Below are 60,948 nucleotides of genomic sequence, written 5' to 3'. Positions count from 1 at the left end.
TTCGTTTATTAGCGTCAGAACAAACCACGTCACTCGAATCATCCGCTGAGTCAGAATCCGCCCGGCAACAACAAAAAGACTCTTTCAGATGGTTTCCCACCATCGTCAGTCATCAGTTCATTTCCCCTCGGTGTGTGAGATCCTGGAGAACGTCAATATTAGAAATATTACATCAATGCGACAACTAAATCCTTATTTTTTATTATTATTATGTTGTAGTTTTTTTACACGTTAAAAAGTAGTTTCTTTATTTACGTTTTAAATTATTCTTTTTTATTATTCTTTTCTATTTACGTTTTTCTTTTTGTCATTTACAATGTTTTGTCTCGTTTTGTTCAGTGAAATTTAAAAAATGTAAAATAAAAAGTAAAACAAATAAATAAATAAATAGTTTCCAACTTACATTTTTAGAATAAAAAAGAATAGAAGAAAAGAAAATGAAAAGAAGAAGTCTGTTTTCGTCGTAAATACCATTAAAACCTGACGATGTTTGTTCGTAAACATACGAAACCGCCGGATCGATTCCTTATTGAAGACGGTTCCTTAAAATGTCTTCGAGGTAAAAAATAAATAATAATAACAACAATAAACACACATTTAACACTTTATCCAATCAGTTGTCTTTACCCAACAAAATAAAACTTTTACTTTTTAATTTAATTTATCCATTAAAAGTGCAAATTTGCTACAAAATCTGAAACAAGCCATTAAACAGAAGAAAAAACAGATAATTAACATTATAACAAAAAAGAACTGAGGCAGCACTTTTCATTTACATTTCCCGTTCATCGTAATAATAATAAAAAATATTATAATAATTTTTACTATTTATCATTAATAATTTGTAATTAATATATTACCATATTAATATAATATAATAATATTAATATGAATAAGGTTTGACCAGTTGTGTCCTCCCTCGGCTCCAGTGCAGACAAACTGGGAACCAGCCCCCCCCCCCCTCATGGTCCTTGTGACCTCCCAAAGCTTGACGCTAACAGCGTCCCCCCACCCTGACACCCCGCCGCTCAGCTGACGTCTGGAGCTTTAGTTCAGTGTGTGAACTCAACAAGTGTGTGTGTGTGTGTGTGTGTGTGTGTGTGTGTGTGTGTTGTAGGGTGCGTGTGTGTGTGTGTGTGTTTTGTCACATGAATAAGCAACACAAACAAAAGTTTTTCAAAACTCTTCTCCCAAACAGGCCGTAGTTACCCGGAGACAAAAGACAAGGAGACACTTATTAAAAGCGACTGCGTGAGAGGCGCCCTCTAGTGGTGGGTTTACAGATCGCAGCCAACGGAAACTTCTCCAAAAAAACTATAAAAGTGCCGTAAACATTTTTACACAGGAGTATTTTGGGGTTTGTTGTTGTTATTTTTTTATTGCTTAAGAAATTTGAGGTCGTAAATATTTTGGAGCCAAATTTAATTTACATGATATTAAATAAATAACGTTTTATTAATGCTCGACTTCTTTCTCCAACAGGGTTTTTTGAGTGTAGAAATAAAAACACACACACCCCCCCCAAAAGTGACCTCTGACTCATCACTACTTTGGGTTTCCGTGCATATTTTCAAATTAAAATCGTTATTGACAAACACTCCGCAGCATGTTCCAGTGCCACAACATAAATGCACAAAGATATTATATAACAAGAGCATCAGCAGCGCTGCACGCGCGTGACACACAGTTTCCTTTGTCTCACATTTCACCTGCTCAATATCTCCATTAATTGAGCAATATATTAAAATAGAGGCGCACCAGATTCATGAGTTTAAATATAAATTAATATATTTATAGAGAGTTCAAACTATGACTTGATGAAATTGTATTTTAACGTTAACTCGATTTTAAATTCCCCCTATTTTTCTTAATTTTTACTGGAGACCGGTTCGGAGGTTCCGGTCGCGAGCGTTTTGAACACCTGACCGGCCCCCGGACAGCGCGCGCAGATGTTCGGCTTCTGACGTGAGCTCGCCATCGGAACCGGGTTGTAACCGGAAGTTGGAACATTAGCCTGCTAGCTGCCGTCGGTAGTTCGCAGCCCGCGGAACCGTACAGCTGGAGCAGGTGTGCCGTTTAGATTCTTCCCCCGTTAACGGGGTCGGTCCAGAGCTGCTCCAGGGGTTACTACGTGTGTGTGTGCGTGTGTTACCTGTTAGCAGCGGGGAGGGAGGGGGGGCTCGGGTCATCCGGGCTCGCGCATGGCCGCCTGTCAGATGCCTGTTGACGGGAGATCAGCTGGCTCACCAGCCACAGTAGGACCGCAGCCGTTTGGTCCGCGGGTTGCCAGACACCAGACAGGAAACACGTAAAACAAGCCGAGAAAAGAAGGGACGGCGCTTTTACTCTGGAGGGGCATTTCCGGCGGTGGAGAAGAAAAACAAAAATGTCACGTGACCATGAGAACAAGTATCTGAACATGAGTTGTGTCTTAAAATAAGAGAAGCTTTAAAAATAAAATAAACGTTCGCAAAATAATTAACGTCCCAAAATACTTTCAAAATAAGGGAAACTCTCAAAATAGAATCATCACGTGACCATGAGAACTTTTATCTGAACATTAGTGTCTTAAAATAATTAGTGTTACAAAATAAGAGAAGCTATTAAAAGAATGATTCGCTCAAAATAAGAGAATCTCTTTCAAAATAAAATAAACATTCACAACATAATTAGTATCCCAAAATACTTTAAAAATTTGGGAAACTCTCCAAATAGAATCATCCCGTGACCATGATAACTAGCATCTGAACATGATTAGTGTCTTAAAATAAGAGAAGATATTAAAATAAGGAGTATCTCAAAATAAGAGAAGCTCTTTCAAAATAAAATAAACGTTGACAAAATAATTAACATCCCAAAATACTTTTAAAAATAAGAGAAACTCTCAAAATAGAATCATCACGTGACCATGAGAACTAGTATCTGAACATGATTAATGTCTTAAAATAAGAGAAGATATTAAAATATGGAGTATCTCAAAATAAGAGAAGCTTTTTCAAAATAAAATAAACTTTCGCAAAATAATTAACGTCCCAAAATACTTTCAAAATAAGGGAAACTCTCAAAATAGAATCATCACGTGACCATGAGAACTAGTATCTGAACATGAGTAATGTCTTAAAATAATTAGTGTTACAAAATAAGAGAAGCTATGAAAAGAAAGATTCGCTCAAAATAAGAGAATCTCTTTCAAAATAAAATAAACATTCACAACATAATTAGTATCCCAAAATATTTGTTTAAAAAATAAAAGAAACTCTCAAAATAGAATCATCACGTGACCATGAGAACTAGAATCTGAACATTAGTGTCTTAAAATAAGAGACGCTATTAAAATAAGGAGTATCTCAAAATAAGAGAAGCTCTTTCAAAATAAAATAAACGTTCGCAAAATAATTAGTATACCAAAATACTTTCAAAATAAGAGAAACTCTAAAAATAGAATCATCACGTGACCATGAGAACTTTTATCTGAACATTAGTGTCTTAAAATAATTAGTGTTACAAAATAAGAGAAGCTATTAAAAGAATGATTCGCTCAAAATAAGAGAATCTCTTTCAAAATAAAATAAACGTTCGCAAAATAATTAGTATCCCAAAATACTTTCAAAATAAGAGAAACTCTAAAAATAGAATCACGTGACCATGAAAACTTTTATCTGAACATGAGTAGTGTCTTAAAATAATTAGTGTTACAAAATAAGAGAAGCTATTAAAAGAAAGATTCGCTCAAAATAAGAGAATCTCTTTCAAAATAAAATAAACATTCACAGCATAATTAGTATCCCAAAATATTTGTTTAAAAAATAAGAGAAACTCTCAAAATAGAATCACGTGACCATGAGAACTAGTATCTGAACTTGATTAATATCTTAAAATAAGAGACACTATTAAAATATGGAGTATCTCAAAATAAGAGTAGTTCTTTCAAAATAAAATAAATGTTCGCAAAATAATTAACATCCCAAAATACTTTCAAAATATGGGAAATTCTCAAAATAGAATCATCACGTGACCATGAGAACTAGTATCTGAACATGATTAATGTCTTAAAATGAGAGATATTAAAATATCTCAAAATAAGAGCTCTTTCAAAATAAAATAAATGTTGGCCAAGTAATTTGTATCCCAAAATGCTTGTTTCAAAATAAGAGACTCATATAACTCACAATATCAGATATATGCCAGATATGATAATTTTTTTTTTTTTTTAGTTTCTCCTTATTGAGATGCTAACTCACTCACTATTGAGACAAATTACTTTATTCTTAATTATTAGTCATTATTTCCAAAAAGTTTCAAACTATTAAGACTTACTCGATCTTTTTCTTCGCTTTGTCACCTGTGGGCTTCCGTATTTTTCAGTGGAGCGTCAATCACAATAAATGACGTAGAGATATTTACACTTTAATGCATCAGAAATAATAATCCAACACTGAAAGTATTTGTTGATAATACTGATGAACTTTAATTTAACATTGTGAATGCAGGAATGTAAACAACAATAAACAACAACTGAATGAGCAAACAACACAAACCATCTAAAACATGAACAAACTAAATGTGAGCGTATTAAACTTCATTGAATCATAAAGTATTCAGAAACTCTCGTACCTCCAGATTAACGACAGGTTACATTTAATTAGTTTCACCTGAAGTTTATTCAACGTTAAATATATTTTTTAAGCGATGAAGCCGATTCTGGCATCTTGAAAAGTTTCACTCGCATGTAAAAACATGTGTCACTTAGTTTATTAAGTTCGTCAGCTAAACTAAAATGAGCCAGCTAAAGTAGTTATCCAGCTAAAGTAAAGTTAGTCAGCTAAAATAAAGTTAGCCAGCTAAACCAAAGTTATCCAGCTGAAGTAAAGTTAGCCAGCTAAAATAAAGTTAGCCAGCTAAAGTAAAGTTATCCAGCAAACTAACTAAAGTGGTTCTTGGCGACATCAACGACTTCACAAAGCGACTTCACCGCTCTAGAAACAATATTCATTGATATCTAAATTATAAATTACGTAAATTCCTGTTCTGAAATTGGTTGATTTAAAAGTTCTCTACATGTTGTTGTTGTTGTTTTTAAAGCAACCAACAACCTCACACTGTTCCTTTAATTAACAGCTTCAGAGGATCTGGATCCATCGCGGATTACCCCGCAAAATAAACTGACATTAAACTGGAAGCCGTCGGCTTTGTTTTCAAACAGAAAGAGAATTCAGCGACGGAAGGATCTTTCACAACCTGGCAACCCAGACGTTGGCATTAATAACGGCTAACCGATCCATAGTACATTATTTATTAAACATTAATACATATTACGAAAAAATTATATTAATACTTCCTCATTAGACACGGTAACAAAAAAGGGAAATAATATTTTGTATTTTAACAGAATTCAACGCCTTGAATTTAGGCCGTAAATGTTTGTTTATATATATAGCTGCATGTCTTTGGGCCGTGGGAGGAAGCGGGGGAGGGTTTCAGACGCTTTCATAGACTGAACGTTAAAGATGAGAAAAAATCCACGTTTTATATTTTACGTTTGTCCTTTTTTTAAACAGGGTAGGACCAATACAACCAGAGGAGTCGCCCCCTGGTGGTCAGTAGAGAGAATGCAGCTTTAACACAACATATTTTTTAAATTTTTTGCTTCAACTCTCGAGTTGCTTTAAACTGCCGATCTCTGTAGATCTGACGGCATCGTTCCGTTTTGACGTGGAGCGTCTCGGTAGCCGAGCGGCGGCGGCGCCCGTTCGTTTCTTGTAAATCTTCAGTCGCTGTCGCTCTCCAAGTTCACGTAGCGGTTGTCCTCCCCCTCGTCCTCCACAAAGCGCGGTCCTGAAGGCCGAACCACGGGAGAGTTACAGACGTCACTCGAACGCAGCGAGACGGCGGACAATCGAATCAAAGGCGGAACCGCCGCACGCTCAGCTCTCACCGTCCGGGGTTCTGTCCTCGTCTTCGTCCTCGTCGATGTGCTCCGTGTCGTAACTCACAAAAATATTCTGGAGGGGAACAAATGATTTTAAAGAATTCGCATTCTGTTAAAACCTATGTATTTCTGCCGGGGTTTGAACGTGGGGCACCACCTTGCTCCGGAGGAGTCGATCCCAGTGGCCCGGCACTCCTTTGGCCAGTTTGAGCACCGGCTCGTTGGACTTCATCTCCCAGCTGCAGCGCTCGACGGCGACGTCGCCGTGAAGCAGCAGGTCGGCTCTGTAGGCCCGACCGTTGGCTCTGCAACTGAACACAAGGGGGGGGAGAGAGTTAACCAGGAAGACATGCGCTAAAGCTGCATTCTCTCTCCTGACCACCAGGGGGCGACTCCTCTGGTTGTATAGAAGTCTATGATTAAAGAAGCAGACAGACCTGTAAACGACTCTGTCGGCGTAGAAGTCACAGCGCTGGCTCTCCGGGTTCCTCAGCTTCACCGTCACGATGGCGGAGTCGGGCGTCTGGTACCAGCGGGCCGGAGGGTGGAAGCTGGAAAACAAACGCACTCGCAGTTCAGCTCTAAAAGGAACTAAATCAACGTATTAGGATGTAATCATTTGCAAAGAATTCTAATCTGAAGTCACAGACTCTTTAAAAAGGAAAGTTACGTATGCAACGGCGGGTCTATGAACCCTGGATTACCGCCACAGGCATCCAGTGCTAAGCTAAACTAAACTAAACTAAGCTCCGCCTCTAACGGTCAGGAAGGATGAAAACTCCTCGTCTTATTTAAAGAAACAAACATTAAAATGGCCGTCACAGTGACGCAACACGTTTTCCATGAAAGCTCAGTTTTATTCATCAAATGATTTGCAAAATTAATATAAAATAGTCAAGACACAAGGTGAGAAACAATGATTGTTATTGTAAATATTAATAATGTTCTTTAAACTTGTGGCTCAAAGGAAGGTCAGTTTTATAGCTTCTCTCACCAGCATAACTGTTTTCAGCTGCGCTCACATAAAAAGGGTTTTCTACCCCTCCGCTTGTCTTCTAAGGCACAAATTTAAAGCGTCCCCCTCGAACAAATAAACAAAAAAACAATATCTGAAGACCAACTTCATCATTTCAGGACGGAGGGACTCACGTCACGAGCGTCTCAGCTGACTCCAGATCAGCCGGGCGGGCGGCTCCCAGACACGCAGTAGCCTGGCCGGCCAGCAGGGGGCTCTGCACCACGCGGAGTTTGGCTGCCGGTGGCGTTTGCGGCGCCGATGCCGGCCTCAGCGGCTCGAGCTGCGGCAGGTCGTCCAGAACCTCGGCGTCGACCCCGCCCCCCGGAGACGGCGGGCCGCCCCCCGACCTGCAAAACGACAGACAGCGCCGCTCCGTTCAGACTTCTGGACTTCACTCGGTCCACTACCGGGCCACTTCGGTGCTCACTCGGAGACGGGGCCCTCCTCGGGGCCCTCCTCGGGGCCCTCGTGGCAGAGCGCCCTCAGCAGGTCCAGGTGCTGCTGGTTGCCGACGGCCATGCCGGTGCTCAGGATCTCCGCCCGCACGCTGTACTCGTTGATCACCGTTTTCATATCTGGAAGCTGCGTCACACACACCTGGGAACACAGGAGAGGACCAAGAATAACTCATCGGTACATTTAGAGACAGCTTTACTTTTACTCTAGTATGGTTTTGGGTACTTTATACACAACTATATATGTGTGTGTGTGTGTGTGTGTGCTCACCATGGGATCCACGAACACCGTGTTCCCCAGACTGAACACGGCTCTGGCTCGGTGCTGCCGGCCTCGGATCCTCTGGTTGATCGCTCTGGTGACCTGCGAGACGAGTCACACGACCCGGTCACATAACGGATGTCTTCTGCTCAAGCCTGCAGGTTTAATGCTGGGTGTCGCTTTAAAACAGTATATATATATATATATATAGAGCCCCCTACACTGACCTCATTACCCAATACATGGAATAAAAAGCTATATTTTTACCAATAGCAAAGAGTCTGGGATGTGCAGCAGGGTACTTATTCTTTTATTTAGCCTATATTTATTTATTCAACCTTTAATTTATCCTTTATTTAACTTTTTATTTGACCTTTAATTAACATTTATTTTGCCTTTTTTTTAGCCTTTATTTAACCTTTTTTAAATGTTTTTATTTAACCTTTATTTAACACTGTAGATTAATCGTATTTCTAGTAAACCAGTCGTTTAATAATAACAAACGGCTGCAATGTAAAAGTTTCATGATTAAATACCATAAAACACAGGAATGTAAAACAGCGTAAACAGGTTAATACGTTCTTAAGCAAAATCTTATCAAATATATATGACGTACATTTCACTTTTATTTCCAGTACACGGCTCTCTGTCCACATTGAACATTTATTTTATTTCACCTTTAAATTCTACCAAACTTTCGTAAAAAAAAAATATATGCTGAAAATAAAATAAAAAAATTGAAGAAATTCTCGAATTTAATCCGATGTAATCACTTTAATTCAAATATTTGAATATTTTTTGGGGCATATAAAATAAAATATGAAGTTTGAGATGAATAAATGACATTTGGGTCAAAGATGAATTTACTTTCGTCTCACAGTAAAAGTGACGACCTCATTGGGGGTCACGAGGTCACTAGCGGGGAAGGAATAGAGGGTATCTAACAGGCGGGGGTGCGTTGCACCTTGGGGTGCCAGTCGGTCTCGCCGTCGGCCGGCTGGACCCGGCACACCACGACCTCCACGGCCTGGCCGGGCAGCGAGTGGAACCGCTCCGGCAGCTGCAGCACCTGGTGGGACTTGACCTGCGCCTCCTTCCCCACGTCCAGGAACAGAGCCTCCACGCTGAAGAACAGGCGGTCACCCCGAGGCGGCACAGAGAGGAGCTTCACCCTGAGGAGGAGATATGAGGAGGAGACAGGAGATATGAGGAGACCAGAGATATGAGGAGACAGGAGATATGAGACAGAGATATGAGGAGACCAGATATGAGGAGACAGAGATATGAGGAGACAGAGATATGAGGAGACCAGAGATATGAGGAGACCAGAGATATGAGGAGACCAGAGATATGAGGAGACAGAGATATGAGGAGACAGAGATATGAGGAGACAGAGATATGAGGAGACAGAGATATGAGGAGACCAGAGATATGAGGAGACAGAGATATGAGGAGACCAGATATGAGGAGACAGGAGATATGAGGAGACAGGAGATATGAGGAGACAGGAGATATGAGGAGACCAGAGATATGAGGAGACAGAGATATGAGGAGACAGAGATATGAGGAGACAGAGATATGAGGAGACAGAGATATGAGGAGACCAGAGATATGAGGAGACAGAGATATGAGGAGACAGAGATATGAGGAGACCAGATATGAGGAGACCAGAGATATGAGGAGACAGAGATATGAGACCAGAGATATGAGGAGACAGAGATATGAGGAGAGAGATATGAGGAGACAGGAGATATGAGGAGACAGAGATATGAGGAGACCAGAGATATGAGGAGACAGAGATATGAGGAGGAGACCAGAGATATGAGGAGACAGAGATATGAGGAGACAGAGATATGAGGAGACCAGAGATATGAGGAGACAGATATGAGGAGAGGGTGCTTCTTTTAGTTAACCTTTATTTAACCTTTGATAACTAACCAGCCACCTCATTTAATAAAGACACCTAGAAGAAGCTCACTAGTTACTCTGCTCCACTAACTCACTACCCGTCTAACTCACTGACTACCCGTCAAACTCACAAACTACCCGTCAAACTCACAAACTACCCGTCTGACTGACTACCCGTCTAACTCACTAACTACCCATCTAACTGACTACCCGTCTAACTGACTACCCATCTAACTCACTGACTACCCGTCTGACTGACTACCCGTCTGACTAACTACCCATCTAACTGACTACCCATCTAACTGACTACCCATCTAACTCACTGACTACCCGTCTGACTGACTACCCGTCTGACTAACTACCCATCTAACTGACTACCCATCTAACTCACTGACTACCCATCTAACTGACTACCCGTCTAACTCAGACTATCCGTCTGACTACCCATCTAACTCACTGACTACCCGTCTAACTGACTACCCGTCTAACTAACTACCCATCTGACTGACTACCCGTCTGACTGACTACCCATCTAACTCACTGACTACCCGTCTAACTGACTACCCGTCTAACTGACTACCCATCTAACTCACTGACTACCCGTCTGACTGACTACTCGTCTAACTGACTACCCATCTAACTCACTGACTACCCGTCTGACTGACTACCCGTCTGACTGACTACCCGTCTGACTGACTACCCGTCTAACTCACTGACTACCCGTCTAACTCACTGACTACCCATCTAACTCACTGACTACCCGTCTGACTGACTACCCGTCTGACTGACTACCCGTCTAACTGACTACCCGTCTGACTGACTACCCGTCTAACTGACTACCCGTCTGACTGACGACCCGTCTAACTGACTACCCGTCTAACTGACTACCCATCTGACTCAGACCTGTGGAAGGCCTGGTCCTGCTGCACGGCGTAGACTCCGCCCTCCAGCAGCTCCGTGGCGGCAGGTTTCCCGTTGGCGTGGAAGTGAGCCTCCATCTGGGCCGCCATGGCGCCGAAGCCGCCGCCCCCCTCCTCCTCCTTCTGGACCAGGCGGCCCCAGAACACCGACGCCGTCTTCACGTGGAGGGGCACGAACTGCAGGGGGCGCCGCACGCAGCGCTTTAGTTCACGCCCACGGCGAGTTAAAACGATTAAAACTGGGGAAAGTACAAAAGTAGAAAGTACTTCTATGAGTCCGGAGGCCGGCAGCGCCGACCGGTCCAGCTGGGGGACGAAGCGATGGCGGTCGGGACAAGAGGCGCCGGCTCTGTGGGACACAGAACCACCTGGAGGATCATTTGGGTTCAACCAGAACACACGGAGGCCGAGGACCGGAAGGCTCCTGAGGTGACAGCTGAGTTTTACCCATGAGCCTTTGAGGTTAATCGTATTCTAGTAAACTAATTGTTGAGTTAATAATCCTCCTTCAGGACAGACGGACATGAACGCAATGCAAATGATTCATGCATAAAATACCACAAAATACCCAGGAAGGTCCATTCATCCATTACATTTCATTAGCCTTTATTTAGCCTTTTATTTAGCCTTCATTTAACATTTATGCAACCTTTTATTAACATATATTTAACGTTTAATTGAGGCTTTATTCAACATTTTATTAACATTTATTTAATATTTATTCAACCTTTTATTAACATTTATCTATTGTTTAATTTAGCCTTTATTTAACCTTTTATTTAGCCTTTATTAAATATTTATTCAACCTTTTATTAACATTTATCTATTGTTTAATTTAGCCTTTATTTAACCTTTTATTTAGCCTTTATTAAATATTTATTCAACCTTTTATTAACATTTATTCAACGTTTAATTTAGCCTTTATTTAACCTTATCAAATACATATTATGTACATTTCACTTTTATTCCTCGTGCACAGAACTCTGTCCACAATAACCATTTATTTTAAATTCTACCAAACCTAAATTATTTAAAAATAAAATGCTGAAAATAAAACCTTTTTCATCGTATTATTCAATTCTATATAAATTGATTGACTTGTGCATGTTTTGTGAGTTTTAATCAGTTCATCCTCAATTTGAAGAAATTCCCTAATTTTATTTAATTTATTTTGCTCCACAGAGGAGATCCTCTCTGGGTGTAGAGACGTTTAGAGTGAACCTGAAGACCGCGCTGAGGGATTCATCTTTATGGTCATATTTACATATTTGTTAATACCTTTAAATTCTATTTTAACAATGAAAGAAAGAACATTTTTGAGTTTTTCCACAGAAACTTCTCAGATCTCAATACGTTCTTCCGACAGAATAACTAACGGGTCGACCCGTCTGGTTTGGACCCGCTGACCTGCAGACGCCGAAGCTCTTGAGGTAGCCGCATAGAGGCCTGTCGGTCTTCTGGTCCTCGCGGGCCTCGTAGACCCTGCGGGCGAAGACCAGCAGCTCGGGGGGCAGCGGGGCGTTGGTCCTCTCCAGGTAGCGCAGGACGCCGACCACGTGACCGGCGTTCCTCTCGGAGATCAGCAGAACCGAGCGGACGCCGCGGGCGGGCGGCCGCCCCGTCGAGTCCTCGGGGGGGACCTGCGGGTCAGAGCGCGACAGCGTGAGGGGTTGTGGGTTTTTTCCGAGGCGGCGTTGGTTTCTCGGCGGCGTGCGGCGGCGCTCACTCGTGCGGAGAGGTTCCTGAAGCCGTCGGCCATGCAGGAGAGACGCACGCCGAACTGCTTGGGCGACGGCGGGAAGCCGTAGTGGACGACGCAGGTGGCGTCTCGGACGCCCAGACACCTCAGGCACTCGCTGGTGGTCACTGGGGGTCAAAGGTCAAACACGGCACGACCGAACGGTTACGTCTTAAAATCAGGGGTCATGCACATGTCGACCAGTAGGGGTACGACTTTAAAACTCATTTCCATGACCAAAATTCTTTTTTAATGTCGGTAAGAAAATGTTGTTAAACTAACAACGAGAATTCAGGGATGACCGTCACTGATTGGTCCAACACGCACACACGCACACGGGCGCACACGCACACACACACACACACGTGGGTTTACCCAGAATGACGTGCGTGCCGGGCCCGATGTCTTTCCTCCACTGCTGCATGACGACGTCAAACTGGTGCGTTAACCCCTCGTGGGTCTTGAGACAGAAGGCCGACTTGTTGCTCACCACCTGCAGGTCGGAGGAAACGGGAAGCGGGTCCATTGTGAGGAGGACCGGTTCCCTGCATCGGGTGAAAGGTGCATGGAGAGAGAAGGTCATGACCTTGAACACGTCTTCAACCTCCTCAGCAGAGTTGGCTACGATGAGAGTCTTCTGGCCCTCATCGGGGTTGAAATCCAACGCGCTCAGCATCACCGTCGCCTTGTTGCTCTCTAGAGTCATGAGGATGATCTGGAGGGAGAAGAACAGATCCTGGACCTGATCCTGGACCCGATCCTGGATCCGATCCTGGACCTGATCCTGGACCTGATCTTGGGACCTAATCCTGGACCTGGACCTCATCCTGGGACCTGATCCTGGACCCGATCCTGGACCTGATCCTGGACCTGATCTTGGGACCTAATCCTGGACCTGGACCTCATCCTGGGACCTGATCCTGGACCTGATCCTGGTCCGCGGTGAGACTGACCTGCTGCACGTTCCCGTAGAGAGCGGCTTCCTCGGGCGCGGCCACCACGATGCACGGGCACGGCATGTGATTGGCTACCAGAGCCTCCATGTGACCGGTCCACCGCGTCGCCACGGCGACAAGCTGCTGGGGGCAGGAGCCCATCTCCTCGCCGGAGGTCACCTTCTGGAAATGCTGCAAGATGGTGGCCATCTGACGGGAGAACGTTTCCATGAATAAATGAAATGTACATAAATATAAACAACTTTTAAGAGAGGATGAAGGGCGAGGTCACCTGGTCCGGGGCGAGAGCGAAGAGCCGGTCGGCCTCGTCCAGCACCAGGTGGGAGAGACGCAGGAACAGGAAGCAGTGAGACGCCAGCAGACGCACCAGACTGAAGGGAGTGGTCACCAGCAGCAGGCCTGAGAGTATCAGAAGCAATGCATCATGGGAAGAAGAAGAAGAGGAACACGAAGATGATGAGGGAGAAGAAGAACAAGAAGAAGATAAGAGAGAAGAACAAGAACAAGAAGGGGAAGAACAATAAGATATAGAAGAAGATGAGATAGAAGAACAAGAGGAAAAAGGAGAACAAGAAGATGATGAAATAGAACAACAACAACGAGAGGAAGGAGAAGAACAAGATGATGAGATAGAAGAACAAGAAGAAGGAGAAGAACAAGAAAATATAGAACGAGAACAAGAAGATGAGATAGAAGAGCAAGAACAAGAAGAAAAACAAGAAGAACAAGAACAAGAAAAACAACAAGAACAAGAAGAGATAGAAGAACAAGAAAAACAAGAAGAAGAAGAACAACAACAACCCGCTCACAGTTCTTGGGGATGGTGGTGTTGTGGGCGTGTCCCTTGACCCCGAGCAGCAGGCTGATTGGCTGCAGCGCGGCGGCGGCCTTCGTCTCGTCCAGCAGGTCGTAGACCGCCTGCACCTTCTGCCAGCCGGGGCACAGCAGCACCGCCACGGGCTGCACCGCCACGTTTAAACAAGAGACGACAACAACAACAACAACATGTTGACGACGACAACGCCGCCGCTCTCACCCCCGCCGCGCTGGAGGTGAGGGAGGTGAAGATGGAGTTGAGCAGCATGTGGCTGAGCAGCGGGGCGACGTAGCCGAGCGGCTGGTCGGCGTCGGGCGACACCACGGCGACGTTGCACCCTCGGGCGACGGCCGGCCAGGCGTAGCGGTCGGCGGCGGACGGGGCGCCGTACGACTTCCTCCTGAGCACCTGGGGGGGGGGGGGGGGGGGGTTACCCAGCGCAAGAACAACAAGAAGGAAAAACAACATCAAGAAGAACAAGTAGACGGTTGCTACGGGTTACCGAGCGCAGGGCGTCCGTGATGGGGGCGTCGTCCAGGCCGCTGCACGGCGTCACCGGGAGGGCAGAGTGCACCAGAACCCCCCCCCAGGTCCGGGCGGGGTCACCGGAGGCCTGAGGCACACGAGAGTTATTATAATATACAACGTGCGGGAGTCACACACAGAGACAGAGACACACACACACACACAGAGAGACACAGAGACACACAGAGACACACACAGAGACACAGAGACACACAGAGACAGAGACACACACACAGAGACACACACACACACAGACACACACACAGAGAGAGACACACACACACACACACAGAGCTGAAGGAACCTTTAGACTCTTGGAACAATAATTCTTGAGAGAGAGGTGCCTTCTGGGAAAAGAAGTCCTCACTGAACTACAGTCTCTGGGTTCGGTGGAGGAGACCTACCTCGGCGTCCGTGGCGTCGGGGTCGTCGCTCGGCGGCTCCGGGTTCAGCCACTGCAACAGACTGGAGACACAGAGCGGGTCACAGAGCGGGTCACACCCAGAACCGGAGCCTGACGGGGGGGCGGTCCACTCCACTCACCGTGAACGGGCTCGGTCCTCTTTGGTCCTCCACGGCTTCTCTGAGGACCCCACCGACGCACCCACACTGAGGAAACACCACAGAAGAAGAAGATCGGCTCAGACACACGCACACAGAAGGAGGAGAAGAAGGATAGGAAGAAGGAGAAGAAAGAGGACAAGAAGAAGAACACTCACCTGGTTTCCTCCTCCAGACTCTCACCTCCAGTTTCACTCGTCCTGCCGACATCAAGCCAAAGAACAACGTTACAAAACCAGCAGCTGGTTCAGGGGATCAGCCTGATGCGTTCAGGGACACGGAGTAGCGCACGGGTCTGCTAACACGGGTATGCTAACACAAGGATGCGTTCAGGTGTCACGAGGATGCGTTCAGGTCCCCCCCCCCCCCGTAGATCTCACTCTTCCTGTGCTGTGGTCGTCTCTCCGGCTCCACGCTGACTCACCTGGGACCAAACAAAACAGAACGATACAGACGTATAAACGGCTAAAAGATAACGAGATGGATATCAACCCGAGAGGAACTCACGGTGGGCGCCGCCGGCTCGCCGTCCGCCGGGTTCAGGAACTTCAGGAACCTTTCGGGGAACGCAGAGCGCTCCGTCAGCATCGACCAATCACGTGAGACTCGTGATGTGACGAGGACTCACCTGAACAGACTGAGGTTCTTCTTCAGAGACGCAGCCAGAGACGAGTCACTGAGGGACAAGGGATGGTTCTATTATTAAGAAATGAGACATAAAGCTTCATAATATATAGTTTATATTAATATAAATGAGACAAAGCTTCATTATATATAGTTTATAATAATAAATGTGTATAAATGAGGCATAAAGCTTCGTAATATATTATTTATATTAATAAATGAGTCTCACCTCTCTGCAGCAGCGTTGGGGCCGTGCTGCTGGTCCGTGACCGTTGACCCGCTGCCTTGCTCGGAGGCCTCCAGCTTACGTTGTTGTCCGAAGCTCGGGAAACCGTCTGAGAAGAAGACCTGTCAATCACGTCGTAGCCCCGCCCCTAAAGCCCCCCCCTCCCCTTTATGGAGTCCGTTTGAATTACCATGCTTAATAAACGCAAACAGCGTTGACAGTTATAATCAGGCATGAAAACGGGTCAGGGGTGAAAAAGGTGAGGAGGATAGGCGCGCGGGGGGGGGGGGGTGACTTCCACGAACATCGATGTTGGACGTTGTATGATAATCTATAGGTCCTTCATTCTGACACCAAGTCAGTGATCGGGCCCTATAATAATAGTAATATTGTGTATAATATGGTCATTCATGAACCAACTTCCTTTTTTTTGGCGTGAACAAGTCTTCAAGTCTTGAGCTCTGCTGAGCCTCGAGTCTGTTCCTGGAGTCTGTTCTGCCTCTACCTGGTTGTCACGATCTTCTATACCATACCTGCCATAAATATCATGATACAATACCATAAAAACAGTCTACCATAAATAAGATACTGGTATATTTATCTATAATAGTAATAAATAAAATATCTGTATGGTTCACTTTTTACCAACTTTTTCAACACTTAACAAATGGCAGTAATATTAGTATTAATACAGCAAGATATGAATGAAACTACATGGAGCCATCATAGCATTGATGATCCACTATGAGGCCGTTAGTCTGTATCTGACCAGAGGATACACAGTTCATCAGGATGAGCAGCTGTAGAGTTACAGAACTTTACAGACTGAACTTAAACATTTCACTTCTGGCATCTTTTTTAATTTTTAATTTTAAAGCCGAAAATTCCGCCACTTAACGCCCCTCGCTGTGAGCGCTGCGCTGCGCGTGCAAACAGCTTGACACGGAGCAGCGCGTGCGCTCTGATCGCTCTTTTAATGAAGTATTGAGACTAAAAATATGCTAAATCACATCGCTCTTAACGTACGGGTACTTTGTTAGCATCGCTACACCGTGCAGCGCGACAGCAGCAGAAGTAGCGTCTAACATTCAAGCTAACCTAAACCACCAAACGCTGAAGACATCTTGACGCTGATTGGCCGAGACGCGACACGTCCCATCAAAGATGTTTTATTGCGAAGAGCACCACTCCACACTTTCTCTGCGTCCCACTCCATAAACGCCGGCCGGCCAATTGACCCCCCCCCCCTAAACCAAAACAAAAACTCTTCGGATCTACACGATTCACGTAAGTCACCTATTTTGGTTTCAAAACGGCGAATTTCGCCGAAAGGTGAGGGATTCTCATGCCTGTATAATAATATAATAATAATAATAATCATTTATTTTATATAGTTATGACGATGCAACTTGAACTAACCCCCCCCCCCCCCCGAAACAGGAAGTAGTATTACGGGGAGCTCGGGTGGTCCGTGGCGTGGGCTTCATGGCGGTCTGGGTCAGGACGCTGGAGGCCAGCATGACGGGCCGGCGGTCCACCTCCTCCAGAGCGCCGCTGTAGTACGCGAACCTCTTGGCCACGAGGTCGTCCTTCACGCAGATCTGGAGGAGTTAAATAAACGAGGAGATGGCGTCATACCCACGTTGACCAGCAGGGGGCAGACTCAAACAGATTCACACCAACTAACACTTTGTTTAGATCTCAGCATCTGAAGAAGTGAGTGAAAATGTTGGTTTAGTAATGAGAATTCAGGGATGACCAACACACACACACACACGGAGAAACACTCACTCACACGGAGAAACACACACAGACAGAGAAACACACACAGACAGAGAAACACACAGAGACATGGAGAAACACACACACACACAGAGAAACATACACACACACAGAGAAACACACACACACCAGAGAAACACTCACACATAGACACACACACAGATACAGACAAACACACACACACACACAGAGAAACACTCTCTCACACACACACACATGGAGAAACACACACACACACACACACAGAGAAACACTCTCTCACACACACACACACACACACACGGAGAAACACACAGAGACACGGAGAAACACACACACACAGAGACACACTCACACAGAGAAACACACGGAGAAACACACACACACAGAGAAACACACAGAGAAACACACACACATCAGAGAAACACTCACACACAGAGAAACACTCACAGACACAAACACGGAGAAACACACACAGAGATAGACATACACACAGATCCACGCAAGAGACACACACACACACACAGAAACAAACACACACAGATACAGATAAACACACATGAATGAGAGACAATAGATTAGAAGAATACACATTGAGGCCTCCTCGGTCGTGGTGCGTTCACTTGCAGTGGGAGCATTCTCATATTTAGAGCTTCTTCCCTTTGACAGCATGTGACTAGAACACCTGTCGGCTCACCTTGACGCCGCCCACCGTCACGTACAGCTCCACGCCGGTGGAGCCCGGCAGCGCCTCCAGCAGCACGGCCTCGGTGAGCGTCGACGCTGGAGGGGGGGGGGCTTTAGTAAAGATGGCGGGCGGGGGTTCAGGCACCTGTGTGGACTCACCTTGCAGCAGGCTGTGCAGGTAGAGCGTGGCGGAGCTGTCCCACTGAGAGCAGCGGCTGCAGGAGACAAACACACCGAGCTTTATGTTTTTGTGTTTATGCGTTTATGTATTTATATTGATGTCTGACAAAAACATGACAACATTTAGGATTTAAACTAACAATGAGAATTCAGGGAGGACCACTGATCCAACACACACACAGAAACACAGAGACACACACACACACACACAGAGAAACACACACAGACAGAGTGACACACAGATACACACGCACAGAGACACACACAGAAACACACAGACACAGAGACACACACACACAGAGAGAGAAGCACACACACACACAGAGACACACATACACAGAGACACAGAAACACACACAGAGACACACACACACACACTCGCACAGAGACACACACAATGAGAGAGACACACACACACACATATAATATATATATATGTGTGTGTGTGTGTATTTATATTGAGATAGAAAAGTCCATCTCACATGAGCCCGGCCTCCTCCTCGTAGACGGACACCCGGAGGGTCGTGGGTTTGATTCCCGCCAGTTGGAACCTCCTCACCCAGAACGGCAGCTGGAGGAAGCTCGGCGCGGCGACTCGGATCCTGGAGACGACAAAACACGACGGCGAGAAAAGACCGAAACCGCCGTAAAACGTCTTAATTTCACTCGTTTCTAATGATTACTGCCAGAGAAAAAACAGTTGCACTTTGTTAATAATATTGAATGAATAAAAAGATGATGGAAGTAAATATAATTACAAATATGTAGTTTTTAAAATAGCTGATAAGATAAGATACTCTTTTCTATTTTTTTAAAATATTGGGCATTTTTATTATTATTCTATTCATTTTTTATTCTTCATTTTTTTTTTTTTTTAATATTGTGAATTCTTCCACTTTTGTATATATATCGTGCATTGTTATATATTTCTTAAATATATTGTGCATTTTTTTAATCTATCCTATTTGTTGCATATATATATATATATATAAATATTTTGCTTTTTCTATATTTTTTAGTGCTGTATGTAGCTAAATAAATAGCAAATAAATTGTATAGTGTTTTTAAACACTATCTTTTCTATTTTTTTGAGATTGTGCATTTTTATTTTTATATAATTCTTTTAGTTTATTCTATTTTTGTACTTTTTAAAGATATATTTAACTTTTCTCTCACAAATATGTAAAAAAAATCATATATAAAAGAAATAAAGAAATGAAAAAGGCGCCGTGTGGACTCGGGCCTTTCTCCTGAATCACACGAGTGTTCGGAGGCTTTTCTTTGAACGACGACAGACTCGTCCTGTATTTGGGGTGAGGAGGACCGACAGGGTCCTGGTCCTGGTCTTACTTGTCTGAGGGGACGATGAGTCGCTCTCCCTGGTCCACCAGGAGACAGCGAGCCTGACAGGACACGGAGTCCGTGAAGATGGACTCCACCACGGCCCGGCACCACGACTTCATCACCGACCAGTACACCACACACACCTGAGGGGGGGGCGGAGCTTTCCATGACCTTCCATGAATTTTACAATTTTTCAATACATTTCCATATATTTTCTTGACATTTTCCATGAATTTTCCAGGACTTGAAACTAAATGTCCACGTCCAAACATTTTTATTTAAATCTCGGTGCATAAATAAAAAAAGTGAGAAAATGTAGTATTTCAAACTAACAATGAGAATCCAAAAAAAGACAATAAATTACCTTCAATGACTCAAATGAATGACACAACAGATTCATTAAAAGAATAAAATGTATGTTTTTTCAGTTAAGGTGTCCGTGTAAGAGAACCCGGCAGGCGTTACCTGTCCCTCCTCCAAGGCGGCGGGCTTCAGCTGGCGAGGGTCCCGCGTGAGGTCGTGGTAGAAGAGGTTCATCTGAGCCAGCAGCCGGTCGTACTGGTCAGAGGGACCCTGGACCACCCGACCCCAGAGACAGGACGGGTTCTCAACCTGCAGAGGAGAACCGTTACACACACACACAGAGAGACCCTGGACCACCCGACCCCAGAGACAGGACGGGTTCTCAACCTGCAGAGGAGAACCGTTACAGAGGAGGCTCCAGGACTGAGTCTGGTGTTACAGATGAACACTCACTCTTTGTTTTATTTACTATTAATGTTTTTTATTAATTACTTTTAATGTTTTTTATTACTTAATTTTAATGTTTTTCTTACTTACTTTTAATGTTTTTTATTACTTATTTTTAATGTTTTTTATTACTTACTTTTAATGTTTTTCTGACTTAATTTTTTAAATATTTTTTTAAGAAGTTACTTTTAATGTTTTTCTTACTTAATTTTTAAAATATTTTTTCTGACTTACTTTTAATGTTTTTCTTACTTACTTTTAATGTTTGTTCTTACTTACTTTTAATGTTTTTCTTACTTACTTTTAATGTTTTTCATACTTTGTATGTTTTTTATTACTAACTTTTAATGGTTTTATTGACTCACTTTTAATGTTTTTTAATGAATGAGGAGGTGGAAGCCCTAATTAATGGACTTATGTTACAGATGAACCCCTGAGGACATAATATTGGCCAATACATATTGAATTAGGACACTTTAATATCCATTATGTATATTTTTAATACAACAAGTGAAACATTAACAGACATTTTTCAATTAAATTCCTCATTATCTTAATTAAAAAAGCACTTTCCTTGTTTTGCCTCATCACAGTGGAAGCTACGTCTATAACACTGTTACACATTGTTTGCTTTGTTAGTTGACTTAATATTACTCTTCTTCTTTTGTTATTCCATTCTATTGTTTGTATATATATTGTGCATTTCTCTTATTTTTCTATCCTATTTTTGAATATATTGTGCATTTTTTACTATTGTTCTATTTGTTGTATATATTGTGACATTTTTGTATTCCTCTTTCCTATTTAAAAAAAATATATTGTGCATTTTTACTATTCTCTTGTTCATATATATTGTGCAATTTTACTATTATTATATCCTATATTTGTATATATTTTTGATATATTTTGTTTTGGATATATTGTGCTTTTTTTAATTATCCATCCCATTTGTTGAATATATTGGGCATTTTTATTCGACTTTTTTACATATATTTTACATTTATATTATAGCCTATTTTTTATATAGTGATTTTGTATTAGTCTTTTAAAATTATCAATCCTATTTTTTATATATATTGAGCATTCTTCTTCTTTTTTACATATATTGTATATAATTATTATATCCTATTTTTCTAATATAGTGATTTTTTATTCTTTTTTTTAAAATATAGTTTACTTCTACTGCTGTAGCTAACTAATTAAAAAGTAGTAATAAAGTAACTAACTATCTACGTTATAACCAGTTATTTAAATTGAGAGACATTAAAATAAAAGCCAGCAACGTGGTTCACGGTCTTCACCGCATCGTGGCGTTCACTGGCAGCGCGCGGACCAATTCACCGTTAATCAATAAGCAACCGTAACTTAAAAAACACTTACCGTCAAAATGGATATTTCCAGCATGGCGAGCGCGTGGCTTCCCTAAATTGACGGTGAAAGAAAACACAACCGGTGAGTCGAATAACTAAGATAAACGGCTAAAAAGCGTGAATGAGAGACACAACTTGGCGAAGCGGTTGGTATTTTGCACCCGAGACTAAACCTACTTTCCCGCGCATGGTCAGTAACGTCAGTTCACGTCAATTTACGTCAGCTGACGTCAACTTACGTTAGGTCACCGGCCGTCGTTGCGCTCGAAAACTTACAGAGGTGAAGCCGAAAATGGCGGCTGTTCTTTTTTAAATGTGATGTTTGATTTCCGGTTAGCTGAAGAAGCCGAGATAAAAACGTAGCTGTTTCTGAGCGTCTGACCGGAAGCAGGTCGGTGGATCGGCCTAAAGGGGAGGAGCTACGGAGACGCCTTTTCGGCCAATGGAAAGAGGGCGGTGCTGACGTCATGTATTTTATCAAATGTATTTTACTCTATTAATGTCAATTATAACAAATTAACAGGGTGTGAATCGGGAATGTACAAAAAATAATAATTTCAGTCTAAAAAAATGTACATTTTAAAAATAACATTTAAATAATGTAATAAGACTCCTTAAGATCATACGGAGAGGCGTTCACTGACCTGTTTTAAAGATCAGACAACTAAATGTTACAGACCTGATTTCAGACACTTTTCATGACATAATGTTACTTTTTTTTACTTTTCATGATATATTTATAGTTTTTTATTTCTACATACTACGACTACATATTATAATATTATTTTATATTATATTTTGGACTTTTTTTACATTTCATATAATAATAATACTTTGTTGTACTTTTCATTACATTAGAATATTTTTTTTTAACTTTTAATATAATAATATTTGTTATACTTTCCAAGAAATATATTACTTTTTTATTTTTCAAGACGTAGTATTATATTTTTTCTTTTCGTGACATTACTTTAAAAAAAACTTTTCATGACATTACATTTTTTTCTTTTTATGATATGTTATATTACTTCCTTTTAAACTTTTCACGACATACTATAATATAATTTTTTTTTACTTTTCATGAAATATGTCTATTCATCATAATATTACTTTTCTTAACTTTTTGTGACATAAGACATAAAAACTTTTCACGACATACTATAATGTAATATTTTTTTTAGAAACTTTTCATGAAACATTGTCTTTTTTTTACTTTTCATGAAATTTGACTTTACATTACATTACTTTTCTTAATTTTTTGTGACATATGACTAACACTTTTCATGGCATACTATATATTACATTTTTTAACTTTTTATTTTAAGGACATCTATTATTATTTTTGACTTTACATTAAAATAATATTTGTTTACTTTTCATGCCATTTCTGACTTTTCATGACACATATTACTTTTAAATACTTTTCATGACATATTTGTTACTTTTTTTATTTTTCATGACATACTATTTTTTTTTTTTATTCTTCAGGATTTTTTTTTTGGTATTTACTTTACATATTATATTTGTATTCTTTTCATGATATCCATTCTCATCCGATTAATCCGGGGTCGGGTCTCGGGGGCAGCAGACCCAGACTTCTTTTGTACATATTGTGCATTTTATCTATTCTATTCTATTTTTACCTTCGCATTGAAAATGCAGAAGGTTATGTTTTGATCACCTTGTATTTATTTAATTGTATGCGTGTTATTTGCATAACTAAAAAAGTATTAAACCGAATCGCATGAAATTTGGTGGGATGATTGGTTATTATCCGGGGACCATTTGATTAGATTTTGGGATCGATCGGGTCAAAGGTTAAGGTCATGGAAAGGTCAAAATCTTCTTTTTACCATAGCACGGTCAATTTTTATCCAATTGGCATGCAACTAATGCCAAAATGTTCATAATTCAATGCCCAATCTTGTGATATGGGAAGGTTTGCGCTCTACCGAGTGCCCGTTCTAGTTTACATATATTGTGCTTTAAAAAAAAATATCCATCCTATTTGTTGTATAGAATGGGCATTTATTATTTTTACACATATTTTGCATTTTTATTATATCCTATTTTTTTATATAGTGAATTTTATATTATTCTATTTTTTACCCAGTGTGCTTTTTTAAATTATCTTTCCTATGTGTTGTATATATTGGGCATTTTTAATATTATATATTTTTTTATATCAATAAAGTCAATTTTGTATTAATCTTTTTTACATATATTGTACATTTTTATTATATTATATTTTTTATATTTGTGATTTTTTATTATTCCTCTCTTCCACTTTTGTATATAATGTGCATTCTTATTATTATATTTTGTACATATATTGTGAATTACACTTATTCCATCCTATTTTTGTTTATTCCTCTTTTCTATTTTTGAATATATTGTGCTTTTCTCACTCGCAACATTTCCCAGCTCATGTTGGGGGATCCTGAGGCGTTCAGGCCAACTGGGAGATATAACCCCTCCAGTCTCGTCGATCCCGGCCTCAGGTGTTCTGGTACCAGGTACACGTATGAGCCACCTTATGGTGCTTCTTATGGACAAACCGTGGCTAGCACAGAAGTCTTTATAGCACCCGACCCGATGCTTGTCCCTACGTTAAACTATTAATGACATAGTATAATAGTTTTTTTACGTTTCATTACATGTTGTCTTATTATTTTTCATGATATATTTGAATATATAATTTTTTTACTCGTCATGACATGACTAATATTTTTTTTAAAAATTAACATTAATTGACAAACCATTACTTTTCACAACTTTAAAATCCATTTCATGAAATGTTTTTACTTTTGAAGACAATTAAAACAATTTTAAATCATTAAAATAATGTCTTATACTTTAATGAAATACCCAACATTTTTTTTCAGGAAATACTTAAAACCACTTTTCACAATGTCTTAATTTATGAAATATTACATTTCATAACTAGTATTCTTTATTTCATATATTTGACAGCTTTTTACATAACTGTTTTTACTTTGGACATTTTATGACATACTGCAGTTGCATTCAGGAAGTGTAGGAAAGACGATGCACTACTTTTGATGCTCCACAGCATTTAGTCATCTTGAAACAACTGCCAGCCGATCATGTCGTTTTTAACTCTAGTGCTTTAAATACAATTCAGACTTTTTAGGAGCGCCACAGGGAGCAGTGCTCAGGCCCTTTATTCTGCCTCTAGTCTGGAACATCCAAAAGTTCTCAGTCTACTCACCAAGGGAAGCACCTTAAACTCATGACATCTTTTACTATATAACATTTAACTTTGAGACGTGTTTTTTTAACTTTACATGATTTGCAATAAATTAATTTTCTTACGTCATAGAACTTTTCAGGACGCATTATATTACTTTACATGACATTATATTTGTGACTTCTTTGGCATCATTTCTCAGATGTCTACTTCTCAATACGAGGACATCGGTGTCAGAAAAAATGAAGCAGACAAAAAAAGTAGAGCAGGTAAACATTTATTTGTGTAGATTATTTTAAACATATTTGAACAAAACGAAAAAGGCACAATAGAGAGAACAAAAGCAGAAACAACTAAAAGTCGATGTCTTGCCGCGTTGGTGTATTTATATATTACGACTGTTTTGACAGCAATTGTATTTTTCCAGGTTACATTTGAGCTTCAACAGAATAAAGTTGAGCAGTAATATTACGCAATCAGACAGGCTCCTCCCCCTCCGGCCTGGATCGCAGCATGCTCTGGAAAACAGTTAAAACACACATGAGTATTGGGATAATCACATGAAAAAAATCAAATTTCTCCATCAACAAAAATATTTCAGTACGGACAGAAATAAATAGACAATGACAGCACGCTTTCTATTTTGTACAACTTTATAAGCCGTGTGTAACTGACCATGTGGCCGACCGGCCTAGAGAGCCGGTCGGTGAATAGGAGCAGTCTTCACTCTAAGAGGACTCTAGCACACCAAGCCAACGAGTGATGTCGAGGTGAGACTCTAGTCTCTACGGGCACCGAACACACCGGAGGCGAAAGGAAAGAGACGTTACCATGGCAACCACGTGGCCGACGCGTCCTCGGAGCTTCGCGGTCTCCTTGGTCGTCTGTTGTGAAAAAAGAAGATGTGGTATCCATTAGAATAATCCATCACAGCCGGTTACACCAGGACGGCTCTAGAAGGTTTAACCACCGACATCACGATGACGTCACGATGACATCATCATGACGAACAGTCTGTAACTGACAAAGCGGCCGACTGGCCTACAGAGAACCAGCCGGTGAATTGAAGCAGTCTTCACTCTGAGAGGACTCTAAGCACACCAAGACGACGAGGCACGCCGAGGTGAGAATCCAGTCTCTCCAGGACACGTGCACGCTCACTTGTCTCTACATTAAAAGAGCGTGACATTTCTCATACAGAATATCTTCAGCCGGTAGATCTGACGGACGCCAACTGGCTCCGCCTTTTGTTTCAGGACGACATCATTGGTCAACACTCACGGAGCGCTCGGCATCCATGATGGCGGCCGGTCTTCTTGCCGTAGCGGAGCCCGGTCCGTTCCTCTTCAGACGGTGACGTCTCCTACCGACTTCACCCGAGTACTAAGTACCCAGGACGGCTGAGGAGACACAGGGAGGACGGACAGAAAGAAGAGACGGTCAACTGTCGTCTTTCCAGAGCGGGACGTAAACAAAGACTCCAGGACAGCTTTTTTTTAACGACTTTCTATCATGATAATCAAGTAATTTCTAATAATCTGAACATCTCTTTACAGCAACAACATGCAATCTAAATTAACCAGAGTGTTGAGATGACCATGAGACTTCACCAAAGAGGGCCTTAAACCATCAGCATGTTCCATGACATAATCACCAGTGACGAGCCGCGTGTAACTGACCATGTGGCCGACCGGCCTAGAGAGCCGGTCGGTGAATAGGAGCAGTCTTCACTCTAAGAGGACTCTAGCACACCAAGCCAACGAGTGATGTCGAGGTGAGACTCTAGTCTCTACGGGCACCGGACACACGGAGGCGAAAGGAAAGCGACGTTACCATGGCAACCACGTGGCCGACGCGTCCTCGGAGCTTCGCGGCCTCGGTCTCCTTGGTCGGCTGTTGTGGTGGAAAAAAAGATGATGTGGTATCCATTAGAATAATCCATCACAGCCGGTTACACCATGACGGCTCTAGAAGGTTTAACCACCGACATCACGATGACGTCACGATGACATCATCGTGACGAACAGTCTGTAACTGACAAAGCGGCCGACTGGCCTACAGAGAACCAGCCGGTGAATTGAAGCAGTCTTCACTCTGAGAGGACTCTAAGCACACCAAGACGACGAGGCACGCCGAGGTGAGAATCCAGTCTCTCCAGGACACGTGCACGCTCACTCTCTACAGACCACGTGCACGCTCACTGTAGAACACGTGCACGCTCACTCTCGTCTCTAGAACACGTGCACGCTCACTCTCTACAGACCACGTGCACGCTCACTGTAAAACACGTGCACGCTCACTATAGTCTCTAGAACTCGTGCACGCTCACTCTACAGACCACGTGCACACTCACTCAAGTCTCTACAGCAGAACAGACAAATACGAACGAACCGGAAACTAACCTCCATCAGTTTGTAAACACGGTGTAAATTGAGAGCGGATCACCATCACGTGACCCAGCACCACGGCCTCCGGGAGGATGTCGGTCCTCGGTGCTTCCTGGTCCTGGGGGGCTGTGAAGAAAAAAGATTTGGTATCGATTAGAATACAACGGATTTACAGCCAGTAGTAGCTAGCAAGCTAGGCTAAATAGCCCTTTACGTTTACTTGGATGTATTTATCGGCAGACTGTTAACGTGAGCCCAGTACACCGCTCAAAAATACCCCATAATGATATAAAATCCCGCGGAATAACACCCGGTAAAGGATCGCGGGGGCTGGCTGCACCGTAAACCGTCACCGGGTGACAGTTTGGTGTCCGGGTGAACAAGGATGGCCGTAGATTTAGCAGCTTCTCAGCGCACGGGGATTCGAGAGAGCACCTACCATGTTGGACGTCAGTTGGAAGAGGAACGGGATTTGTAAACCACGCGCTTTTGTGCGAGATTTGGCTCACGGCAGAAAGAAAGGTCAAAGCTACCCACAGCGACGCCTGGTGGTAGGGAGTGATTTTATGATTTAATAATAAACTTTTTAATCATCTTTAGTGAGTCTTCTCTACAGAGTCCGATTCTTAGAGCAACATGTTATCCACTAATAATAATCCAATAATTATAATCTAATAAAATATAGCATATTCTGAAATATATATTTTAAAGGTCACACTAATGTATTTTATTGACATTCTTCTTTTTATTTAAATACCCAAACTTTGATATTTTAAATAGCTTTGATATTTTAATAGTTTTTATTATCTTATATTGCATTCATTAGAGATTAGATTTTAAAAATATTTCATCTGAATATTATTTGAAACTACTTTATTTTATGTTTATTCGTATGAGGACAATTATAAAGGATGAACTATATGCTGATTTGCAATAGCGGTTCCTAAGTAGCATAACCCATTTAATCACGAGGCAGACTGATTAATTACTTTTAACACATTTTATCCTTCTCAAAGAAGGGAACGAGGAGATATTGAATAACAAAATAAAGCACAATATATGTTATTTAAAATTACATTTCTCAACTTATTCTGAACCGTTATTTTCAGAGTAAAGTGACAAATTTCAGATTATTGTACTTTATCTTCATCTTTTCTATTAATTGTACTTTACTACAAGAAATGAAAACGGTACCACGATATAAAATATCGCAATAAAATGCTGCTTTTACAAAAATTCACGAGTAATCATCATTTTACGATGTCATATTATTATAGAATAAAAGTCACAGGGACATTTTAGTCCTTTGCATTTTAATACGTGAAGTAATATTTCTTGGTTGTACTTTTTTTTCTTAAGTAAAACGTTCAATGCAAGACTGCTACAGTGTGGTAAGTCCTTTTACAACAACAACAACAACAACAGCAGAATTCGAGTCCACTGTTCTCCAGACTAAATACGTAATATTTGGTCAAAATGCAGTTATAACATGAATCTAAACTTTGTGCCACAGAAATCAAACAACGGCATAGAAATGTGATTTGTAGTATAAAATAATAAGTACAAAACAAAAAGCAGACGCAGTCGAGAACCGGACAGCCAATCACAGCCACGTGGCTCCTCCTCCTGGCCTCGTGGGCAGCGCCGGACTCGAGAGAACCCGTCTCCGCGTCCTGTGGGTCCAGAACCTTCCAGAAGGACTCCAGACCCGAGCCTTCAGGTTCCGGCGGCGGCGGGCTTGTGGAAGAAGTCGTGGATCTGCCGGGCCGCGGCCGGACCCACGACGGGCTCCAGCTCGGCGGGGCCGGCGTTGCAGAGCAGCCGGACGCTGGAGAAGCGCTCCAGCAGGGCGGCGGCTTTGACCCCGCCGACCCCGGGGACGCGGCGCACCAGAGCCAGCACCGGCGGCTCCGGCGGCCCGGAAGACGCCCTCCTCCGGAAGGGGTTCTCTCTGCCCTCGCCGTGGACCTGCAGGCGACCGGAGGACCCGGAGAACGTGTCTGCGCGAGCCTCAAAGTGACGTTTTGACGTTAGCGCTGAATTCAAAGCGGCGGTCGCGACTCACGATCTGCGCGATGAGCTGCGAGGCCTCGGTCGGCCCGGCAACCGGCAGCAGAGTCAGGCCGAGGTCCAACACCACGAACTTCTGCACGGCGGCAAAGTACTGCTCACTGAGCCGGGTGTTCTCCACCAGAACCAGCTCCTGCAGGCGGCTGCCGCTCTGTGGACACAGGAGACCAGAGGGGGAGAGAGACATGTTATAACATGTCATGACATGTTATAACATGTTATAACATGGGAGATAAAGTCATGTTATAATGTTATAAAAGGGAGATGAAGTCATGTTATAATGTTATAAAAGGGAGATGAAGTCATGTTATAATGTTATAAAAGGCAGATGAAATCATGTTATAATGTTATAAAAGGGAGACGAAGTCATGTTATAATGTTATAAAAGGGAGATGAAGTCATGTTATAACATGTTATAAAAGGGAGATGAAGTCATGTTATAATGTTATAAAAGGGAGATGAAGTCATGTTATAATGTTATAAAAGGAGATGAAGTCATGTTATAATGTTATAAAGGAGATAAAGTCATGTTATAATGTTATAAAAGGAGATGAAGTCATGTTATAATGTTATAAAAGGAGATGAAGTCATGTTATAATGTTATAAAAGGAGATGAAGTCATGTTATAATGTTATAAAAGGAGATGAAGTCATGTTATAATGTTATAAAAGGCAGATGAAATCATGTTATAATGTTATAAAAGGCAGATGAAATCATGTTATAATGTTATAAAAGGGAGATGAAGTCATGTTATAATGTTATAAAAGGAGATAAAGTCATGTTATAATGTTATAAAAGGAGATGAAGTCATGTTATAATGTTATAAAAGGAGATGAAATCATGTTATAATGTTATAAAAGGAGATGAAGTCATGTTATAATGTTATAAAAGGAGATGAAATCATGTTATAATGTTATAAAAGGAGAAAGTCATGTTATAATGTTATAAAAGGAGACGAAGTCATGTTATGTTATAAAAGGAGATGAAGTCATGTTATAATGTTATAAAAGGAGATGAAGTCATGTTATAATGTTATAAAAGGAGATGAAATCATGTTATAATGTTATAAAAGGAGATGAAGTCATGTTATAATGTTATAAAAGGAGATGAAGTCATGTTATAATGTTATAAAAGGAGATGAAGTCATGTTATAACATGTTATAAAAGGAGATGAAGTCATGTTATAATGTTATAAAAGGAGATGAAGTCATGTTATAACATGTTATAAAGGAGATGAAGTCATGTTATAACATGTTATAAAAGGAGATGAAGTCATGTTATAATGTTATAAAAGGAGATGAAGTCATGTTATAATGTTATAAAAGGAGATGAAGTCATGTTATAACATGTTATAAAAGGGAGATGAAGTCATGTTATAATGTTATAAAAGGGAGATGAAGTCATGTTATAACATGTTATAAAAGGGAGATGAAGTCATGTTATAATGTTATAAAAGGGAGATGAAGTCATGTTATAATGTTATAAAAGGAGATGAAGTCATGTTATAATGTTATAAAAGGAGATGAAGTCATGTTATAATGTTATAAAAGGAGATGAAGTCATGTTATAATGTTATAAAAGGGAGATGAAGTCATGTTATAACATGTTATAAAAGGGAGATGAAATCATGTTATAACATGTTATAAAAGGGAGATGAAGTCATGTTATAATGTTATAAAAGGGAGATGAAATCATGTTATGTTATAAAAGGGAGATGAAGTCATGTTATAATGTTATAAAAGGGAGATGAAGTCATGTTATAATGTTATAAAAGGCAGATGAAATCATGTTATAATGTTATAAAAGGGAGATGAAGTCATGTTATAACATGTTATAAAAGGGAGATGAAGTCATGTTATAATGTTATAAAAGGGAGATGAAGTCATGTTATAATGTTATAAAAGGGAGATGAAGTCATGTTATAATGTTATAAAAGGGAGATGAAGTCATGTTATAATGTTATAAAAGGGAGATGAAATCATGTTATAATGTTATAAAAGGGAGATGAAGTCATGTTATAATAGGGAGATGAAATCATGTTATAACATGTTATAAAAGGGAGATGAAGTCATGTTATAATGTTATAAAAGGGAGATGAAGTCATGTTATAACATGTTATAAAAGGAGATGAAGTCATGTTATAATGTTATAAAAGGAGATGAAATCATGTTATAATGTTATAAAAGGAGATGAAGTCATGTTATAATGTTATAAAAGGAGATGAAGTCATGTTATAACATGTTATAAAAGGAGATGAAGTCATGTTATAATGTTATAAAAGGAGATGAAATCATGTTATAATGTTATAAAAGGAGATGAAGTCATGTTATAATGTTATAAAAGGAGATGAAGTCATGTTATAATGTTATAAAAGGAGATGAAGTCATGTTATAATGTTATAAAAGGCAGATGAAATCATGTTATAATGTTATAAAAGGAGATGAAGTCATGTTATAATGTTATAAAAGGAGATGAAATCATGTTATAACATGTTATAAAAGGAGATGAAGTCATGTTATAATGTTATAAAAGGAGATGAAGTCATGTTATAATGTTATAAAGGAGATGAAATCATGTTATAATGTTATAAAAGGAGATGAAGTCATGTTATAATGTTATAAAAGGAGATGAAGTCATGTTATAACATGTTATAAAAGGAGATGAAGTCATGTTATAATGTTATAAAGGAGATGAAATCATGTTATAATGTTATAAAAGGAGATGAAGTCATGTTATAATGTTATAAAAGGAGATGAAGTCATGTTATAATGTTATAAAAGGAGATGAAGTCATGTTATAACATGTTATAAAAGGAGATGAAGTCATGTTATAACATGTTATAAAAGGAGATGAAGTCATGTTATAATGTTATAAAAGGAGATGAAGTCATGTTATAATGTTATAAAAGGAGATGAAGTCATGTTATAATGTTATAAAAGGAGATGAAGTCATGTTATAACATGTTATAAAAGGAGATGAAATCATGTTATAACATGTTATAAAAGGAGATGAAGTCATGTTATAATGTTATAAAGGAGATGAAATCATGTTATAATGTTATAAAAGGAGATGAAGTCATGTTATAATGTTATAAAAGGAGATGAAGTCATGTTATAATGTTATAAAAGGCAGATGAAATCATGTTATAATGTTATAAAAGGAGATGAAGTCATGTTATAACATGTTATAAAAGGAGATGAAGTCATGTTATAATGTTATAAAAGGAGATGAAGTCATGTTATAATGTTATAAAAGGAGATGAAGTCATGTTATAATGTTATAAAAGGAGATGAAGTCATGTTATAATGTTATAAAAGGAGATGAAATCATGTTATAATGTTATAAAAGGAGATGAAGTCATGTTATAATGTTATAAAAGCGAGATGAAGTCATGTTATAATGTTATAAAAGGGAGATGAAGTCATGTTATAATGTTATAAAAGGGAGATGAAGTCATGTTATAACATGTTATAAAAGGGAGATGAAGTCATGTTATAATGTTATAAAAGGGAGATGAAGTCATGTTATAACATGTTATAAAAGGGAGATGAAGTCATGTTATAACATGTTATAAAGGAGATGAAGTCATGTTATAATGTTATAAAAGGAGATGAAATCATGTTATGTTATAAAAGGAGATGAAGTCATGTTATAACATGTTATAAAAGGAGATGAAGTCATGTTATAATGTTATAAAAGGAGATGAAATCATGTTATAACATGTTATAAAAGGAGATGAAGTCATGTTATAATGTTATAAAAGGGAGATGAAGTCATGTTATAATGTTATAAAAGGCAGATGAAATCATGTTATAATGTTATAAAAGGGAGATGAAGTCATGTTATAATGTTATAAAAGGGAGATGAAGTCATGTTATAACATGTTATAAAAGGGAGATGAAGTCATGTTATAATGTTATAAAAGGGAGATGAAGTCATGTTATAATGTTATAAAGGAGATGAAGTCATGTTATAATGTTATAAAAGGGAGATGAAGTCATGTTATAATGTTATAAAAGGGAGATGAAGTCATGTTATAATGTTATAAAAGGGAGATAAAGTCATGTTATAATAGGGAGATGAAGTCATGTTATAATGTTATAAAAGGGAGATGAAGTCATGTTATAATGTTATAAAAGGGAGATGAAGTCATGTTATAATGTTATAAAAGGGAGATGAAGTCATGTTATAATGTTATAAAAGGCAGATGAAATCATGTTATAATGTTATAAAAGGCAGATGAAATCATGTTATAATGTTATAAAAGGGAGATGAAGTCATGTTATAATGTTATAAAAGGGAGATAAAGTCATGTTATAATGTTATAAAAGGGAGATGAAGTCATGTTATAATGTTATAAAAGGGAGATGAAATCATGTTATAATGTTATAAAAGGAGATGAAGTCATGTTATAATGTTATAAAAGGGAGATGAAATCATGTTATAATGTTATAAAAGGGAGATGAAGTCATGTTATAATGTTATAAAAGGAGATGAAGTCATGTTATGTTATAAAAGGAGATGAAGTCATGTTATAATGTTATAAAAGGAGATGAAGTCATGTTATAATGTTATAAAAGGAGATGAAATCATGTTATAATGTTATAAAAGGAGATGAAGTCATGTTATAATGTTATAAAGGAGATGAAGTCATGTTATAATGTTATAAAAGGGAGATGAAGTCATGTTATAACATGTTATAAAAGGAGATGAAGTCATGTTATAATGTTATAAAGGAGATGAAGTCATGTTATAATGTTATAAAAGGAGATGAAGTCATGTTATAACATGTTATAAAAGGAGATGAAGTCATGTTATAATGTTATAAAGGAGATGAAGTCATGTTATAATGTTATAAAAGGAGATGAAATCATGTTATAACATGTTATAAAAGGGAGATGAAGTCATGTTATAATGTTATAAAAGGGAGATGAAGTCATGTTATAACATGTTATAAAAGGGAGATGAAGTCATGTTATAATGTTATAAAAGGGAGATGAAGTCATGTTATAATGTTATAAAAGGGAGATGAAGTCATGTTATAATGTTATAAAAGGGAGATGAAGTCATGTTATAATGTTATAAAAGGGAGATGAAGTCATGTTATAATGTTATAAAAGGGAGATGAAGTCATGTTATAACATGTTATAAAAGGGAGATGAAATCATGTTATAACATGTTATAAAAGGGAGATGAAGTCATGTTATAATGTTATAAAAGGGAGATGAAATCATGTTATGTTATAAAAGGGAGATGAAGTCATGTTATAATGTTATAAAAGGGAGATGAAGTCATGTTATAATGTTATAAAAGGCAGATGAAATCATGTTATAATGTTATAAAGGAGATGAAGTCATGTTATAACATGTTATAAAAGGAGATGAAGTCATGTTATAATGTTATAAAAGGAGATGAAGTCATGTTATAATGTTATAAAAGGAGATGAAGTCATGTTATAATGTTATAAAAGGAGATGAAGTCATGTTATAATGTTATAAAAGGAGATGAAATCATGTTATAATGTTATAAAGGAGATGAAGTCATGTTATAATAGGAGATGAAATCATGTTATAACATGTTATAAAAGGAGATGAAGTCATGTTATAATGTTATAAAGGAGATGAAGTCATGTTATAACATGTTATAAAAGGAGATGAAGTCATGTTATAATGTTATAAAAGGAGATGAAATCATGTTATAATGTTATAAAAGGGAGATGAAGTCATGTTATAATGTTATAAAAGGAGATGAAGTCATGTTATAACATGTTATAAAAGGAGATGAAATCATGTTATAACATGTTATAAAGGAGATGAAGTCATGTTATAATGTTATAAAAGGGAGATGAAATCATGTTATAATGTTATAAAAGGGAGATGAAGTCATGTTATAATGTTATAAAAGGGAGATGAAGTCATGTTATAATGTTATAAAAGGGAGATGAAGTCATGTTATAATGTTATAAAAGGCAGATGAAATCATGTTATAATGTTATAAAAGGGAGATGAAGTCATGTTATAATGTTATAAAAGGGAGATGAAATCATGTTATAACATGTTATAAAAGGGAGATGAAGTCATGTTATAATGTTATAAAAGGGAGATGAAGTCATGTTATAATGTTATAAAAGGGAGATGAAATCATGTTATAATGTTATAAAAGGGAGATGAAGTCATGTTATAATGTTATAAAAGGGAGATGAAGTCATGTTATAACATGTTATAAAAGGGAGATGAAGTCATGTTATAATGTTATAAAAGGGAGATGAAATCATGTTATAATGTTATAAAAGGGAGATGAAGTCATGTTATAATGTTATAAAAGGGAGATGAAGTCATGTTATAATGTTATAAAAGGGAGATGAAGTCATGTTATAACATGTTATAAAAGGGAGATGAAGTCATGTTATAATGTTATAAAAGGGAGATGAAGTCATGTTATAATGTTATAAAAGGGAGATGAAGTCATGTTATGTTATAAAAGGGAGATGAAGTCATGTTATAACATGTTATAAAGGAGATGAAATCATGTTATAACATGTTATAAAAGGAGATGAAGTCATGTTATAATGTTATAAAAGGAGATGAAATCATGTTATAATGTTATAAAAGGAGATGAAGTCATGTTATAATGTTATAAAAGGAGATGAAGTCATGTTATAATGTTATAAAAGGCAGATGAAATCATGTTATAATGTTATAAAAGGAGATGAAGTCATGTTATAACATGTTATAAAAGGAGATGAAGTCATGTTATAATGTTATAAAAGGAGATGAAGTCATGTTATAATGTTATAAAAGGAGATGAAGTCATGTTATGTTATAAAGGAGATGAAGTCATGTTATAATGTTATAAAAGGAGATGAAATCATGTTATAATGTTATAAAGGAGATGAAGTCATGTTATAATGTTATAAAAGGAGATGAAGTCATGTTATAATGTTATAAAAGGAGATGAAGTCATGTTATAATGTTATAAAAGGAGATGAAGTCATGTTATAATGTTATAAAAGGAGATTAAGTCATGTTATAACATGTTATAAAAGGAGATGAAGTCATGTTATAATGTTATAAAAGGAGATGAAGTCATGTTATAACATGTTATAAAAGGAGATGAAGTCATGTTATAACATGTTATAAAAGGAGATGAAGTCATGTTATAATGTTATAAAAGGAGATGAAATCATGTTATGTTATAAAGGAGATGAAGTCATGTTATAACATGTTATAAAAGGAGATGAAGTCATGTTATAATGTTATAAAAGGAGATGAAGTCATGTTATAATGTTATAAAAGGAGATGAAATCATGTTATAACATGTTATAAAAGGGAGATGAAGTCATGTTATAATGTTATAAAAGGGAGATGAAATCATGTTATAATGTTATAAAAGGGAGATGAAGTCATGTTATAATGTTATAAAAGGGAGATGAAGTCATGTTATAATGTTATAAAAGGGAGATTAAGTCATGTTATAACATGTTATAAAAGGGAGATGAAGTCATGTTATAATGTTATAAAAGGGAGATGAAATCATGTTATAAAAGGGAGATGAAGTCATGTTATAATGTTATAAAAGGGAGATGAAGTCATGTTATAACATGTTATAAAAGGGAGATGAAATCATGTTATAACATGTTATAAAAGGGAGATGAAGTCATGTTATAATGTTATAAAAGGGAGATGAAATCATGTTATAATGTTATAAAAGGGAGATGAAGTCATGTTATAATGTTATAAAAGGAGATGAAGTCATGTTATAATGTTATAAAAGGAGATGAAGTCATGTTATAATGTTATAAAAGGAGACGAAATCATGTTATAATGTTATAAAAGGAGATGAAGTCATGTTATAATGTTATAAAAGGAGATGAAGTCATGTTATAATGTTATAAAAGGAGATGAAATAATGTTATAATGTTATAGAAGGAGATGAAGTCATGTTATAATGTTATAAAAGGAGATGAAGTCATGTTATAATGTTATAAAGGAGATGAAATCATGTTATAACATGTTATAAAAGGAGATGAAGTCATGTTATAATGTTATAAAAGGGAGATGAAGTCATGTTATAATGTTATAAAAGGCAGATGAAATCATGTTATAATGTTATAAAAGGGAGATGAAGTCATGTTATAATGTTATAAAAGGGAGATGAAGTCATGTTATAATGTTATAAAAGGGAGATGAAGTCATGTTATAATGTTATAAAAGGGAGATGAAATCATTTTATAATGTTATAAAAGGGAGATGAAGTCATGTTATAATGTTATAAAAGGGAGATGAAGTCATGTTATAATGTTATAAAAGGGAGATGAAGTCATGTTATAATGTTATAAAAGGGAGATGAAGTCATGTTATAATGTTATAAAAGGGAGATGAAGTCATGTTATAATGTTATAAAAGGGAGATGAAGTCATGTTATAATGTTATAAAAGGGAGATGAAGTCATGTTATAATGTTATAAAAGGGAGATGAAGTCATGTTATAATGTTATAAAAGGGAGATGAAATCATGTTATAACATGTTATAAAAGGGAGATGAAATCATGTTATAATGTTATAAAAGGGAGATGAAGTCATGTTATAACACGTCATATAAAGTTAACCCACGTTGCGGTAGCGGACCAGTTTCCTCTTGTAGCCGTTTCCCGCGATGACGTCGCTCTCGGACACGTACAGGACGCAGCTGTTGTTGGGCAGGTGGAAGTCCGCCACGCCGAGCCGGTCCTCAAAGAGGACTCTCACAGCGCCGCCTGCAGCGGAGGAACAAGCCTTTCTGTTCTTGTTTTTGTTGTCCTTCTGCCGGAGGCCACAACGTACATGTTTATGGGGGCTCAACTATTAAAAGATTCAGGTAAAACTCACTCTGCGGCTCTCACTAAACATTTAGTGAGGATTATATCGCTGAACTAAATGTGAAAATATCATTTATAGAAGTTATTTTATTAACTATAATCTGAAATCCAATGGAAGAATCCCATTGGCTGCCGGCGGAGGGAACCGGTGTGACGCGACTTCCGGGGTTGGCCCACAAAAGTGCGAAAGGAAAAGAAGAAAGAAAGGAAAGTTACACTCTAAATAATGAACGAGATATAAAGTAAAAAGAATACATCGCGAAAATATCATAATGGAAAATTAATCCAATAAAAATTATTTTAAAAAAAAAGACAATACGCTTTCCGCTGCCATAGCAACCCTCTTTCTTCCCGGTCATGAACCCGGAAGTGAATAACGGGCAGGCGCGTCGTACAATACTTAAATAAGTTGCATTTACGTTATTAAGACATTTTTAAACAACGGCATGCGAGCCGAATTAAAGACAGGAGGTATTTAAAGCATACAAAGTGTTCAGTCGTGTTATTTAACCGCGTGTTTGTCTGCATTAAAGCGAAACTATCTTAAACGTTGCTATTTCTTAATGGCGTTTTGCCGCAAGTTTGTTGTCTCCACATGAAAAATAATCACAACATTAACAATAATAATTACCCTTTAAACTTTGAATGAGGGACGAGTTTCTCCATTTCTCGCTGGCAATAACGTGTCCGTACGGAGGACCCGCATTCAGTACCGCGTTGGTGTCCATGACGTCACCAAGGCGGTGAAGTCTCTTCTTCGCCTGCAGCTCGTTGCTGTCGACGAGGAGCGGGTGTGACTCTCTGGCGCCCCCCGGAGGCCAAGAGGGGAAACACGTCCTCTTCACACACTAAACACACGAATACTCCTAAAAGTGATGAAACGTAACTAAATACATGAACTGAAGGACACCTGAGAGGTACTGGTGCTTTCATATTTAACCCTTCACTCCCCTGTGTGTATTTACCGCCTTTATTATCACCTTTAATGTTTGAAAAGATCTTCTACCGCTGCTAATGGACTCAGGTATTCCCCCTCCTCTGATGAACCTCTGCCCCGCCCACCTACACACACCTGCAGGGACCAGTGGCGGTTCGTCCATAGGGGGCGCTAGGGCGCCGCCCCTCTTAAAATTTGGAGATGAAAAAAAAAAAAGAAGAAAAAAAAGAAAACAATCTGTCAAAAAACATTATATGCCAAATCATTTCAATAGTAAATATACCGTGTTGACGCGCTAAATGTGTGTGGGAGACCGTAAGCCTGTCAACAACCACTTAAGTTAATGTGAAAAAATATAATATATCGCCATTATCACGGAGAGAAGCCCCTCCCCTTTTTCGAGGCGCTGGTCTAACGTGTGTGTACGGCATCGATACAACATTTCAGTCGTTTTGGCAATGACCGGCTTCACATTGGCAGATGAAACCGGGAATCTTGGGGCGCACAAATGTGCGCACGCGATTGGATTATTGGGCAGATCAGAGACCCGTATGTTCCCTCAGCCCATAGAGCAGTGTTGCCAGGTCCGCGGTTTTCCTGCGGAATCGGGCCACTTTTGAAGTGTTGCGCGGGTTGAATTTGTTGTCCTTGGTTCGGGTAGACCTATTTTGCATGCAAATTACATGAATATCTTTAAATAAAAATCCATATTTTAAATGAAATAATTTATTCATACCCAAATCCTACCAAACTGACTCAAGATCAGCACTTACACACATTTTTATTTATGATAATATACTGTATAATAATTACACAAGGCCATTTTAGGACCTAGGTGAAATAACTTGAGGGAAAACTGCTTTTAATGCTGGCAAACTAAACATATGTTGTTACTTTGTAGATATTACAATACATTTGGCAATGATAGCAATGCTGTTGGACTTTAAAAGCAGTGTATATGGTTTGGCACGGGCATATTTTGAGTTCTGATATTGGGCTGGTTTTTGGGCTGGTTTTGTCACACAGACCTGGCAACCCTGCTCACAATGGTTTTATATTGCTGAGGGTGAGTTGAGTGAAAAACGATGTTGCACTATTTTGGCTATATTCTTTTATAAAAATTAACCGTTTATGTTACATACAGTAATGGTCGCAAATACGATCACGGCGTCCAGCTGTCATGTCATTTAGACCGTCAACATATACGTTTGGTGGCGGTCTCATTGAGCCACTTTGGCACCGTTTGTTTAGCTACATCCGGTCGCCCCGACGTATATTTTCCTTGTGTAAATTGTGTTTTGCGTGTCTAGGAAGTGGAAGTGCAGAGACAGATCAGAAGGCAATGTGTGTTCTGTTGTCTTCTGCAGGTATGTGTTTCCCTTTTGTTCAAAGTTAGAATTTTCTCTGTTTCTGCTGAAATGACTCTAGCTCATGTAGTTATTTATTTTGTCCATTAGGGGTCTCTATTTTCCCCTTGTATGTTACATGTCATGGTTTTTGATGAGAATTGTTATTATTTAGATTTAATGTGGTCCTGTCTTCCATGGACAATGGTTTTATTTTGCTGAGGAAGTGGAAGTGCAGAGACAGATCAGAAGGCAAATGTGTGTGTTCTGTTGTCTTCTGCAGAATAAATAAGTGCTGGGAAAATCCACCATCTGAGCCGACTTCTTCCATGCCCGTTCCACATCTGTAACATCTGCTCTGAACCTCTTTCATGTGAGGGTGAAACTCTTTTATTTTGCAAACCTCTAAAACCCAACCCAATGTTTCTTAAAGAATTCTGCTCTGAACCTCTCATGCCCAAAGTTACAGTGTGTTGATAGTTGTTATTGGACCGTGTTGAGCACGCTGTGTTCTTGAAATAAAGCTTTGTTTTTTACAATATTCTACTCAAAACCTCTTTTCTTCTCATTGTTGAGTGCTATTTAAACCGCGTCGCCCAACTGCGCCCCCCCAAAAAAAAATTTCACCAGCCGCCACTGCTATGAATAAATGTTACTTTACATACCTAAACTCTTGTAATGTAACGCCCTGTTCTGTGTCTCCTGTGTCTTGATTGTTCATTCCCTTCACCTGCACTCAGACACTCCTGTCTCCTTGATTGTTCATTCCCTTCACCTGCAATCAGCCACTCCTCTGTTTCCTTGATTGTCTGATGCCGTACACCTGTGTTTTCTATATATTGTGCCAGTCATTCCCTTGTCTCTTGTCGGTTTGTTGTCTTTATTTCTGTCTCTAGTAGTGTCTCTGTTTCGATGATCAATTCCCAGTCTTTGTTCGCGTTGTTAATTCCTAGTGTTTTCTTGTAGTTGCTTTCGAGCCAGAGTTTTACTGTTGTACCTTTTCCTGAAGTAAAGTGTTTTTGTTTCACCTTAAACCTGTAGTTTCTCTGCACCTGAGCCCCACCCCGTGACATGTATAGTATTTTAAAGGACATTTTTTATACATCTGCATTCATTTAGCATATATTACGATCAACCATTTGACGACTTGGATATGACCATGATATTGAATAGTATTATAAATTAAACTGCATTCCTTCTACATTACTTTCACGGGGGAAGCAGTGGATACTGTATAGCAGGGCTATTCAACTTCAGTAGCAAGTGGGCCGAATAAGAAAATCACAGGGGGTGTGAGGGCCGCACAGAATATTGATCAAATAATGGCTAAAAATGAAAAACAGTAATGTATATTTCCACAGGTAAACAGTCACACACGAAAATGCGTCGGTATTGTGTGGCAAAAGTGTTGCGAACAAGCATCACTATAAACATGTTTCAAAGTGTAAATATCCGCTCAAGGTAACCAGTTGTTTCAGATCCCAAACCAAACTGTTCCCATGAAAACATAAGAAATGTGACTTAATGCATCAATATAATAATATACACTTTTACTAATCCCCAAGGGGAAATTAGTTCTCTGCATTTAACCCATCCTTAGTTATTAAGGAGCAGTGGGCTGCGGTGAAGCGCCCGGGAAGCAACTGGGGGTTCAGTGCCTTGCTCAAGGACACTTCAACTTGCAACTAAGCGAGGATCGAACCCACAACCTTGCGGTTGAAGGACGGCCCTCTTACCCCACTGAGCTACAGCCGCCAATATATAAATGACTTTGGGTGAAACTAATATCTGGTGGCACAGCACACAGACTGCATGTCGTTGAGTGCAGACTCCTTTTGCGTGAAAGGGATCGAAACCAGGTCGGGCGATCTTTTTATTTTTTCGAAAATGTATTTCTTCATACGTGGCTGTGATGCGCTGCTCACTTATACAATCGTAATCGCCCAAATGGATATGAACGGTGGCTTGAAGATCTCCAGCAATATGTTTGTGAATGTGTGACGAATCTGGTGAGTGAGACAGAGCCCCGCTGCAGATGTGAAGAGAACACAACGCACGCGCAGGGAAACCAGTAGGTCTGAAAACCAGTAGGGGTGTAACACCGGCAACCAACACGGGTGCGTAACATAAAGATGTAACCATACAGGTTTGGTTGAGGCAACAGTGAAACTCAATGGCTCTGGGTTAGATGTCTCAATGTATAAAAGAGGCGTGTCCGTCAGTTTTATTTTTTCTTACCAAGCTATACTGATTTGCAGGCAGTCTTGCGGGCCAGAGTTAAACTCAAACGGGCCGTATCCGGCCCGCGGGCCGCTAGTTGAATAGGCCTGCTGTATAGCCTACTACAGCAATATAGGTTGTATAATTACCTTCCCAACCATGATGTGAATCTATACTAAATATGTTACACATACACACCAGCATTTTATAAATACATCCACGGTGAAAGATATTTCTCCTGATACCTTTTATAAGGACTGGGCTCTCTCTCAGACGTCTCTGACGAGATTACTAAGGAAAACAAGAAATGATTATGGCTGCTGGAGCTTGTAATGACACATTACTACCTTCATTCTCTCCCATAACACAGCAGTCCTGGATTACTCATTGCCCAAACAAAGTACTTTAAAGAACACTCTGGCATTCACCACCCATTCATGCATGAGGGTTTGTACTCAGTGAGATAGTGTTGGTGGCTGTGTGATTCACACTCAGTTCTCCATTTGAGAATGTTACCCGTTTGACTTCTACTGGACTGTGTGACAGGTTAATCACAACAAATCATCTCTTTGCAGATTTATTGTGTGAAATTCAGACAAAATTGTAGCTAGGCAGAAACTGATCTTGTTGAATAACACTCATGTTATACTTTGTCATAACAATGTAGCACAGTAGCAGACGGCAGCACCTCACACCAGACTGGTTAGATAAGAGACACTATTTGAGAGTATGACTCACCCCTCATCACGGCTTTCATGCATCTCCATCTCATTCACTCTCATTCTCCTTCTTCTCAATTGAAGTGCAAAGCAGAAAACACTTATCGCCCATGAACATACAGAAGATGGGCAAAATGGGCAAAATGGCCAAACAATGTACTCAAAATTTCATTTCTTTCTAAGTAACCATTTTATTGACATTTCAAAAATGACGTATTCTACTTTCCAAACTAAATGTTGAAAAGTCTCGACAAAGAATTTGACATCCTGACAGAAAAAAATATATGCCAATGTCCTGAACGTCATTTAATTAAGTTGAAATAATAACAATAAGAATACATTATTTTATCAATCCCACATTGGTGAAATTCTTCTCTGCATTTGACCCGTCCTTAGCAGTGAAGCGCCCGGGAAGCAACTGGGGGTTCAGTGTCTTGCTCAAGGACACTTTAGCCGTTTCTCAATATGCGTTCTTGTCCGTACTTTTCTGTACTTGTGTTCTCGTGGACTCGTGAAACGTCATCAGTCTCAGCCCGAGTACATGTTCCAATTCCAAGTCAGCTTCTCGCAAAGCACGGTCAAAATACCTGGATGTGATCCTCCCACTTTCCGGAGGATGCATCAGAGGAGACTTGTGCTTACTCTGGCCAGCCGATATCCTAGAATGCATTTCACACCAGCAACCGGAAACAATAGCGGAGGAGAAAATAGACTACTGACAGTTGACTTTATAAATACTAGTGTTGTTTAGTCACGGAGTGTCATTTTAAATTAAAAATAAAATCTGTGGAGGTTTGTTATGATTCAGCCTAATAAAGATCTGCGCCGTAGATTTGAGGTTCTGCTCGTTCAGTGAGCTCCGCAGCACCGGGCGGTCAGCGTGCTGTGTGGCCGCCGACAGCAGCCTGATCTCGGCAGGACTTTTTTAAATGCTCCACTGCCTCTGATGTCTCCGTAGCGGTTAAACGTGATATATAATTCGGTTTGGAGGATCTAAGGAACACAAAGAGTTTATTATTTATTCACAATAACGTTAAATCAGTTTGACTGAGGGTTAAGATTCATAACTTAATATTTTAATTAAACTTTAACGTTGAACTATAGCCGTTTCTTTGTACTTTTGACCGAATTTGTTTGCAATTACATGTGTAATATTACTATATAATATACATACATATATATATATACACACACAAATATATATATATATACAAATATGTATGTATATAACATATTTATTTTATATATATATATCCACACACACACACATATTTATATATAATCTAAATATTTATAAACGATATATATATATATGTTTTTATTTTGTACACAATATATATCCACAATCATATGTGTATGATTATTTTATTTTGAATTGTGTGTATATAAATATATATATATATAGCCACACAAACAATTCAAAATAATTTTTTAGGACCTAGGTGAAATAACTTGAGGGAAAACTGCTTTTAATGCTGGCAAACTAAACATATGTTGTTACTTTGTAGATATTACAATACAGGGCTGGTTTTTGGGCTGGTTGTGTCACACAGACCTGGCAACCCTGCTGCCCAGAGCTCCACGGAGGTACGCGAGCAACATAGCTAGCAGAAGCTTTATGTTAGTATGGCGTCGGCGACTGAAAACTCTGGTATCTCTACACCAAACACCTTTCAATCGACGGTCAGATATTGACAAGAAGAGGCTGAAAGAGTTGGGACCCGAACATCCGGATTTAAAAATTGTGCAGCAAAGCGCCGACCGCGGGAGGACGTACACCCGGAGGTTCTCCTCAAGCCTATATGCTAACCGGAGCTGATTAGCTGAATACTCCATGAGTAATTCGTTTTTTGTTTCCCCTGTCTGTTTTCCAAAGTCCTGGGACGGAAACTCTCTGGACTACAACGGGGTGAGGGATCTACAGAGCTTCAGACAAGTGTAAAGCACGAATCTTGCCGAAGTTATCTAGCTAAGAACATGGAGCTAACTCGCTAACAGCATGAAGCTAACCCTGTTTGCAGACCGAACTGGCATCGAAACACAACGAAGAAGTTCTGAAAAACAGACACATTCCCTCCAGAATAATGAAACAGGCTGGTTACAGACATGATTGACTTTAACCAGAGTTATGGAGAAGTTTGACCACTTTAAAGAGAGGAGGCTACTTTTCTTTACATATAGTGGGTCTACTCTGTCAAACAGTTAGAAATGCACTCTGTTATTTCTTGTTTTCAATGTATTGTATTGTATTTTTGTTTGTTCAACGATATTATTGAGTGTTTGTGAATTTTATTTTAATGTGCTATTTTTATTTAGCGTTATTTTTAAAAATCTGTTTCCTGCGGAAATTGCTTTCCATCTGTTGCACTTCCTGCTCCTGAGTCCCGTCTCTCCCTCACAATGGTTTTATATTGCCGAGGGTGAGTTGAGTGAAAAACGATTTAGCACTATTTTGGCTATATTCTTTAATAAAAATTAACCGTTTACGTTACATACAGTAATGGAATGTTAATACGATCCCGGCGTCCAGCTGTCGTCTCATTTAGACTGTCAAAATATACGTTTGGTGGCGGTTTCATTGAGCCACTTTCTAGCTCATGTAGTTATTTATTTTGTCCATTAGGGGTCTCTGTTTTCCCCTTGTATGTTACATGTCATGGTTTTTGATGAGAATTGTTATTATTTAGATTTAATGTGGTCCTGTCTTCCATGGACAATGGTTTTATTTTGCTGAGGGAAGTGGAAGTGCAGAGACAGATCAGAAGGCAAATGTGTGTGTTCTGTTGTCTTCTGCAGAATAAATAAGTGCTGGGAAAATCCACCATCTGAGCCGACTTCTTCCATGCCCGTTCCACATCTGTAACATCTGCTCTGAACCTCTTTCATGTGAGGGTGAAACTCTTTTATTTTGCAAACCTCTGAAACCCAACCCAATGTTTCTTAAAGCTGCTCTGAACCTCTCATGCCCAAAGTTACAGTGTGTTGATAGTTGTTGTTGGACAGTGTTGAGCACGCTGTGTTCTTGAAATAAAGCTTTGGTTTTTACAATATTCTACTCAAAACCTCTCCTTCTCATTGTTGAGTGATATTTAAACCACGTCGCCCAACTGCGCCCACCCCAAAAAAAAATTCACCAGCCGCCACTGGCAGGGACACCAGGTCGTCACAGCTGCTTCCCGACTTTAAAGCCCCAAAATGGAGTTTTTCCCTTTTAGCGCCCCCTTCAGTATTTAACGTTTACTTCAGTGTCGTAAATACCCAGTTACGATAGATGCAGCCTCGCATACACTTGTATTGATGACCAGACGAAGTCAGAAACCAAGAAATGATGTCAACCGATAAGCTAAGAATATTCAAAGATTTTACATAAATATGACTGCATAGTTTTATTCATTGTGATATCGGAGATGAATGCTAACATAACCAAAAGAATGACAACATTTAGTTTAGATGAAATACCGATCGCGTTTTCAGCCTATACACGTTGTTTTCTAAATGTTTGAATGTGGAGTACGTGTGATCGAATACAATATTGTTGACAACACCAAAAAGCTACATATTCATTATTTACATTGGAACGTGTAATTCATGACAAGAGACTTCGCTTGCTTCGCCCTTATCCTGGAGCTGCGAGCGTGGAGTGGCACTATATGACATTGCGTAATCACTGCCAGAAAGCAGGTCGAAGTTCATCCGCCCCGGATCGGGCGGCTCCAAAATCCTATAAAGCGGAGTTATTTCCCCAAAGACCCCCGATGGCGGAGCCGCAAATCGCCATATTAAAAGTCATTGTAGCGACACAAATTTTTTCAAGCTGTTATTTTAAGGTACAATTGTTGCATAATGTTACTTTAAATCTAATTTAAGAAATGTAGCCGTTATTTGAGTTACTCGGCTCACAAGTTGTGTTTTCTTTTCAGATGTCGATTGGGGGAATCCACATGCTTAAAAATATCCAGGTAACTTTCCAGAAGCCTAAAGAGCTCAACAGGTGTCAAACATCTCCGTGTACTTTTTACTTAAATATGTGAAGTTCTCAATAAAGTTCTTGAAATAAAACAAATTCTGCATTTCCCCTTGCGTCCCACATGTAATACCACTGCGCCCCACTAGAGGGAGTAGATTACTCGAAAAATCAGAGGCTGGGGTCAAATAGTCAAATATTTATTTACCTCTGAGGTGTACTACAGTAAAAAGTACGACATGTACCTCTGAGGTGTATAATAATAATCAACAGTCTTAAGTTTTTACCAACATGAATCCATAATTCATCTTTATTTCACCCAGACAGAGAAACCTTGATTCCTCTTTTATTTTGAAAAAAACCTTTTTCATTTATTTTAATTTTAAACGATTTTCAATTTGTATCGGTATTTACAATATATATTAAATATATATTAATAAGACAGTAAAACATTTTAATTGATTTTTAATTAATGTGCAAATGGTCCTTATTGCTGATTTCATAGTTTTTGATTATTCAACAGTCTGTAGTAACGTCTATAAAGTTATTAAAATTAATTAGACTACATTAGATAATATCAATCAGTGGCTTTAAATCTGTGTGTCTGAGTTATGACGAATTATAGAAAAACATTTACAGAGAAAAAGTAACCCCAAAAAAATGAATCATGTTTACATCGATCAAATATTTTTACACTACTAATTAAGATATTTTTCAAAATAAAAGTCCTACAGTTGTACATTCAATAATACTTTTTATCTAAAGATATATTGGTTATATAAAATGGATATCTGTACAGATATCATGTATATATATCCAAGATATAATCTGATAGTGTATTTTACAGCTTCTGACAGTATAGTTTTGGTGAGTTGGGGGATCAGAGGGTACATTTACTTGTGGCTGGTTGTCATGGCGACTCATTAATGAAACCCCAAACAACCGCTGGTGAATAGTTGTTATGTTACATCATCACATACAACGCACAAACATCTAGAGCCGTACTTACATGAATACCTGATATTCCTCATATTTGCATTGCAGCATTTTCTTATTTAATTCAGCTCTAATTTTCAAAAAAAAAGCCTTGAGGATAATCCTCCTGTAAAGTACTCAAACCCCCTCTGGTCCTCAGCAATCAGTGTCTCCAGGGTCACATCTCACCAGGAGGACACAGTGGGGGGGAGGGGGAGGAGGGGGCAGGTGATATCCCCTTATGGGGGAAGGAGGAGGAGAAGGAGGAGGAAGAGGAGGAGGAGCGGCGGGGGCGGAGCCGGAAACCGAAGACTGCTGGACCAACGGGGGAGGTGGAGGACGATGAAGAGGAGGGAGAGGAGGCGCAGATGAGTTGTGTCGAGGAGGAGGAGGAGGAGAAGGAGGGAGAGGAGGCGCGGATGAGTTGTGTGGTGAAGGAGGAGGAGGAGGAGGAGAAGGAGGGAGAGGAGGCGCGGATGAGTTGTGTGGTGAAGGAGGAGGAGGAGGAGGAGGAGAAGGAGAAGGAGGGAGAGGAGGTGCGGATGAGTTGTGTGGTGAAGGAGGAGGAGGAGGAGGAGGAGAAGGAGGGAGAGGAGGCGCGGATGAGTTGTGTGGTGAAGGAGGAGGAGGAGGAGGAGAAGGAGGGAGAGGAGGCGCGGATGAGTTGTGTGGTGAAGGAGGAGGAGGAGGAGGAGAAGGAGGGAGAGGAGGCGCGGATGAGTTGTGTGGTGAAGGAGGAGGAGGAGGAGAAGGAGGGAGAGGAGGCGCGGATGAGTTGTGTGGTGAAGGAGGAGGAGGAGGAGAAGGAGGGAGAGGAGGCGCGGATGAGTTGTGTGGTGAAGGAGGAGGAGGAGGAGGAGGAGGAGGGAGAGGAGGCGCGGATGAGTTGTGTGGTGAAGGAGGAGGAGGAGGAGGGAGAGGAGGCGCGGATGAGTTGTGTGGTGAAGGAGGAGGAGGAGGAGGAGGAGGAGGCGCTGCAGGGGGAGACGAGAAGACTTCATGAATTCGAGACGTAATTTCACCTTTTAGTCACTTAGATATCCTCTATGTGTGTGTGTGTATGTATGTGTATATATGTGTGTGTGTGTGTGTATATATGTGTGTGTGTGTGTATATATGTGTGTGTGTGTGTATATATATGTATGTGTGTGTGTGTGTGTATGTGTGTGTATATGTGTGTGTGTGTATATATATGTATGTGTGTGTGTGTGTGTGTATGTATATATATATGTGTGTGTGTGTGTGTGTGTGTCCTCACCCTGCCTCCTCAGCTCCTTCTTCACCGCCTCCACTCCTCCCTTCTTCTCGATGAAGTCGTAGATGACCTTGGACGTCTCTCTGTCCTTCAGCTGAGCCTCTGAGATGCCGCACATGTCGAACAGGTTCTTCAGCTCAGGGTCCAAGTTGTTGAGCTGCACACAAACAAACAAAAACACACAAACAGACAAACAAACAAACAAAAACACAAACAGACAAACAAACACAAACACAAACACACAGACAAACAAACAAACAAACAAACAAACAAACAAACAAAAACACAAACAAACAAACAACAACCGTTTACAAAACAAACAAACACTCTGCTGTTAACCAGAAGCATTGATCTGGAGATCTTTAGGGAGGCTGGGCCAAGGAGACAGGAGGCTGGGCCAAGGAGACAGGAGACAGGGCCAAGGAGACAGGAGGCTGGGCCAAGGAGACAGGAGGCTGGGCCAAGGAGACAGGAGGCTGGGCCAAGGAGACAGGAGACAGGGCCAAGGAGACAGGAAGGAGGCTGGGCCAAGGAGACAGGAGGCAGGGCCAAGGAGACAGGAGGCTGGGCCAAGGAGACAGGAGGCTGGGCCAAGGAGACAGGAGACAGGGCCAAGGAGACAGGAAGGAGGCTGGGCCAAGGAGACAGGAGGCAGGGCCAAGGAAACATGCTGAGCCAAGGAGACAGGAGGCAGGGCCAAGGAAACATGCTGCGCCAAGGAGACAGGAGGCTGAGCCGTGACAGGAGAAAGGGCCCAGGAGGGAGGAGGCAGGAACCAGGAAAGAGGAGGCAAGGCCAAGGAGGCAGGGTCAGGGCCAAGGAGACAGGAGACAGGGCCAAGAGGACAGGAGGCAGGGCCAAGGAGACAGGAGACAGGGCCAAGAGGACAGGAGGCAGGGCCAAGGAGACAGGAAGGAGGCTGGGCCAAGGAGACAGGAGGCAGGGTCAGGGCCCAGGATACAGAAGGCAGTGCAAAGGAGGTAGGAGATGAGAAACGTCTCTTCCTGTGTGCATTGTCCAATATTCAACTAAAATCCTCGAGCACATGCAAGATGGACTTTGAAACATATATATTTGTATATTTATATATTTATATATTTATTAGGGCTGTCAGCGTTAACGCGTTAATCTATACGATTAATTTGGCCGCGTTAATGCACTAAAATATTTTAACGCAATTTACGCAACTTTGTTTACTTCCGGTGTGCCTTGAAGTTTTTACACTGTTTCCGTTTTTAAAACAATTATTTCTCCGCGAAAATAAGGAGCATAAATGAGTTTAACTCGTGGATGAATCAGTCGGGTTTCCTCCTGCTCCTCCTTCCTCCCGTCTCCCCCTCTGAGACACAGAGGAACGGAGGGGCGACGTGTCGGGGGACGCGGCGCGGAAAGAACTCATCACACGAAACCTTCACCGTGATTGGTCAATCCGTTTGTCTGTCAACATTTCGGGGAAAAAACAACCAATGAACACTCAGTAAATCACAAAGGACCTCCCACCTCACAGGTGAGGCTCATTAGCAGCCTGTCAGTCAGAGAACAGAGAACACGGCACCAGGACAACTGAGCCTCATTGAATAGAGCTGAGATTGTTCTGGAATGTTTGATGTAGAACACGTGGGGGTGTGTCATATGAAAACGCCTTTAAAAGGTGAATTTACATTATTTTGTAAAATGTATAAAATGCCCCCAGCCTCCAGAGGGTTAACGTGACATATGTGAATGTCAGTCAGTTACCAAGGCCACTGGTTCTGCTGTTGTTCAGTGTTAAAGATGACAGGACCAATGGGGTCTCAATATACTTTTTTTTTTTTACTAATCTGATGTTTCACTGAAGAAACAATTTATCATCCACAATATTAAATACCTCGCTGGCACTTTATAGGTAGGAGCCTCTTTGAAAACACAGCTCTGTGTGAAGTTTGGTCTTTAAAAAGAAAAAGAAAAAACTTTTAATCGCGATTAATCGCGATTAAAGAATTTCAAAATGTGCGATTAATTAGTTACTTTTTTTAAATCGATTGACAGCCCTAATATCTATATATTTATTTATGTATATATTTATTCATTGTTTGGCAACCGCTTAAAGATATTTAATTTAATAAACTCTCAGAGCTCCGCTTGAAGCTTGTGGATGTTTGTGAATAAAAAGAATAAAAAGAGCTCATTGTGTGATTTCATCATGCAGCCGCCACACAGGTCGCTATTGTGCTCATCTGTGTGTGTGTGTGTGTGAGTGTCTGTGTGTGTGTGTGTGTGTGAGTGTGTGTGTGTGAGTGTGTGTGTGTGTGTGTGTCTGTGAGTGTGTGTGTGTGTGTGTGTGTGTGTCTGTGAGTGTCTGTGTGCATGTGAGTGTGTGTGTGAGTGCCTGTGTGTGTGTCTGTGTGTGTGAGTGCCTGTGTGTGTGTGTGTGTGTGTGTAAGTGCCTGTGTGAGTGGCTGTGTGTGTGTGAGTGTGTGTGTACTAACATCAAAACCTGTGTTTGGATCCCAGCCAACGTGACCGATGTGCCTGAAGAAGACGTGAGATCACACATTAATATACAGAGGCATGTTCAGCATGTGGGCGGCCAAATAGCGAGCCCCCCCCCCCCCACACACACACACACACACACACACACACATGCACACACACTGTGTCATCTTTGGTTTTTTTTTTTAACAGCTGACAAAGCAATCAGTTCTGAATACAATTTTCTAGAGACTTTTATTTTTACATTTTTCATTCAGTAGTGTCCTGAAGTGAAATATATCTTCTTCTTCTTCTTTTTCAGCAACCTAAAAATCTATTTAATGTGTTTTTTATTTACACTCAATGAACGCGTTAAATAGTTTAAATCTTTTCAAATGTCAGACTCGACATAAAAAAAGACCCCGAAACCTCTCCAAGCATTTTTCTACTAAAATAAAAATGATAACTCGAAACAATAAAACAAATAGTTATAGTTAAACAGTGTTAATGTGAATTGACGGAAAGAGTCTTTACAATTAGAGCCAGAGTAAAACCCACAGTGATGACAACGTTCACTGTTACTCTGGAAAGCTCTGCCCCCTGTCTGTAAAGCTCCGCCCCCTGTCTGTAAAGCTCTGCCCCTGTGTATAAAGCTCTGCCCCTGTGTATAAAGCTCCGCCCCCTGTCTGGAAAGCTCCGCCCCTGTCTGTAAAGCTCCGCCCCTGTCTGTAAAGCGCCGCCCCCTTGTCTGTAAAGCTCCGCCCCTGTCTGTAAAGCTCCGCCCCCTTCTCCTTTCAAATTGAGTTTCAGTTTTAATTCTAGAAAGAATTTCTCTGAATCACATTTTTATATCAAATGTTGATATTTCAGCAGAAACAACATGTTATAATAACTAGAACGAGAACCAGGCTCTACTGGTGAGGTGCATTGTGGGTAGCGACTCACTGGAAGTTCCTGGGCGTGCCGATGTCGGCCTTTGTGAGCTTCTTCCTGCCTTTGGAGATCTTCTCCCTCCTCCTCATGTCGTGGAGGAGGAACGGAGGAGCGCTGCTTGTCTCCAGGTTCTTGATGTCCACTGTGGCCATGTGCAGAGCCGGACCTGCACGCACACACACACACACACACACACACACACACACACACACACACACACACACACACACACACACACATACACACACACACACACAGACACAGAGGAGTTCAGAGAAACTACTGATGTGTATCACAGTTATATTCAGGAAGCTTCAGGAAGCGCTGGCTTTTATTTTATTGTCTTTTTGCACTTTTCCTCTCTTTTCTTTTCTTTCTTTCACGTTTGTCTTAGTTACGGTCGGACACTGGACCATAACTACTTTGTTCACTTTGTCGTGAGTATCGGTGAGCCACAGCAAAGCTCAGCTGATCGCGCTGTGCAGGCAAGCTTCTGCCTGGAGACAGACGCTGGAGCTACGGAGGAGGTTGCAGATCGGGTGTCAAGCGGAGGCTAAAACGAGGAGATACAAACCGAGGTCTTTGGCCAATAAGACGGATGAGCTCGGCGCTGGTAATGACCGAGAGGATCTTCCGTGAGAGCAGTCTCTTGTGCTTCACTGAACTATCCGGATCTTCAGGACTGTTCGGGCTGACAGACACAGAGCGGTAAGATGAGGGATCGCTGTTTATGTGAATGAACGGTGGTGCCATCCGGACCATGTGTGCGTGAAGGGCTGAGGAAGCTGTGGACACCATCCACTCCACTGTGTCTGCTCTGCTGAATCATCAGCCTGGAGCATTCATGACCATCACTGGTGACTTTAACCACACCACATTGGATAAAGCTCTGTCAACCTTCCATCAATACATAGACTGCCCAACAAGGAACAATAAAACTCTGGACTTGCTGTATGCTAATACTAAGGACAGCGCCACTGCCCTTCCCCCCCTCGGCAGGTCTGATCATGACCTGGTCCGGCTGACACCCAGGTATGTTCCTCTGGTGAAGAGGCTGCCGGTGACCACCAGGACTGTGAGGAGGTGGTCTCTGGAGGCTAACGACGCTCTACAGGACTGCTTCGAGTCAACGGACTGGGATGTGCTGAGGACATCAACAGTATGACCGACTGCATCACGGAATACATCAAGTTCTGTGAACACACCACCATCCCATCACGGACTGTAACAACAAGCCCTGGATCACCAGGGACCTGAACATGAAGAAAGCTGCTTTCAGGTCTGGAGACAGGGATGAGCTGAGGACTCCTACAGGAGGAAGCTGGAGGCCAAACTCCAGCTGAACAACACAAGGGAGGTGTGGTCTGGCATGAAGCAGATAACTGGCTTCAAGTGGGAGCTGAACTGTTTTCAATAGGTTCAGTTCACAGCCCTCCCGTCTCCTCCACACATCACACCTCCCAAACACCTCCTCCCTCTGTCCCCTGCTGAGCTGCAGTGACGACTGACCAGGTGAGAAGACAGCTGGAGAAACTACACCAGCGCAGAGCTGAAGGTCCTGATGGCATCAGCCCCAGGGTCCTAAAGACCTGCGCCACCCAGCTGTCTGGTGTCCTGCAGCGCCTCTTCAACCTCAGCCTGAGGCTGGGGCCTGGTCCCTGTCCCAAAGAAGTCAGCACCATCTGGCCTCAACGACTACTCACCTCCCATGTGATGAAGGTGCTGGAGAGGCTGGTCTTGGCCCACCTCCGCCGCAGGTGAAATCATCGTTGGACCCTCTGCAATTTGCTTACCAGCCTCATGTGGGAGTGCGCCATCATCTACCTCTCAGTCGCACCTGGATGGAACCGGTGTCTCTGTGAGAGTCACTGACTTCTCCAGTGCATTTAACACCATCCAGCCACTGCTGCTGAGTGAGAAGCTCCACCATCTCCTGGATCACTGACTACCTCACAGGCAGACCACAGTTTGTCAGAATGGGCCGTGTGCTGTCTGGAACGGTGGTCAGTGATGTAGGAACTGTTCTGTCTCCTTCCTCTTCACCCTGTACACCAGTGACTTCCAGTACAACACGGAGTCATGCCATCTGCAGAAGTACTCTGATGATTCTGCAGTGGGGGGAAGGACGGGAGGAGGAGTACAGGGCAGTGGTGAGTGACTTTGTAAAGTGGGCCGATGAGAACCACCTGCGGCTGAACGTGGCCAAGACCAGAGAGATGGTGGTGGACTTCAGCAGGCTCCTACACCTCTGAGTGTCCTGGGAGTGGACGTGGACATGGTGGAGGTACAAGTACCTGGGCGTCTCCATCGACAGCCGACTGAACTGGAAGGCCAACATCAACGCTGTGTACAAGAAGGGATGAGTCGACTCTTTTTCCTGAGAAAGCTTGATCCTTCAACGTGTGCAGCAAGATGTTGGAGTTATTCTACCAGTCGGTTGTGGCCAGTGTGCTGCACTTTGCCATTGTCTGCTGGGGGTGACACCAGCCGTCTTAACAAACTGGTTAGGAAGGCTGGCTCCATCATCGGCTGCCAGCTGGAGCACCTGGAACAGGTGGTGGAGAGGAGGTCGTTGAAGAAACTGGTGTCCATATTGGACAACCCGGACCACCACCACCTCCTACAGGGACAGAGGTACTTTCTCCACCTCACGCTCCGCTGCCACAAGGAGAGATACAGGAGAACATTCGCTATGAGGCTCTACAACAGTTCACCTCTTGCCAGATCACCCTAACCCTTCTTATATTTTGTGTTTTGTTTTTTTATTCTTGTGTGTTGCTGCTACTGACTCGACAAATTTCCCCTTGGGGATTAATAAAGTATATATCTATCTATCTATCTATCTATCTAACCCACTGAGCACACGGAGGACTCACCAGTGTTGGTCAGAGAATACGTTGTTGTTGTTGTGGTGGCTTCAGGTGAATGTTTCTCCTACAGAAACTGAGACGTGTCTGACTGCAGCTCTGATGTCTCTCAGATGAACTTAAAGTCCTTTTATGGGTTTAAAGTTCATTATGATTTTGTATTTTATGACTTCCTCCTCCTGCCCATGTTGAAGAGCACGTCCTCCTATGAACACAGGCTGCAGTGTGTGGTGAGCTCCACTAGAGGGCGTCCTCCTATGAACACAGGCTGCAGTGTGTCGTGAGCTCCACTAGAGGGCGTCCTCCTATGAACACATGCTGCAGTGTGTGGTGAGCTCCACTAGAGGGCGTCCTCCTATGAACACATGCTGCAGTGTGTGGTGAGCTCCACTAGAGGGCGTCCTCCTATGAACACAGGCTGCAGTGTGTCGTGAGCTCCACTAGAGGGCGTCCTCCTATGAACACAGGCTGCAGTGTGTCGTGAGCTCCACTAGAGGGCGTCCTCCTATGAACACAGGCTGCAGTGTGTGGTGAGCTCCACTGAGGGCGTCCTCCTATGAACACAGGCTGCAGTGTGTCGTGAGCTCCACTAGAGGGCGTCCTCCTATGAACACAGGCTGCAGTGTGTGGTGAGCTCCACTAGAGGGCGTCCTCCTATGAACACAGGCTGCAGTGTGTGGTGAGCTCCACTAGAGGGCGTCCTATGAACACAGGCTGCAGTGTGTCGTGAGCTCCACTAGAGGGCGTCCTCCTATGAACACAGGCTGCAGTGTGTCGTGAGCTCCACTAGAGGGCGTCCTCCTATGAACACAGGCTGCAGTGTGTGGTGAGCTCCACTAGAGGGCGTCCTCCTATGAACACAGGCTGCAGTGTGTCGTGAGCTCCACTAGAGGGCGTCCTCATATGAACACAGGCTGCAGTGTGTGGTGAGCTCCACTAGAGGGCGTCCTCCTATGAACACAGGCTGCAGTGTGTGGTGAGCTCCACTAGAGGGCGTCCTCCTATGAACACAGGCTGCAGTGTGTGGTGAGCTCCACTAGGGGGCGTCCTCCTATGAACACAGGCTGCAGTGTGTCGTGAGCTCCACTAGAGGGCGTCCTCCTATGAACACAGGCTGCAGTGTGTCGTGAGCTCCACTAGAGGGCGTCCTCCTATGAACACAGGCTGCAGTGTGTCGTGAGCTCCACTAGAGGGCGTCCTCCTATGAACACAGGCTGCAGTGTGAAGATTTTCCACTCGATCAGTCTCGGGCCGATAATCTACGCTCAGCCTTTGAACAGGTGATAAGAATTTATGGTCAGCTGGTGCGCCCTGACGCAGCGCCGTCATATCAACACTTTTCATTGCTTTGGGACAAGCTGCAAAGAGTGAGTCGTGATGCTCAGACAGGGCAGGAGAACACCCAGTTGCTGGTGCTGAAGAACTACCAGTCCAAGCCCCAGCAGCCCGGCTACAGGCCTTCAGTCTTTCTGCTCAGCCCCCGCCGTTTCCCACTGCCGCCTCGCTGCCCATGCCGCTTCCGTGCCACAGTCCCAGCCGATCCCAGCTCCCGGTGTCCCGTCAGCGGCCAGAGCACCCAGTGTGCTGTCGCCACCCAGGCCCACCCCAGCTCCTTGTGTCACGTTGCCGGCTCAAGCTCCCAGTGTACTGTCGGCGCCCAGGCCGACCCCATAACCTGGTGTCACATTGCCGGCTTCCCCTGTTCCGCCCGGCCTCAGTTCCCCGTGTTCCGTCGCCGTCCCGGTCGACTCCAGTTCCCCGTGTCCCGTCGCCGTCCCGGTCGACTCCAGTTCCCCGTGTCCCGTCGCCGTCCCGGTCGACTCCAGTTCCCCGTGTCCCGTCGCCGTCCCGGTCGACTCCAGTTCCCCGTGTCCCGTCGCCGTCCCGGCCGACTCCAGTTCCCCGTGTCCCGTCGCCGTCCCGGCCGACTCCAGTTCCCCGTGTCCCGTCGCCGTCCCGGCCGACTCCAGTTCCCCGTGTCCTGCCGCTTCCCGCTCCAGATCCCCACTCTCCGGAGCCTGGTCCCACTGTGCTCCATTAATAAAGTAAGACAATGAACCAGGTTATTTATGTTAATAAAGTTATACTATGAACCAGGTTGTTTAAGTTAATAAAGTAATCCTATGAACCAGGTTGTTTAAGTTAATAAAGTAATACTATGAACCATGTTGTTTGTATTAATAAAATAAGACTGAACTAAGTTGTTTGTATTAATAAATTGATACTATGAACCAGTCTGTTTATATTAATAAAGTAATACTATGAACCAGGTTGTTTAAGTTAATAAAGTTATACTATGAACCAAGTTGTTTATATTAATAAAGTAATACTATGAACCAGGTTGTTTAAGTTAATAAAGTTATACTATGAACCAAGTTGTTTATATTAATAAAGTAATACTATGAACCAGGTTGTTTAAGTTAATAAAGTTATACTATGAACCAAGTTGTTTATATTAATAAAGTAATACTATGAACCAGGTTGTTTAAGTTAATAAAGTTATACTATGAACCAAGTTGTTTGTATTAATAAATTGATACTATGAACCAGGTTGTGAAAAAGAATCACCGGTCCCCCTGAACACGTGGAGACCGATGATGACGAGCAGCCGTAACTCAGATTAGTACCGTATCGTTTATTGCAAGTCTTGCATTCATAAAAGTAGCCCAAGAATAACAAATTAGCCATTATAACCATGCTTAAGCTAGCTCATAGCTAGCGCTAGCTACGTACTACGAGCGTGACAGTCTGCTAGCAGATGTGTTGATGTACAGCGGTCCCGGCTGTATACACGGTGTTACCGGGAATATAATGACGGAGGAATAAAGACCGTGGGGCGTCACTTTGTTTCAGTGTAACTCTCGCTGTCAGAAGCAAAACTTTATTTGTCACGTGTCATCTTCAGTACCTCTGATTGGTTGTTCTTTTTGCCCATCAAAACAGTGACAGGATTAACCCTATAACGTCTGCACATGACAATATATATATATATGTATATATATACTAGGGCTGTCAATCGATTAAAAAAAAGTAACTAATTAATCGCACATTTTGAAATTGCGATTAATTAATCGCGATTAATCGCGCTTAAAAGTTGTTTCCTTCTTTTTAAAGACAAAACTTCACACAGAGCTGTGTTTTCAAAGAGGCTCCTACATATAAAGTGCCAGCGAGGTATTTAATATCGTGGATGATAAATTGTTTCTTCAGTGAAACATCAGATTAGTAAAAAATATATATATATTGAGACCCCATTGGTCCTGTCATCTTTAACACTGAACAGCAGCAGAACCAGTGGCCTTGGTAACTGACTGACATTCACATATGTCACGTTAACCCTCTGGAGGCTGGGGGCATTTTATACATTTTACAAAATAAATTAAATTCACCGTTTAAAGTCTTTTGTATGTGACACACCCCCACGTGTTCTACATCAAACATTCCAGAACAATCTCAGCTCTATTCAATGAGGCTCAGTTGTCCTGGTGCCGTGTTCTCTGCTCTCTGACTGACAGGCTGCTAAATGAGCCTAACCTGTGAGGTGGGAGGTCCTTTGTGATTTACTGAGTGTTCATTGGTTGTTTTTTCCCCGAAATGTTGACAGTCAAACGGATTGCCCAATCACGGTGAAGGTTTCGTGTGACGAGTTCTTTCCGCGCCGCGTCCCCCGACACGTCGCCCCTCCGTTCCTCTGTGTCTCAGAGGGGGAGACGGGAGGAAGGAGGAGCAGGAGGAAACCTGACTGATTCATCCACGAGTTAAACTCATTTATGCTCCTTATTTTCGCGGAGAAATAATTGTTTTAAAAACGGAAACAGTGTCAAACCGTACTACCGCGGTTTGACACTCAGAGGAGTGTAAAAACTTCAACGAACACCGGAAGCAAGTCGAAGTGTCCTTGAGCAAGGCACTGAACCCCCAGTTGCTTCCCGGGCGCATCACTGCAGCCCACTGCTCCTTAATAACTAAGGATGGGTTAAATGCAGAGAACTAATTTCCCCTTGTGGATTGATAAAGTATATAAAAATAAAAAATAAAAAATAATAATTTGCGCTAATTGCGTTAAAATATTTTAGTGTGTTAACGCGGCTAAATTAATCGCATAGATTAACGCGTTAACGCTGACAGCCCTAATATATACACACATATCACATATCATGGAGAACATGTATTGTGTATGTTAACAGTCTGATATCCGTTGTGTGTCGGTGATCCATGATAACGGCTTCTACAGGGAATATGGCCAAAGAGGTTTTTAATGTCCTCATTGTGCGTTTTTAAAATAAAGTATCGGTTCAGGCACCGTTTAGGCACCGGTATCGTTTTAAAAGTACCGGTTTAGCACCGGTATCGGAAAAAAACCAAACGATACCCATCCCTAGTTACGACTGGGTGATCCTGGAGGGGTTACGACAGTGCCGCTCTTCCATGACTTTACTGCACTACTGGATCTTGTGGATTATTCAACAGTCTATAATAACATATATGCAGTTATTACAATTAATTAGACTACATTAGATAATATCAATCAGTGGCCTTAAATCTGTGTGTCTGAGTTATGACGAATTATAGAAAAAAATTACAGACAAAAAGTAATTACCGATGGATTAGAATGTGAAAAATAATCATGTTTACAGCGTAAATAACCAATATTATAGATGTTACATTAATATTAGTGGATCTCTCTGGAGGGAATCCAGTGGTAGTTCTACTCTGTGTGGTTGAC

General features: G+C 41.0%; 3 protein-coding genes, 1 long non-coding RNA gene and 2 other non-coding genes across 10 annotated transcripts in view; all 6 read right to left on the bottom strand.

Moving 5' to 3' along the window:
- Positions 1-4,450: 4,450 nt before the first annotated feature.
- Positions 4,451-22,329, bottom strand: tdrd12 (tudor domain containing 12). 4 transcript variants are annotated; one of them, XM_056416402.1, is made up of 33 exons: positions 22,271-22,329; positions 22,042-22,083; positions 20,377-20,523; positions 19,918-20,054; positions 19,050-19,169; positions 18,547-18,602; positions 18,398-18,483; positions 17,393-17,540; positions 15,943-16,048; positions 15,718-15,765; positions 15,597-15,645; positions 15,470-15,513; positions 15,248-15,289; positions 15,072-15,137; positions 14,933-14,993; positions 14,506-14,616; positions 14,223-14,411; positions 13,996-14,146; positions 13,458-13,585; positions 13,184-13,375; positions 12,606-12,945; positions 12,219-12,358; positions 11,900-12,132; positions 10,760-10,916; positions 10,476-10,669; positions 8,629-8,836; positions 7,674-7,766; positions 7,375-7,544; positions 7,079-7,294; positions 6,367-6,480; positions 6,087-6,240; positions 5,936-6,002; positions 4,451-5,835 (listed from the first exon to the last, which is right to left on the bottom strand). In XM_056416402.1, the coding sequence occupies exons 2-33, from the start codon at positions 22,063-22,065 to the stop codon at positions 5,768-5,770; spliced, it is 4,059 nt and encodes a 1,352-aa protein (XP_056272377.1). In that variant the 5' UTR covers positions 22,066-22,083; positions 22,271-22,329; the 3' UTR covers positions 4,451-5,767. The 4 variants fall into 4 exon arrangements, with proteins under 4 accessions (XP_056272377.1, XP_056272379.1, XP_056272380.1 ...); XM_056416404.1 differs by lacking the exon at positions 22,271-22,329 and having other exon boundaries at positions 12,606-12,723; positions 12,817-12,945; positions 22,042-22,155; XM_056416405.1 differs by lacking the exon at positions 22,271-22,329 and having other exon boundaries at positions 10,760-10,841; positions 12,606-12,723; positions 12,817-12,945; positions 22,042-22,155.
- A 3,174-nt stretch (positions 22,330-25,503) lies between these two features.
- Positions 25,504-39,283, bottom strand: faap24 (FA core complex associated protein 24). 2 transcript variants are annotated; one of them, XM_056416420.1, is made up of 9 exons: positions 39,187-39,283; positions 38,311-38,453; positions 29,695-29,850; positions 28,069-29,597; positions 27,645-27,755; positions 27,076-27,135; positions 26,524-26,642; positions 26,073-26,126; positions 25,504-25,760 (listed from the first exon to the last, which is right to left on the bottom strand). In XM_056416420.1, the coding sequence occupies exons 1-4, from the start codon at positions 39,281-39,283 to the stop codon at positions 29,346-29,348; spliced, it is 648 nt and encodes a 215-aa protein (XP_056272395.1). In that variant the 3' UTR covers positions 25,504-25,760; positions 26,073-26,126; positions 26,524-26,642; positions 27,076-27,135; positions 27,645-27,755; positions 28,069-29,345. The 2 variants fall into 2 exon arrangements, with proteins under 2 accessions (XP_056272395.1, XP_056272396.1); XM_056416421.1 differs by lacking the exon at positions 27,076-27,135.
- LOC130196025 (small nucleolar RNA SNORA3/SNORA45 family) lies at positions 25,905-26,031 on the bottom strand. Its single transcript, XR_008832174.1, has one exon. It is a non-coding gene; the product is annotated as a small nucleolar RNA SNORA3/SNORA45 family (small nucleolar RNA).
- On the bottom strand, positions 26,909-27,035 carry LOC130196026 (small nucleolar RNA SNORA3/SNORA45 family). Its single transcript, XR_008832175.1, has one exon. It is a non-coding gene; the product is annotated as a small nucleolar RNA SNORA3/SNORA45 family (small nucleolar RNA).
- Positions 39,284-49,658: 10,375 nt separating the features above from the next.
- Positions 49,659-52,530, bottom strand: LOC130195125 (uncharacterized). Its single transcript, XR_008832020.1, has 3 exons — positions 52,440-52,530; positions 49,975-50,128; positions 49,659-49,690 (listed from the first exon to the last, which is right to left on the bottom strand). It is a non-coding gene; the product is annotated as an uncharacterized LOC130195125 (long non-coding RNA).
- Positions 52,531-58,917: 6,387 nt separating this feature from the next.
- The window catches only part of LOC130195322 (E3 ubiquitin-protein ligase TRIM21-like), a 3,748-nt gene continuing 1,717 nt past the window's right edge, over positions 58,918-60,948 (bottom strand). The window contains exon 1 of the mRNA XM_056416790.1: positions 58,918-60,948. This exon is cut by the window's right edge and continues 1,717 nt beyond it. Coding sequence (XP_056272765.1) covers positions 60,931-60,948 — 18 coding nt within the window. The 3' untranslated portion in view covers positions 58,918-60,930.

Source organism: Pseudoliparis swirei, chromosome 6, assembly GCF_029220125.1.
Source record: "Pseudoliparis swirei isolate HS2019 ecotype Mariana Trench chromosome 6, NWPU_hadal_v1, whole genome shotgun sequence".
In the NCBI taxonomy this organism is placed as follows: Eukaryota; Metazoa; Chordata; class Actinopteri; order Perciformes; family Liparidae; genus Pseudoliparis; species Pseudoliparis swirei.
Note: the sequence above shows the minus strand (reverse complement) of the source record. Positions and strands in the feature narration are given on the sequence as shown.

Excerpts from the sequence above, each read along its gene's own strand:
- tdrd12 (XM_056416402.1), bottom strand. The coding sequence starts at position 22,065 with ATGCTGGAAATATCCATTTTGACG. Across the intron at positions 14,412-14,505 it reads TCACGGACGCCCTGCGCTCG|GTGCTCAGGAGGAAGTCGTA; the intron begins GTAACCCGTAGC and ends CCCCCCCCCCAG. Across the intron at positions 7,545-7,673 it reads CGGTGTTCGTGGATCCCATG|GTGTGTGTGACGCAGCTTCC; the intron begins GTGAGCACACAC and ends CTGTGTTCCCAG.
- faap24 (XM_056416420.1), bottom strand. The coding sequence starts at position 39,283 with ATGGACACCAACGCGGTACTGAATGCGGGTCCTCCGTACGGACACGTT. Across the intron at positions 38,454-39,186 it reads CCTCATTCAAAGTTTAAAGG|GCGGCGCTGTGAGAGTCCTC; the intron begins GTAATTATTATT and ends CCTCCGCTGCAG. Across the intron at positions 29,598-29,694 it reads CGCAGCTCATCGCGCAGATC|GTCCACGGCGAGGGCAGAGA; the intron begins GTGAGTCGCGAC and ends GGTCGCCTGCAG.